The sequence below is a fragment of the Delphinapterus leucas genome, chromosome X, assembly GCF_059928025.1.
Source record: "Delphinapterus leucas isolate spDelLeu-1000000601 "Yukka" chromosome X, BTC_Dleu_Yukka2, whole genome shotgun sequence".
NCBI classification, from domain to species: Eukaryota; Metazoa; Chordata; class Mammalia; order Artiodactyla; family Monodontidae; genus Delphinapterus; species Delphinapterus leucas.
In genome coordinates, this window is record NC_143150.1 from 123,776,381 (window position 1) to 123,848,469 (window position 72,089).

Sequence of the window (72,089 nt, forward strand, 5' to 3'; positions counted from 1 at the left end):
CAGCAGCTTTAAAACCAGTGCTAATGGTCATTAAATAGTCACCAAACTTGCAGGCCTGTAAATAACACCTGCCCTCCAAAAAATCCTGGGGTCAAACACCGACCAAAAATTCAAAAGACGGCAACATTCCAAGAAAACGATTTCAAGAGGTATATTGTACCCCCACGTTTTTCTTTTCTTTTCTTTTTTGTAAAAGACAAGAAACAGGCGTGGAAAAATGATGAAGTTTAGGAATTTTTAAAGACATGCAAACCCAAGTGACAAAAACCTATCAGCTCACGGCACTCGGAATGGCCATTAGCAAAAATGCTGCAAACAATAAATGCTGAAGGGATTGTGGAGAAACGCGTACCCTCGGTTCTAAGGGGGACGTGGTAAGAGCCACTAATGAAAACACAGTGGCGGTGCTTTGAAAAGGGAAACATTGAGCTACTAGTCAGGCAGTCACACCCACTGCTGGGCCTATCACCTGAGAAAATGAGAATCAAAAGGCACAGGCTGGCAATCCTGCACTCCAGCAATACTTACCATAGCCAACACTTGGAAGCGACGAAAATGTCCATCAACAGAGGAATGCACCAAGAAGAAGTGGTCCGTGTACACAATGGAATATTACTCCACTAGAAAACATGAATTAAAAAAACAAACATGAGTAAGGAGACATAAGCTTTTGGGGGTTTATCAGGGCACATGGCAGTCTAATTGATATCTGAGGAACACCACTGGCAGGAAGGTCTGTTTCCCTAGGTACCAGCGTGGGCAACGTAGAAATGCTGCCGACCTCTGGCCGATACCTGCAACAGCAGCTTGGAAATCTGTGCGAACGGTCACTTCATATGCACAAGTACTGCAGGGCTGCAAAGGAAACCTGCCCTCAAAACGTCCTGACGCAGGTAAAGGCCTAAATATTTCAAAATGTGGCACATATTTCAAGAAAACAATTTGAAAACGTAAGCTGTCACAACAGCTTGAAAAACAAAAGGACATGCCTCAAGGCTCAATTTCAAGGGATTATGAGACACATGCCAATCCAACCACAAAGAGCTATCAACTCACACCAGTCAGAACAACCATCGGCAAAGAAACTACAAAGGATCAACGCTGAAGAGGTTGTGGAGAAATGCATACCCTCCGTTTCAAGTGGGACGTAACCTGGTAAGAGCCACTCATGGGAACAGAATGGAGGTGCCTTTAAAAGGTAAACATTCAGCTACTCTATGATCCAGCAGGCCCACTCCGCGGCCTATAGCCTAAGAAGACAGAACTGGAAAGACACAGGCAGCAACTCTGCACTGCAGCAGTATTACAATAGCCAAGGCATGGAAGCAACCAAAAGTCCGTCAACAGAGGAGTGGACAAAGAAGAACTGCTACGTGTAGAGATGGAATATTAGCTTGGGAAAAAATTAAATCAATGCCACTTGTAGCACCACAGATGAGTCTAGAGGTGATCACGCAACTTGCAGTAAGCGAGAAGGCAAAAGACACCTAACGTATGATATCACTTATAGGGGTTACTTAAAAATTGATACCAGTGAAGCTATTTCCACAGAGACATCCAATCACAGATTCAATAAGCAAAATTATGGTTCACCAAATGGAAAGGTGTGAGGAATGGATACATTAGGACATTGGGGTTAACGGAGATATACAAACACACGTGAAATATAAAATCGCCACAGACCTACGGCATACCAAGAGGAGACTACTCAACCTCGTGTCATAAGCTACGTTGGAGAGGGACCCGAAGGAGAACAGATATACGTATATGTGTAAAACGACCACATCTTGCACACCTAGAGCAAGCAAAACATTGTAATCAAATTTGCTCTGATACAAAACAAAAGTTAAATTGAAAAAACGAACAGCAAGTAATGAGACATAAACTTAAGGGGCTTTTCCCTGGAGCACTACACTCTAATTTACAATTTACAACACAACTTCCATTATGGCTCTGTTGCCCTAGTAAACAGATTTGGTAAGGAGAAGTGCTGCCGCCTTCTGGCCGTTTCACACAACAGCGCTAATGGTCACTTAATATTCAAAATACTTGCAGGCCTGTAAATGACACCTGCCATCAAAAAAAAAAAAAATCCTGGGGTCGTAAATCGACCAGAAAATTCAAAAGACGTCAACATTTCAAGAAGACAATTTCAAGGGGCATGTTTTACGCCCATTTTGTCTTCCTTGTTTCCTTCAAAATAAAAGGGAATTTAAAAACGCTCAACATCTGCAATTAATAAAGCCATGCAAATCCAATCCACAGAAATGTTCACCTCACAGCCGTCAGAATGATCTTCAGCAAAAAGTCTACAACGGATAAATGCTGAAGGGGTTTCGGAAATCTGTGTACCCACTAGCTGCTGGGGGGAGGTAAACTGGTAACAGCCAGCAGGGAGAACATAATGGAGGTGCGTTTAAGGGTGAAAACTGAGCTACCATGGGATCTGGTCGGTCCTTTGACGCGCCTATCACCTGAGCAGAGCAGAATGGAAAAGACGCAGGCTGGCAATCCTGCACGGCAGAAACATTTAATATAGCCAAGACTTGGAAGAAACCAAAATGTCCAGCAACAGAAAAATGCACAAAGAGGAAGTGGTCCATGTCAACAATGGAATATTAGCCGTGGAAAACAATGAAACAGTGCCGTTTGCACCACCATATAAGGACTTAGAGATAACCACCCAACCTGAAGAAAGAAACTGAAAAGACAGATAGCCTATGACATCCCTTATAGGCGTTACCTAAAAATTGATACTCGTGAACTTATTTCCAAGAGAAGGAAAAGCATGGATTAAGAAAACAAAATTACGTTTCACCAAATGGAAAGGTGAAAGGAATGTATGAGTTATGATATGGGGGTTAACAGACATGCACTAATACATATGAAATATAGAATCACAAAATACCTATGGAATGCCAAGAGGTCTACTCAAGACTCTATAATAACCTACACGGGAAAGGACTCAAAGGGGAATAGACAGATACGTTGATATGATGAACCAGGTTCTGTACACTTAGGAGAAACTGCATTTTTTTAACCAAATTTGCTCTGATACCTAAACAAAATTTAATTTAAAACACAAGAAGTAGGAGATATAAGCTCTTGGGGGTTTGCCCTGGCACATTCCCCTCTAATCTGCAGGCTACTAACACGATTTCCAGGAAAGCTCTGTCGCCCAAGACCCCACAGCTGCAAAGGCAGAAATGCTGCCGCCTTGTGGCCGTTTCCCGCAAGAGCGGCTTTAAGCCCGCAGCTACTGGTCACTTAATAGTCACAAGGACTCAGGGCTGTAAAGGACACCCGCCCTAAAATATTGTGCTGAGGTAGGGAATGGACAAAAAAATTCAGAACAGGGGCTTCCCTGCTGGCGCAGCGGTTGAGAGTCCGCCTGCCGACGCAGGGGACACGGGTTCGTGCCCCGGTCCGGGAAGATCCCACATGCCGTGGAGTGGCTGGGCCCGTGAGCCATGGCCGCTGAGCCTGCGCGTCCAGAGTCTGTGCTCCGCAACGGGAGAGGCCACGACAGTGAGAGGCCCGCGTACCGCAAAAATAAATAAATAAATACATAAATAAATTAAAAGGAAAGTGGATAAAAGCTCAACCTCAGGAATTATTAGACTCATGCAAATCTAATCTACAAAAAGTTTGCAACCCACACCTGTCGACTGACGATCAGCAAAAATTCTACAAACAATCAATACTGAAGGGGTTTTAGAGAACTGTGTACCCTCTAGCTGCTGGTGAGATGTAAAGTGGTAACAGCCAATAAGAACAGAAAGGAGCTGCCTTCAGAAGTAAAAATTGAGGTACCATTCAATCCAGCAGTCACACCACTGGGCCTCTCACCTGAGAAGACCAGAAGCGAGAAGACCCGGGCTGCAACAGCTGCACTGCGGCCTTATTCACAATAGCCGAGACGGTGAAGCTACCGAAATGTCCATCGACAGACGAATGGATTAAGAAGAGGTGGTCCGTGTACACAATGGAATATTAACCACGGAAGACAATGAAACACTGCTCTTGGAGGCACCATAGACGAGCTGGGAGATGATCACAGGACATGGGGTAAGTCGGAAAGCAAAAGACCTATATCCTATGATATCACTTAGAGGCGTTATCTAATAACTGACACAAATGAACATATTTCCACAGAGAAAGACACTCACAGACTTAGAAATCAACTATGCTTATCTAAAAGGAAAGGTGGGCGGAATGGATAAATTAAGATTCGCGGTACCATACGTATACAGATACATATTATATACGTATATCAAAAAGACCGACCATGTAGCAAGGGAGGTGTAGGGAACACTCTGTAATATTTTACATGGGAAGAGGATCTGGACATGAATACACGTGTATAATGTACAAATGAACCAGACTGTGTACACCTAGGACACACAATATTCTAATCGTTACCCCGATTAAAATAATTTAAAAAACCAACCAGAAGTAATGCGACATAAACTTACGGGCGTTTCTCCTGGCACATTGCATTCTAATTTACAACCTAGGAACACGACTTCCAGAAAGGCTCTGCTGCCCTAGTCCCCAGATTTGGGAATGGGGAAATGCTGCCTCCTTGTGGCCGTCTCCCAAAACAGCAGCTTTAAAACCAGTGCTAATGGTCATTAAATAGTCACCAAACTTGCAGGCCTGTAAATAACACCTGCCCTCCAAAAAATCCTGGGGTCAAACACCGACCAAAAATTCAAAAGACGGCAACATTCCAAGAAAACGATTTCAAGAGGTATATTGTACCCCCACGTTTTTCTTTTCTTTTCTTTTTTGTAAAAGACAAGAAACAGGCGTGGAAAAATGATGAAGTTTAGGAATTTTTAAAGACATGCAAACCCAAGTGACAAAAACCTATCAGCTCACGGCACTCGGAATGGCCATTAGCAAAAATGCTGCAAACAATAAATGCTGAAGGGATTGTGGAGAAACGCGTACCCTCGGTTCTAAGGGGGACGTGGTAAGAGCCACTAATGAAAACACAGTGGCGGTGCTTTGAAAAGGGAAACATTGAGCTACTAGTCAGGCAGTCACACCCACTGCTGGGCCTATCACCTGAGAAAATGAGAATCAAAAGGCACAGGCTGGCAATCCTGCACTCCAGCAATACTTACCATAGCCAACACTTGGAAGCGACGAAAATGTCCATCAACAGAGGAATGCACCAAGAAGAAGTGGTCCGTGTACACAATGGAATATTACTCCACTAGAAAATATGAATTAAAAAAACAAACATGAATAAGGAGACATAAGCTTTTGGGGGTTTATCAGGGCACATGGCAGTCTAATTGATATCTGAGGAACGCCACTGGCAGGAAGGTCTGTTTCCCTAGGTACCAGCGTGGGCAACGTAGAAATGCTGCCGACCTCTGGCCGATACCTGCAACAGCAGCTTGGAAATCTGTGCGAACGGTCACTTCATATGCACAAGTACTGCAGGGCTGCAAAGGAAACCTGCCCTCAAAATGTCCTGACGCAGGTAAAGGCCAAAATATTTCAAAATGTGGCACATATTTCAAGAAAACAATTTGAAAACGTAAGCTGTCACAACAGCTTGAAAAACAAAAGGACATGCCTCAAGGCTCAATTTCAAGGGATTATGAGACACATGCCAATCCAACCACAAAGAGCTATCAACTCACACCAGTCAGAACAACCATCGGCAAAGAAACTACAAAGGATCAACGCTGAAGAGGTTGTGGAGAAATGCATACCCTCCGTTTCAAGTGGGACGTAACCTGGTAAGAGCCACTCATGGGAACAGAATGGAGGTGCCTTTAAAAGGTAAACATTCAGCTACTCTATGATCCAGCAGGCCCACTCCGCGGCCTATAGCCTAAGAAGACAGAACTGGAAAGACACAGGCAGCAACTCTGCACTGCAGCAGTATTACAATAGCCAAGGCATGGAAGCAACCAAAAGTCCGTCAACAGAGGAGTGGACAAAGAAGAACTGCTACGTGTAGAGATGGAATATTAGCTTGGGAAAAAATTAAATCAATGCCACTTGTAGCACCACAGATGAGTCTAGAGGTGATCACGCAACTTGCAGTAAGCGAGAAGGCAAAAGACACCTAACGTATGATATCACTTATAGGGGTTACTTAAAAATTGATACCAGTGAAGCTATTTCCACAGAGACATCCAATCACAGATTCAATAAGCAAAATTATGGTTCACCAAATGGAAAGGTGTGAGGAATGGATACATTAGGACATTGGGGTTAACGGAGATATACAAACACACGTGAAATATAAAATCGCCACAGACCTACGGCATACCAAGAGGAGACTACTCAACCTCGTGTCATAAGCTACGTTGGAGAGGGACCCGAAGGAGAACAGATATACGTATATGTGTAAAACGACCACATCTTGCACACCTAGAGCAAGCAAAACATTGTAATCAAATTTGCTCTGATACAAAACAAAAGTTAAATTGAAAAAACGAACAGCAAGTAATGAGACATAAACTTAAGGGGCTTTTCCCTGGAGCACTACACTCTAATTTACAATTTACAACACAACTTCCATTATGGCTCTGTTGCCCTAGTAAACAGATTTGGTAAGGAGAAGTGCTGCCACCTTCTGGCCGTTTCACACAACAGCGCTAATGGTCACTTAATATTCAAAATACTTGCAGGCCTGTAAATGACACCTGCCATCAAAAAAAAAAAAATCCTGGGGTCGTAAATCGACCAGAAGATTCAAAAGACGTCAACATTTCAAGAAGACAATTTCAAGGGGCATGTTTTACGCCCATTTTGTCTTCCTTGTTTCCTTCAAAATAAAAGGGAATTTAAAAACGCTCAACATCAGCAATTAATAAAGCCATGCAAATCCAATCCACAGAAATGTTCACCTCACAGCCGTCAGAATGATCTTCAGCAAAAAGTCTACAACGGATAAATGCTGAAGGGGTTTCGGAAATCTGTGTACCCACTAGCTGCTGGGGGGAGGTAAACTGGTAACAGCCAGCAGGGAGAACATAATGGAGGTGCGTTTAAGGGTGAAAACTGAGCTACCATGGGATCTGGTCGGTCCTTTGACGCGCCTATCACCTGAGCAGAGCAGAATGGAAAAGACGCAGGCTGGCAATCCTGCACGGCAGAAACATTTAATATAGCCAAGACTTGGAAGAAACCAAAATGTCCAGCAACAGAAAAATGCACAAAGAGGAAGTGGTCCATGTCAACAATGGAATATTAGCCATGGAAAACAATGAAACAGTGCCGTTTGCACCACCATATAAGGACTTAGAGATAACCACCCAACCTGAAGAAAGAAACTGAAAAGACAGATAGCCTATGACATCCCTTATAGGCGTTACCTAAAAATTGATACTCGTGAACTTATTTCCAAGAGAAGGAAAAGCATGGATTAAGAAAACAAAATTACGTTTCACCAAATGGAAAGGTGAAAGGAATGTATGAGTTATGATATGGGGGTTAACAGACATGCACTAATACATATGAAATATAGAATCACAAAATACCTATGGAATGCCAAGAGGTCTACTCAAGACTCTATAATAACCTACACGGGAAAGGACTCAAAGGGGAATAGACAGATACGTTGATATGATGAACCAGGTTCTGTACACTTAGGAGAAACTGCATTTTTTTAACCAAATTTGCTCTGATACCTAAACAAAATTTAATTTAAAACACAAGAAGTAGGAGATATAAGCTCTTGGGGGTTTGCCCTGGCACATTCCCCTCTAATCTGCAGGCTACTAACACGATTTCCAGGAAAGCTCTGTCGCCCAAGACCCCACAGCTGCAAAGGCAGAAATGCTGCCGCCTTGTGGCCGTTTCCCGCAAGAGCGGCTTTAAGCCCGCAGCTAATGGTCACTTAATAGTCACAAGGACTCAGGGCTGTAAAGGACACCCGCCCTAAAATATTGTGCTGAGGTAGGGAATGGACAAAAAAATTCAGAACAGGGGCTTCCCTGGTGGCGCAGCGGTTGAGAGTCCGCCTGCCGACGCAGGGGACACGGGTTCGTGCCCCGGTCCGGGAAGATCCCACATGCCGTGGAGTGGCTGGGCCCGTGAGCCATGGCCGCTGAGCCTGCGCGTCCAGAGTCTGTGCTCCGCAACGGGAGAGGCCACGACAGTGAGAGGCCCGCGTACCGCAAAAATAAATAAATAAATACATAAATAAATTAAAAGGAAAGTGGATAAAAGCTCAACCTCAGGAATTATTAGACTCATGCAAATCTAATCTACAAAAAGTTTGCAACCCACACCTGTCGACTGACGATCAGCAAAAATTCTACAAACAATCAATACTGAAGGGGTTTTAGAGAACTGTGTACCCTCTAGCTGCTGGTGAGATGTAAAGTGGTAACAGCCAATAAGAACAGAAAGGAGCTGCCTTCAGAAGTAAAAATTGAGGTACCATTCAATCCAGCAGTCACACCACTGGGCCTCTCACCTGAGAAGACCAGAAGCGAGAAGACCCGGGCTGCAACAGCTGCACTGCGGCCTTATTCACAATAGCCGAGACGGTGAAGCTACCGAAATGTCCATCGACAGACGAATGGATTAAGAAGAGGTGGTCCGTGTACACAATGGAATATTAACCACGGAAGACAATGAAACACTGCTCTTGGAGGCACCATAGACGAGCTGGGAGATGATCACAGGACATGGGGTAAGTCGGAAAGCAAAAGACCTATATCCTATGATATCACTTAGAGGCGTTATCTAATAACTGACACAAATGAACATATTTCCACAGAGAAAGACACTCACAGACTTAGAAATCAACTATGCTTATCTAAAAGGAAAGGTGGGCGGAATGGATAAATTAAGATTCGCGGTACCATACGTATACAGATACATATTATATACGTATATCAAAAAGACCGACCATGTAGCAAGGGAGGTGTAGGGAACACTCTGTAATATTTTACATGGGAAGAGGATCTGGACATGAATACACGTGTATAATGTACAAATGAACCAGACTGTGTACACCTAGGACACACAATATTCTAATCGTTACCCCGATTAAAATAATTTAAAAAACCAACCAGAAGTAATGCGACATAAACTTACGGGCGTTTCTCCTGGCACATTGCATTCTAATTTACAACCTAGGAACACGACTTCCAGAAAGGCTCTGCTGCCCTAGTCCCCAGATTTGGGAATGGGGAAATGCTGCCTCCTTGTGGCCGTCTCCCAAAACAGCAGCTTTAAAACCAGTGCTAATGGTCATTAAATAGTCACCAAACTTGCAGGCCTGTAAATAACACCTGCCCTCCAAAAAATCCTGGGGTCAAACACCGACCAAAAATTCAAAAGACGGCAACATTCCAAGAAAACGATTTCAAGAGGTATATTGTACCCCCACGTTTTTCTTTTCTTTTCTTTTTTGTAAAAGACAAGAAACAGGCGTGGAAAAATGATGAAGTTTAGGAATTTTTAAAGACATGCAAACCCAAGTGACAAAAACCTATCAGCTCACGGCACTCGGAATGGCCATTAGCAAAAATGCTGCAAACAATAAATGCTGAAGGGATTGTGGAGAAACGCGTACCCTCGGTTCTAAGGGGGACGTGGTAAGAGCCACTAATGAAAACACAGTGGCGGTGCTTTGAAAAGGGAAACATTGAGCTACTAGTCAGGCAGTCACACCCACTGCTGGGCCTATCACCTGAGAAAATGAGAATCAAAAGGCACAGGCTGGCAATCCTGCACTCCAGCAATACTTACCATAGCCAACACTTGGAAGCGACGAAAATGTCCATCAACAGAGGAATGCACCAAGAAGAAGTGGTCCGTGTACACAATGGAATATTACTCCACTAGAAAACATGAATTAAAAAAACAAACATGAGTAAGGAGACATAAGCTTTTGGGGGTTTATCAGGGCACATGGCAGTCTAATTGATATCTGAGGAACACCACTGGCAGGAAGGTCTGTTTCCCTAGGTACCAGCGTGGGCAACGTAGAAATGCTGCCGACCTCTGGCCGATACCTGCAACAGCAGCTTGGAAATCTGTGCGAACGGTCACTTCATATGCACAAGTACTGCAGGGCTGCAAAGGAAACCTGCCCTCAAAACGTCCTGACGCAGGTAAAGGCCTAAATATTTCAAAATGTGGCACATATTTCAAGAAAACAATTTGAAAACGTAAGCTGTCACAACAGCTTGAAAAACAAAAGGACATGCCTCAAGGCTCAATTTCAAGGGATTATGAGACACATGCCAATCCAACCACAAAGAGCTATCAACTCACACCAGTCAGAACAACCATCGGCAAAGAAACTACAAAGGATCAACGCTGAAGAGGTTGTGGAGAAATGCATACCCTCCGTTTCAAGTGGGACGTAACCTGGTAAGAGCCACTCATGGGAACAGAATGGAGGTGCCTTTAAAAGGTAAACATTCAGCTACTCTATGATCCAGCAGGCCCACTCCGCGGCCTATAGCCTAAGAAGACAGAACTGGAAAGACACAGGCAGCAACTCTGCACTGCAGCAGTATTACAATAGCCAAGGCATGGAAGCAACCAAAAGTCCGTCAACAGAGGAGTGGACAAAGAAGAACTGCTACGTGTAGAGATGGAATATTAGCTTGGGAAAAAATTAAATCAATGCCACTTGTAGCACCACAGATGAGTCTAGAGGTGATCACGCAACTTGCAGTAAGCGAGAAGGCAAAAGACACCTAACGTATGATATCACTTATAGGGGTTACTTAAAAATTGATACCAGTGAAGCTATTTCCACAGAGACATCCAATCACAGATTCAATAAGCAAAATTATGGTTCACCAAATGGAAAGGTGTGAGGAATGGATACATTAGGACATTGGGGTTAACGGAGATATACAAACACACGTGAAATATAAAATCGCCACAGACCTACGGCATACCAAGAGGAGACTACTCAACCTCGTGTCATAAGCTACGTTGGAGAGGGACCCGAAGGAGAACAGATATACGTATATGTGTAAAACGACCACATCTTGCACACCTAGAGCAAGCAAAACATTGTAATCAAATTTGCTCTGATACAAAACAAAAGTTAAATTGAAAAAACGAACAGCAAGTAATGAGACATAAACTTAAGGGGCTTTTCCCTGGAGCACTACACTCTAATTTACAATTTACAACACAACTTCCATTATGGCTCTGTTGCCCTAGTAAACAGATTTGGTAAGGAGAAGTGCTGCCGCCTTCTGGCCGTTTCACACAACAGCGCTAATGGTCACTTAATATTCAAAATACTTGCAGGCCTGTAAATGACACCTGCCATCAAAAAAAAAAAAATCCTGGGGTCGTAAATCGACCAGAAAATTCAAAAGACGTCAACATTTCAAGAAGACAATTTCAAGGGGCATGTTTTACGCCCATTTTGTCTTCCTTGTTTCCTTCAAAATAAAAGGGAATTTAAAAACGCTCAACATCTGCAATTAATAAAGCCATGCAAATCCAATCCACAGAAATGTTCACCTCACAGCCGTCAGAATGATCTTCAGCAAAAAGTCTACAACGGATAAATGCTGAAGGGGTTTCGGAAATCTGTGTACCCACTAGCTGCTGGGGGGAGGTAAACTGGTAACAGCCAGCAGGGAGAACATAATGGAGGTGCGTTTAAGGGTGAAAACTGAGCTACCATGGGATCTGGTCGGTCCTTTGACGCGCCTATCACCTGAGCAGAGCAGAATGGAAAAGACGCAGGCTGGCAATCCTGCACGGCAGAAACATTTAATATAGCCAAGACTTGGAAGAAACCAAAATGTCCAGCAACAGAAAAATGCACAAAGAGGAAGTGGTCCATGTCAACAATGGAATATTAGCCGTGGAAAACAATGAAACAGTGCCGTTTGCACCACCATATAAGGACTTAGAGATAACCACCCAACCTGAAGAAAGAAACTGAAAAGACAGATAGCCTATGACATCCCTTATAGGCGTTACCTAAAAATTGATACTCGTGAACTTATTTCCAAGAGAAGGAAAAGCATGGATTAAGAAAACAAAATTACGTTTCACCAAATGGAAAGGTGAAAGGAATGTATGAGTTATGATATGGGGGTTAACAGACATGCACTAATACATATGAAATATAGAATCACAAAATACCTATGGAATGCCAAGAGGTCTACTCAAGACTCTATAATAACCTACACGGGAAAGGACTCAAAGGGGAATAGACAGATACGTTGATATGATGAACCAGGTTCTGTACACTTAGGAGAAACTGCATTTTTTTAACCAAATTTGCTCTGATACCTAAACAAAATTTAATTTAAAACACAAGAAGTAGGAGATATAAGCTCTTGGGGGTTTGCCCTGGCACATTCCCCTCTAATCTGCAGGCTACTAACACGATTTCCAGGAAAGCTCTGTCGCCCAAGACCCCACAGCTGCAAAGGCAGAAATGCTGCCGCCTTGTGGCCGTTTCCCGCAAGAGCGGCTTTAAGCCCGCAGCTACTGGTCACTTAATAGTCACAAGGACTCAGGGCTGTAAAGGACACCCGCCCTAAAATATTGTGCTGAGGTAGGGAATGGACAAAAAAATTCAGAACAGGGGCTTCCCTGCTGGCGCAGCGGTTGAGAGTCCGCCTGCCGACGCAGGGGACACGGGTTCGTGCCCCGGTCCGGGAAGATCCCACATGCCGTGGAGTGGCTGGGCCCGTGAGCCATGGCCGCTGAGCCTGCGCGTCCAGAGTCTGTGCTCCGCAACGGGAGAGGCCACGACAGTGAGAGGCCTGCGTACCGCAAAAATAAATAAATAAATACATAAATAAATTAAAAGGAAAGTGGATAAAAGCTCAACCTCAGGAATTATTAGACTCATGCAAATCTAATCTACAAAAAGTTTGCAACCCACACCTGTCGACTGACGATCAGCAAAAATTCTACAAACAATCAATACTGAAGGGGTTTTAGAGAACTGTGTACCCTCTAGCTGCTGGTGAGATGTAAAGTGGTAACAGCCAATAAGAACAGAAAGGAGCTGCCTTCAGAAGTAAAAATTGAGGTACCATTCAATCCAGCAGTCACACCACTGGGCCTCTCACCTGAGAAGACCAGAAGCGAGAAGACCCGGGCTGCAACAGCTGCACTGCGGCCTTATTCACAATAGCCGAGACGGTGAAGCTACCGAAATGTCCATCGACAGACGAATGGATTAAGAAGAGGTGGTCCGTGTACACAATGGAATATTAACCACGGAAGACAATGAAACACTGCTCTTGGAGGCACCATAGACGAGCTGGGAGATGATCACAGGACATGGGGTAAGTCGGAAAGCAAAAGACCTATATCCTATGATATCACTTAGAGGCGTTATCTAATAACTGACACAAATGAACATATTTCCACAGAGAAAGACACTCACAGACTTAGAAATCAACTATGCTTATCTAAAAGGAAAGGTGGGCGGAATGGATAAATTAAGATTCGCGGTACCATACGTATACAGATACATATTATATACGTATATCAAAAAGACCGACCATGTAGCAAGGGAGGTGTAGGGAACACTCTGTAATATTTTACATGGGAAGAGGATCTGGACATGAATACACGTGTATAATGTACAAATGAACCAGACTGTGTACACCTAGGACACACAATATTCTAATCGTTACCCCGATTAAAATAATTTAAAAAACCAACCAGAAGTAATGCGACATAAACTTACGGGCGTTTCTCCTGGCACATTGCATTCTAATTTACAACCTAGGAACACGACTTCCAGAAAGGCTCTGCTGCCCTAGTCCCCAGATTTGGGAATGGGGAAATGCTGCCTCCTTGTGGCCGTCTCCCAAAACAGCAGCTTTAAAACCAGTGCTAATGGTCATTAAATAGTCACCAAACTTGCAGGCCTGTAAATAACACCTGCCCTCCAAAAAATCCTGGGGTCAAACACCGACCAAAAATTCAAAAGACGGCAACATTCCAAGAAAACGATTTCAAGAGGTATATTGTACCCCCACGTTTTTCTTTTCTTTTCTTTTTTGTAAAAGACAAGAAACAGGCGTGGAAAAATGATGAAGTTTAGGAATTTTTAAAGACATGCAAACCCAAGTGACAAAAACCTATCAGCTCACGGCACTCGGAATGGCCATTAGCAAAAATGCTGCAAACAATAAATGCTGAAGGGATTGTGGAGAAACGCGTACCCTCGGTTCTAAGGGGGACGTGGTAAGAGCCACTAATGAAAACACAGTGGCGGTGCTTTGAAAAGGGAAACATTGAGCTACTAGTCAGGCAGTCACACCCACTGCTGGGCCTATCACCTGAGAAAATGAGAATCAAAAGGCACAGGCTGGCAATCCTGCACTCCAGCAATACTTACCATAGCCAACACTTGGAAGCGACGAAAATGTCCATCAACAGAGGAATGCACCAAGAAGAAGTGGTCCGTGTACACAATGGAATATTACTCCACTAGAAAATATGAATTAAAAAAACAAACATGAATAAGGAGACATAAGCTTTTGGGGGTTTATCAGGGCACATGGCAGTCTAATTGATATCTGAGGAACGCCACTGGCAGGAAGGTCTGTTTCCCTAGGTACCAGCGTGGGCAACGTAGAAATGCTGCCGACCTCTGGCCGATACCTGCAACAGCAGCTTGGAAATCTGTGCGAACGGTCACTTCAGATGCACAAGTACTGCAGGGCTGCAAAGGAAACCTGCCCTCAAAATGTCCTGACGCAGGTAAAGGCCTAAATATTTCAAAATGTGGCACATATTTCAAGAAAACAATTTGAAAACGTAAGCTGTCACAACAGCTTGAAAAACAAAAGGACATGCCTCAAGGCTCAATTTCAAGGGATTATGAGACACATGCCAATCCAACCACAAAGAGCTATCAACTCACACCAGTCAGAACAACCATCGGCAAAGAAACTACAAAGGATCAACGCTGAAGAGGTTGTGGAGAAATGCATACCCTCCGTTTCAAGTGGGACGTAACCTGGTAAGAGCCACTCATGGGAACAGAATGGAGGTGCCTTTAAAAGGTAAACATTCAGCTACTCTATGATCCAGCAGGCCCACTCCGCGGCCTATAGCCTAAGAAGACAGAACTGGAAAGACACAGGCAGCAACTCTGCACTGCAGCAGTATTACAATAGCCAAGGCATGGAAGCAACCAAAAGTCCGTCAACAGAGGAGTGGACAAAGAAGAACTGCTACGTGTAGAGATGGAATATTAGCTTGGGAAAAAATTAAATCAATGCCACTTGTAGCACCACAGATGAGTCTAGAGGTGATCACGCAACTTGCAGTAAGCGAGAAGGCAAAAGACACCTAACGTATGATATCACTTTTAGGGGTTACTTAAAAATTGATACCAGTGAAGCTATTTCCACAGAGACATCCAATCACAGATTCAATAAGCAAAATTATGGTTCACCAAATGGAAAGGTGTGAGGAATGGATACATTAGGACATTGGGGTTAACGGAGATATACAAACACACGTGAAATATAAAATCGCCACAGACCTACGGCATACCAAGAGGAGACTACTCAACCTCGTGTCATAAGCTACGTTGGAGAGGGACCCGAAGGAGAACAGATATACGTATATGTGTAAAACGACCACATCTTGCACACCTAGAGCAAGCAAAACATTGTAATCAAATTTGCTCTGATACAAAACAAAACTTAAATTTAAAAAACGAACAGCAAGTAATGAGACATAAACTTAAGGGGCTTTTCCCTGGAGCACTACACTCTAATTTACAATTTACAACACAACTTCCATTATGGCTCTGTTGCCCTAGTAAACAGATTTGGTAAGGAGAAGTGCTGCCACCTTCTGGCCGTTTCACACAACAGCGCTAATGGTCACTTAATATTCAAAATACTTGCAGGCCTGTAAATGACACCTGCCATCAAAAAAAAAAAAATCCTGGGGTCGTAAATCGACCAGAAGATTCAAAAGACGTCAACATTTCAAGAAGACAATTTCAAGGGGCATGTTTTACGCCCATTTTGTCTTCCTTGTTTCCTTCAAAATAAAAGGGAATTTAAAAACGCTCAACATCTGCAATTAATAAAGCCATGCAAATCCAATCCACAGAAATGTTCACCTCACAGCCGTCAGAATGATCTTCAGCAAAAAGTCTACAACGGATAAATGCTGAAGGGGTTTCGGAAATCTGTGTACCCACTAGCTGCTGGGGGGAGGTAAACTGGTAACAGCCAGCAGGGAGAACATAATGGAGGTGCGTTTAAGGGTGAAAACTGAGCTACCATGGGATCTGGTCGGTCCTTTGACGCGCCTATCACCTGAGCAGAGCAGAATGGAAAAGACGCAGGCTGGCAATCCTGCACGGCAGAAACATTTAATATAGCCAAGACTTGGAAGAAACCAAAATGTCCAGCAACAGAAAAATGCACAAAGAGGAAGTGGTCCATGTCAACAATGGAATATTAGCCATGGAAAACAATGAAACAGTGCCGTTTGCACCACCATATAAGGACTTAGAGATAACCACCCAACCTGAAGAAAGAAACTGAAAAGACAGATAGCCTATGACATCCCTTATAGGCGTTACCTAAAAATTGATACTCGTGAACTTATTTCCAAGAGAAGGAAAAGCATGGATTAAGAAAACAAAATTACGTTTCACCAAATGGAAAGGTGAAAGGAATGTATGAGTTATGATATGGGGGTTAACAGACATGCACTAATACATATGAAATATAGAATCACAAAATACCTATGGAATGCCAAGAGGTCTACTCAAGACTCTATAATAACCTACACGGGAAAGGACTCAAAGGGGAATAGACAGATACGTTGATATGATGAACCAGGTTCTGTACACTTAGGAGAAACTGCATTTTTTTAACCAAATTTGCTCTGATACCTAAACAAAATTTAATTTAAAACACAAGAAGTAGGAGATATAAGCTCTTGGGGGTTTGCCCTGGCACATTCCCCTCTAATCTGCAGGCTACTAACACGATTTCCAGGAAAGCTCTGTCGCCCAAGACCCCACAGCTGCAAAGGCAGAAATGCTGCCGCCTTGTGGCCGTTTCCCGCAAGAGCGGCTTTAAGCCCGCAGCTAATGGTCACTTAATAGTCACAAGGACTCAGGGCTGTAAAGGACACCCGCCCTAAAATATTGTGCTGAGGTAGGGAATGGACAAAAAAATTCAGAACAGGGGCTTCCCTGGTGGCGCAGCGGTTGAGAGTCCGCCTGCCGACGCAGGGGACACGGGTTCGTGCCCCGGTCCGGGAAGATCCCACATGCCGTGGAGTGGCTGGGCCCGTGAGCCATGGCCGCTGAGCCTGCGCGTCCAGAGTCTGTGCTCCGCAACGGGAGAGGCCACGACAGTGAGAGGCCCGCGTACCGCAAAAATAAATAAATAAATACATAAATAAATTAAAAGGAAAGTGGATAAAAGCTCAACCTCAGGAATTATTAGACTCATGCAAATCTAATCTACAAAAAGTTTGCAACCCACACCTGTCGACTGACGATCAGCAAAAATTCTACAAACAATCAATACTGAAGGGGTTTTAGAGAACTGTGTACCCTCTAGCTGCTGGTGAGATGTAAAGTGGTAACAGCCAATAAGAACAGAAAGGAGCTGCCTTCAGAAGTAAAAATTGAGGTACCATTCAATCCAGCAGTCACACCACTGGGCCTCTCACCTGAGAAGACCAGAAGCGAGAAGACCCGGGCTGCAACAGCTGCACTGCGGCCTTATTCACAATAGCCGAGACGGTGAAGCTACTGAAATGTCCATCGACAGACGAATGGATTAAGAAGAGGTGGTCCGTGTACACAATGGAATATTAACCACGGAAGACAATGAAACACTGCTCTTGGAGGCACCATAGACGAGCTGGGAGATGATCACAGGACATGGGGTAAGTCGGAAAGCAAAAGACCTATATCCTATGATATCACTTAGAGGCGTTATCTAATAACTGACACAAATGAACATATTTCCACAGAGAAAGACACTCACAGACTTAGAAATCAACTATGCTTATCTAAAAGGAAAGGTGGGCGGAATGGATAAATTAAGATTCGCGGTACCATACGTATACAGATACATATTATATACGTATATCAAAAAGACCGACCATGTAGCAAGGGAGGTGTAGGGAACACTCTGTAATATTTTACATGGGAAGAGGATCTGGACATGAATACACGTGTATAATGTACAAATGAACCAGACTGTGTACACCTAGGACACACAATATTCTAATCGTTACCCCGATTAAAATAATTTAAAAAACCAACCAGAAGTAATGCGACATAAACTTACGGGCGTTTCTCCTGGCACATTCCATTCTAATTTACAACCTAGGAACACGACTTCCAGAAAGGCTCTGCTGCCCTAGTCCCCAGATTTGGGAATGGGGAAATGCTGCCTCCTTGTGGCCGTCTCCCAAAACAGCAGCTTTAAACCCAGTGCTAATGGTCATTAAATAGTCACCAAACTTGCAGTCCTGTAAATAACACCTGCCCTCCAAAAAATCCTGGGGTCAAACACCGACCAAAAATTCAAAAGACGGCAACATTCCAAGAAAACGATTTCAAGAGGTATATTGTACCCCCACGTTTTTCTTTTCTTTTCTTTTTTGTAAAAGACAAGAAACAGGCGTGGAAAAATGATGAAGTTTAGGAATTTTTAAAGACATGCAAACCCAAGTGACAAAAACCTATCAGCTCACGGCACTCGGAATGGCCATTAGCAAAAATGCTGCAAACAATAAATGCTGAAGGGATTGTGGAGTAACGCGTACCCTCGGTTCTAAGGGGGACGTGGTAAGAGCCACTAATGAAAACACAGTGGCGGTGCTTTGAAAAGGGAAACATTGAGCTACTAGTCAGGCAGTCACACCCACTGCTGGGCCTATCACCTGAGAAAATGAGAATCAAAAGGCACAGGCTGGCAATCCTGCACTCCAGCAATACTTACCATAGCCAACACTTGGAAGCGACGAAAATGTCCATCAACAGAGGAATGCACCAAGAAGAAGTGGTCCGTGTACACAATGGAATATTACTCCACTAGAAAATATGAATTAAAAAAACAAACATGAGTAAGGAGACATAAGCTTTTGGGGGTTTATCAGGGCACATGGCAGTCTAATTGATATCTGAGGAACACCACTGGCAGGAAGGTCTGTTTCCCTAGGTACCAGCGTGGGCAACGTAGAAATGCTGCCGACCTCTGGCCGATACCTGCAACAGCAGCTTGGAAATCTGTGCGAACGGTCACTTCATATGCACAAGTACTGCAGGGCTGCAAAGGAAACCTGCCCTCAAAATGTCCTGACGCAGGTAAAGGCCAAAATATTTCAAAATGTGGCACATATTTCAAGAAAACAATTTGAAAACGTAAGCTGTCACAACAGCTTGAAAAACAAAAGGACATGCCTCAAGGCTCAATTTCAAGGGATTATGAGACACATGCCAATCCAACCACAAAGAGCTATCAACTCACACCAGTCAGAACAACCATCGGCAAAGAAACTACAAAGGATCAACGCTGAAGAGGTTGTGGAGAAATGCATACCCTCCGTTTCAAGTGGGACGTAACCTGGTAAGAGCCACTCATGGGAACAGAATGGAGGTGCCTTTAAAAGGTAAACATTCAGCTACTCTATGATCCAGCAGGCCCACTCCGCGGCCTATAGCCTAAGAAGACAGAACTGGAAAGACACAGGCAGCAACTCTGCACTGCAGCAGTATTACAATAGCCAAGGCATGGAAGCAACCCAAAGTCCGTCAACAGAGGAGTGGACAAAGAAGAACTGCTACGTGTAGAGATGGAATATTAGCTTGGGAAAAAATTAAATCAATGCCACTTGTAGCACCACAGATGAGTCTAGAGGTGATCACGCAACTTGCAGTAAGCGAGAAGGCAAAAGACACCTAACGTATGATATCACTTATAGGGGTTACTTAAAAATTGATACCAGTGAAGCTATTTCCACAGAGACATCCAATCACAGATTCAATAAGCAAACTTATGGTTCACCAAATGGAAAGGTGTGAGGAATGGATACATTAGGACATTGGGGTTAACGGAGATATACAAACACACGTGAAATATAAAATCGCCACAGACCTACGGCATACCAAGAGGAGACTACTCAACCTCGTGTCATAAGCTACGTTGGAGAGGGACCCGAAGGAGAACAGATATACGTATATGTGTAAAACGACCACATCTTGCACACCTAGAGCAAGCAAAACATTGTAATCAAATTTGCTCTGATACAAAACAAAAGTTAAATTGAAAAAACGAACAGCAAGTAATGAGACATAAACTTAAGGGGCTTTTCCCTGGAGCACTACACTCTAATTTACAATTTACAACACAACTTCCATTATGGCTCTGTTGCCCTAGTAAACAGATTTGGTAAGGAGAAGTGCTGCCGCCTTCTGGCCGTTTCACACAACAGCGCTAATGGTCACTTAATATTCAAAATACTTGCAGGCCTGTAAATGACACCTGCCATCAAAAAAAAAAAAAATCCTGGGGTCGTAAATCGACCAGAAGATTCAAAAGACGTCAACATTTCAAGAAGACAATTTCAAGGGGCATGTTTTACGCCCATTTTGTCTTCCTTGTTTCCTTTAAAATAAAAGGGAATTTAAAAACGCTCAACATCAGCAATTAATAAAGCCATGCAAATCCAATCCACAGAAATGTTCACCTCACAGCCGTCAGAATGATCTTCAGCAAAAAGTCTACAACGGATAAATGCTGAAGGGGTTTCGGAAATCTGTGTACCCACTAGCTGCTGGGGGGAGGTAAACTGGTAACAGCCAGCAGGGAGAACATAATGGAGGTGCGTTTAAGGGTGAAAACTGAGCTACCATGGGATCTGGTCGGTCCTTTGACGCGCCTATCACCTGAGCAGAGCAGAATGGAAAAGACGCAGGCTGGCAATCCTGCACGGCAGAAACATTTAATATAGCCAAGACTTGGAAGAAACCAAAATGTCCAGCAACAGAAAAATGCACAAAGAGGAAGTGGTCCATGTCAACAATGGAATATTAGCCATGGAAAACAATGAAACAGTGCCGTTTGCACCACCATATAAGGACTTAGAGATAACCACCCAACCTGAAGAAAGAAACTGAAAAGACAGATAGCCTATGACATCCCTTATAGGCGTTACCTAAAAATTGATACTCGTGAACTTATTTCCAAGAGAAGGAAAAGCATGGATTAAGAAAACAAAATTACGTTTCACCAAATGGAAAGGTGAAAGGAATGTATGAGTTATGATATGGGGGTTAACAGACATGCACTAATACATATGAAATATAGAATCACAAAATACCTATGGAATGCCAAGAGGTCTACTCAAGACTCTATAATAACCTACACGGGAAAGGACTCAAAGGGGAATAGACAGATACGTTGATATGATGAACCAGGTTCTGTACACTTAGGAGAAACTGCATTTTTTTAACCAAATTTGCTCTGATACCTAAACAAAATTTAATTTAAAACACAAGAAGTAGGAGATATAAGCTCTTGGGGGTTTGCCCTGGCACATTCCCCTCTAATCTGCAGGCTACTAACACGATTTCCAGGAAAGCTCTGTCGCCCAAGACCCCACAGCTGCAAAGGCAGAAATGCTGCCGCCTTGTGGCCGTTTCCCGCAAGAGCGGCTTTAAGCCCGCAGCTAATGGTCACTTAATAGTCACAAGGACTCAGGGCTGTAAAGGACACCCGCCCTAAAATATTGTGCTGAGGTAGGGAATGGACAAAAAAATTCAGAACAGGGGCTTCCCTGGTGGCGCAGCGGTTGAGAGTCCGCCTGCCGACGCAGGGGACACGGGTTCGTGCCCCGGTCCGGGAAGATCCCACATGCCGTGGAGTGGCTGGGCCCGTGAGCCATGGCCGCTGAGCCTGCGCGTCCAGAGTCTGTGCTCCGCAACGGGAGAGGCCACGACAGTGAGAGGCCCGCGTACCGCAAAAATAAATAAATAAATACATAAATAAATTAAAAGGAAAGTGGATAAAAGCTCAACCTCAGGAATTATTAGACTCATGCAAATCTAATCTACAAAAAGTTTGCAACCCACACCTGTCGACTGACGATCAGCAAAAATTCTACAAACAATCAATACTGAAGGGGTTTTAGAGAACTGTGTACCCTCTAGCTGCTGGTGAGATGTAAAGTGGTAACAGCCAATAAGAACAGAAAGGAGCTGCCTTCAGAAGTAAAAATTGAGGTACCATTCAATCCAGCAGTCACACCACTGGGCCTCTCACCTGAGAAGACCAGAAGCGAGAAGACCCGGGCTGCAACAGCTGCACTGCGGCCTTATTCACAATAGCCGAGACGGTGAAGCTACCGAAATGTCCATCGACAGACGAATGGATTAAGAAGAGGTGGTCCGTGTACACAATGGAATATTAACCACGGAAGACAATGAAACACTGCTCTTGGAGGCACCATAGACGAGCTGGGAGATGATCACAGGACATGGGGTAAGTCGGAAAGCAAAAGACCTATATCCTATGATATCACTTAGAGGCGTTATCTAATAACTGACACAAATGAACATATTTCCACAGAGAAAGACACTCACAGACTTAGAAATCAACTATGCTTATCTAAAAGGAAAGGTGGGCGGAATGGATAAATTAAGATTCGCGGTACCATACGTATACAGATACATATTATATACGTATATCAAAAAGACCGACCATGTAGCAAGGGAGGTGTAGGGAACACTCTGTAATATTTTACATGGGAAGAGGATCTGGACATGAATACACGTGTATAATGTACAAATGAACCAGACTGTGTACACCTAGGACACACAATATTCTAATCGTTACCCCGATTAAAATAATTTAAAAAACCAACCAGAAGTAATGCGACATAAACTTACGGGCGTTTCTCCTGGCACATTGCATTCTAATTTACAACCTAGGATCACGACTTCCAGAAAGGCTCTGCTGCCCTAGTCCCCAGATTTGGGAATGGGGAAATGCTGCCTCCTTGTGGCCGTCTCCCAAAACAGCAGCTTTAAACCCAGTGCTAATGGTCATTAAATAGTCACCAAACTTGCAGGCCTGTAAATAACACCTGCCCTCCAAAAAATCCTGGGGTCAAACACCGACCAAAAATTCAAAAGACGGCAACATTCCAAGAAAACGATTTCAAGAGGTATATTGTACCCCCACGTTTTTCTTTTCTTTTCTTTTTTGTAAAAGACAAGAAACAGGCGTGGAAAAATGATGAAGTTTAGGAATTTTTAAAGACATGCAAACCCAAGTGACAAAAACCTATCAGCTCACGGCACTCGGAATGGCCATTAGCAAAAATGCTGCAAACAATAAATGCTGAAGGGATTGTGGAGAAACGCGTACCCTCGGTTCTAAGGGGGACGTGGTAAGAGCCACTAATGAAAACACAGTGGCGGTGCTTTGAAAAGGGAAACATTGAGCTACTAGTCAGGCAGTCACACCCACTGCTGGGCCTATCACCTGAGAAAATGAGAATCAAAAGGCACAGGCTGGCAATCCTGCACTCCAGCAATACTTACCATAGCCAACACTTGGAAGCGACGAAAATGTCCATCAACAGAGGAATGCACCAAGAAGAAGTGGTCCGTGTACACAATGGAATATTACTCCACTAGAAAATATGAATTAAAAAAACAAACATGAGTAAGGAGACATAAGCTTTTGGGGGTTTATCAGGGCACATGGCAGTCTAATTGATATCTGAGGAACACCACTGGCAGGAAGGTCTGTTTCCCTAGGTACCAGCGTGGGCAACGTAGAAATGCTGCCGACCTCTGGCCGATACCTGCAACAGCAGCTTGGAAATCTGTGCGAACGGTCACTTCAGATGCACAAGTACTGCAGGGCTGCAAAGGAAACCTGCCCTCAAAATGTCCTGACGCAGGTAAAGGCCTAAATATTTCAAAATGTGGCACATATTTCAAGAAAACAATTTGAAAACGTAAGCTGTCACAACAGCTTGAAAAACAAAAGGACATGCCTCAAGGCTCAATTTCAAGGGATTATGAGACACATGCCAATCCAACCACAAAGAGCTATCAACTCACACCAGTCAGAACAACCATCGGCAAAGAAACTACAAAGGATCAACGCTGAAGAGGTTGTGGAGAAATGCATACCCTCCGTTTCAAGTGGGACGTAACCTGGTAAGAGCCACTCATGGGAACAGAATGGAGGTGCCTTTAAAAGGTAAACATTCAGCTACTCTATGATCCAGCAGGCCCACTCCGCGGCCTATAGCCTAAGAAGACAGAACTGGAAAGACACAGGCAGCAACTCTGCACTGCAGCAGTATTACAATAGCCAAGGCATGGAAGCAACCCAAAGTCCGTCAACAGAGGAGTGGACAAAGAAGAACTGCTACGTGTAGAGATGGAATATTAGCTTGGGAAAAAATTAAATCAATGCCACTTGTAGCACCACAGATGAGTCTAGAGGTGATCACGCAACTTGCAGTAAGCGAGAAGGCAAAAGACACCTAACGTATGATATCACTTTTAGGGGTTACTTAAAAATTGATACCAGTGAAGCTATTTCCACAGAGACATCCAATCACAGATTCAATAAGCAAACTTATGGTTCACCAAATGGAAAGGTGTGAGGAATGGATACATTAGGACATTGGGGTTAACGGAGATATACAAACACACGTGAAATATAAAATCGCCACAGACCTACGGCATACCAAGAGGAGACTACTCAACCTCGTGTCATAAGCTACGTTGGAGAGGGACCCGAAGGAGAACAGATATACGTATATGTGTAAAACGACCACATCTTGCACACCTAGAGCAAGCAAAACACTGTAATCAAATTTGCTCTGATACAAAACAAAAGTTAAATTGAAAAAACGAACAGCAAGTAATGAGACATAAACTTAAGGGGCTTTTCCCTGGAGCACTACACTCTAATTTACAATTTACAACACAACTTCCATTATGGCTCTGTTGCCCTAGTAAACAGATTTGGTAAGGAGAAGTGCTGCCGCCTTCTGGCCGTTTCACACAACAGCGCTAATGGTCACTTAATATTCAAAATACTTGCAGGCCTGTAAATGACACCTGCCATCAAAAAAAAAAAAAATCCTGGGGTCGTAAATCGACCAGAAGATTCAAAAGACGTCAACATTTCAAGAAGACAATTTCAAGGGGCATGTTTTACGCCCATTTTGTCTTCCTTGTTTCCTTTAAAATAAAAGGGAATTTAAAAACGCTCAACATCTGCAATTAATAAAGCCATGCAAATCCAATCCACAGAAATGTTCACCTCACAGCCGTCAGAATGATCTTCAGCAAAAAGTCTACAACGGATAAATGCTGAAGGGGTTTCGGAAATCTGTGTACCCACTAGCTGCTGGGGGGAGGTAAACTGGTAACAGCCAGCAGGGAGAACATAATGGAGGTGCGTTTAAGGGTGAAAACTGAGCTACCATGGGATCTGGTCGGTCCTTTGACGCGCCTATCACCTGAGCAGAGCAGAATGGAAAAGACGCAGGCTGGCAATCCTGCACGGCAGAAACATTTAATATAGCCAAGACTTGGAAGAAACCAAAATGTCCAGCAACAGAAAAATGCACAAAGAGGAAGTGGTCCATGTCAACAATGGAATATTAGCCGTGGAAAACAATGAAACAGTGCCGTTTGCACCACCATATAAGGACTTAGAGATAACCACCCAACCTGAAGAAAGAAACTGAAAAGACAGATAGCCTATGACATCCCTTATAGGCGTTACCTAAAAATTGATACTCGTGAACTTATTTCCAAGAGAAGGAAAAGCATGGATTAAGAAAACAAAATTACGTTTCACCAAATGGAAAGGTGAAAGGAATGTATGAGTTATGATATGGGGGTTAACAGACATGCACTAATACATATGAAATATAGAATCACAAAATACCTATGGAATGCCAAGAGGTCTACTCAAGACTCTATAATAACCTACACGGGAAAGGACTCAAAGGGGAATAGACAGATACGTTGATATGATGAACCAGGTTCTGTACACTTAGGAGAAACTGCATTTTTTTAACCAAATTTGCTCTGATACCTAAACAAAATTTAATTTAAAACACAAGAAGTAGGAGATATAAGCTCTTGGGGGTTTGCCCTGGCACATTCCCCTCTAATCTGCAGGCTACTAACACGATTTCCAGGAAAGCTCTGTCGCCCAAGACCCCACAGCTGCAAAGGCAGAAATGCTGCCGCCTTGTGGCCGTTTCCCGCAAGAGCGGCTTTAAGCCCGCAGCTAATGGTCACTTAATAGTCACAAGGACTCAGGGCTGTAAAGGACACCCGCCCTAAAATATTGTGCTGAGGTAGGGAATGGACAAAAAAATTCAGAACAGGGGCTTCCCTGCTGGCGCAGCGGTTGAGAGTCCGCCTGCCGACGCAGGGGACACGGGTTCGTGCCCCGGTCCGGGAAGATCCCACATGCCGTGGAGTGGCTGGGCCCGTGAGCCATGGCCGCTGAGCCTGCGCGTCCAGAGTCTGTGCTCCGCAACGGGAGAGGCCACGACAGTGAGAGGCCCGCGTACCGCAAAAATAAATAAATAAATACATAAATAAATTAAAAGGAAAGTGGATAAAAGCTCAACCTCAGGAATTATTAGACTCATGCAAATCTAATCTACAAAAAGTTTGCAACCCACACCTGTCGACTGACGATCAGCAAAAATTCTACAAACAATCAATACTGAAGGGGTTTTAGAGAACTGTGTACCCTCTAGCTGCTGGTGAGATGTAAAGTGGTAACAGCCAATAAGAACAGAAAGGAGCTGCCTTCAGAAGTAAAAATTGAGGTACCATTCAATCCAGCAGTCACACCACTGGGCCTCTCACCTGAGAAGACCAGAAGCGAGAAGACCCGGGCTGCAACAGCTGCACTGCGGCCTTATTCACAATAGCCGAGACGGTGAAGCTACCGAAATGTCCATCGACAGACGAATGGATTAAGAAGAGGTGGTCCGTGTACACAATGGAATATTAACCACGGAAGACAATGAAACACTGCTCTTGGAGGCACCATAGACGAGCTGGGAGATGATCACAGGACATGGGGTAAGTCGGAAAGCAAAAGACCTATATCCTATGATATCACTTAGAGGCGTTATCTAATAACTGACACAAATGAACATATTTCCACAGAGAAAGACACTCACAGACTTAGAAATCAACTATGCTTATCTAAAAGGAAAGGTGGGCGGAATGGATAAATTAAGATTCGCGGTACCATACGTATACAGATACATATTATATACGTATATCAAAAAGACCGACCATGTAGCAAGGGAGGTGTAGGGAACACTCTGTAATATTTTACATGGGAAGAGGATCTGGACATGAATACACGTGTATAATGTACAAATGAACCAGACTGTGTACACCTAGGACACACAATATTCTAATCGTTACCCCGATTAAAATAATTTAAAAAACCAACCAGAAGTAATGCGACATAAACTTACGGGCGTTTCTCCTGGCACATTGCATTCTAATTTACAACCTAGGAACACGACTTCCAGAAAGGCTCTGCTGCCCTAGTCCCCAGATTTGGGAATGGGGAAATGCTGCCTCCTTGTGGCCGTCTCCCAAAACAGCAGCTTTAAAACCAGTGCTAATGGTCATTAAATAGTCACCAAACTTGCAGGCCTGTAAATAACACCTGCCCTCCAAAAAATCCTGGGGTCAAACACCGACCAAAAATTCAAAAGACGGCAACATTCCAAGAAAACGATTTCAAGAGGTATATTGTACCCCCACGTTTTTCTTTTCTTTTCTTTTTTGTAAAAGACAAGAAACAGGCGTGGAAAAATGATGAAGTTTAGGAATTTTTAAAGACATGCAAACCCAAGTGACAAAAACCTATCAGCTCACGGCACTCGGAATGGCCATTAGCAAAAATGCTGCAAACAATAAATGCTGAAGGGATTGTGGAGAAACGCGTACCCTCGGTTCTAAGGGGGACGTGGTAAGAGCCACTAATGAAAACACAGTGGCGGTGCTTTGAAAAGGGAAACATTGAGCTACTAGTCAGGCAGTCACACCCACTGCTGGGCCTATCACCTGAGAAAATGAGAATCAAAAGGCACAGGCTGGCAATCCTGCACTCCAGCAATACTTACCATAGCCAACACTTGGAAGCGACGAAAATGTCCATCAACAGAGGAATGCACCAAGAAGAAGTGGTCCGTGTACACAATGGAATATTACTCCACTAGAAAATATGAATTAAAAAAACAAACATGAATAAGGAGACATAAGCTTTTGGGGGTTTATCAGGGCACATGGCAGTCTAATTGATATCTGAGGAACGCCACTGGCAGGAAGGTCTGTTTCCCTAGGTACCAGCGTGGGCAACGTAGAAATGCTGCCGACCTCTGGCCGATACCTGCAACAGCAGCTTGGAAATCTGTGCGAACGGTCACTTCATATGCACAAGTACTGCAGGGCTGCAAAGGAAACCTGCCCTCAAAATGTCCTGACGCAGGTAAAGGCCAAAATATTTCAAAATGTGGCACATATTTCAAGAAAACAATTTGAAAACGTAAGCTGTCACAACAGCTTGAAAAACAAAAGGACATGCCTCAAGGCTCAATTTCAAGGGATTATGAGACACATGCCAATCCAACCACAAAGAGCTATCAACTCACACCAGTCAGAACAACCATCGGCAAAGAAACTACAAAGGATCAACGCTGAAGAGGTTGTGGAGAAATGCATACCCTCCGTTTCAAGTGGGACGTAACCTGGTAAGAGCCACTCATGGGAACAGAATGGAGGTGCCTTTAAAAGGTAAACATTCAGCTACTCTATGATCCAGCAGGCCCACTCCGCGGCCTATAGCCTAAGAAGACAGAACTGGAAAGACACAGGCAGCAACTCTGCACTGCAGCAGTATTACAATAGCCAAGGCATGGAAGCAACCCAAAGTCCGTCAACAGAGGAGTGGACAAAGAAGAACTGCTACGTGTAGAGATGGAATATTAGCTTGGGAAAAAATTAAATCAATGCCACTTGTAGCACCACAGATGAGTCTAGAGGTGATCACGCAACTTGCAGTAAGCGAGAAGGCAAAAGACACCTAACGTATGATATCACTTATAGGGGTTACTTAAAAATTGATACCAGTGAAGCTATTTCCACAGAGACATCCAATCACAGATTCAATAAGCAAAATTATGGTTCACCAAATGGAAAGGTGTGAGGAATGGATACATTAGGACATTGGGGTTAACGGAGATATACAAACACACGTGAAATATAAAATCGCCACAGACCTACGGCATACCAAGAGGAGACTACTCAACCTCGTGTCATAAGCTACGTTGGAGAGGGACCCGAAGGAGAACAGATATACGTATATGTGTAAAACGACCACATCTTGCACACCTAGAGCAAGCAAAACATTGTAATCAAATTTGCTCTGATACAAAACAAAAGTTAAATTGAAAAAACGAACAGCAAGTAATGAGACATAAACTTAAGGGGCTTTTCCCTGGAGCACTACACTCTAATTTACAATTTACAACACAACTTCCATTATGGCTCTGTTGCCCTAGTAAACAGATTTGGTAAGGAGAAGTGCTGCCACCTTCTGGCCGTTTCACACAACAGCGCTAATGGTCACTTAATATTCAAAATACTTGCAGGCCTGTAAATGACACCTGCCATCAAAAAAAAAAAATCCTGGGGTCGTAAATCGACCAGAAGATTCAAAAGACGTCAACATTTCAAGAAGACAATTTCAAGGGGCATGTTTTACGCCCATTTTGTCTTCCTTGTTTCCTTCAAAATAAAAGGGAATTTAAAAACGCTCAACATCTGCAATTAATAAAGCCATGCAAATCCAATCCACAGAAATGTTCACCTCACAGCCGTCAGAATGATCTTCAGCAAAAAGTCTACAACGGATAAATGCTGAAGGGGTTTCGGAAATCTGTGTACCCACTAGCTGCTGGGGGGAGGTAAACTGGTAACAGCCAGCAGGGAGAACATAATGGAGGTGCGTTTAAGGGTGAAAACTGAGCTACCATGGGATCTGGTCGGTCCTTTGACGCGCCTATCACCTGAGCAGAGCAGAATGGAAAAGACGCAGGCTGGCAATCCTGCACGGCAGAAACATTTAATATAGCCAAGACTTGGAAGAAACCAAAATGTCCAGCAACAGAAAAATGCACAAAGAGGAAGTGGTCCATGTCAACAATGGAATATTAGCCATGGAAAACAATGAAACAGTGCCGTTTGCACCACCATATAAGGACTTAGAGATAACCACCCAACCTGAAGAAAGAAACTGAAAAGACAGATAGCCTATGACATCCCTTATAGGCGTTACCTAAAAATTGATACTCGTGAACTTATTTCCAAGAGAAGGAAAAGCATGGATTAAGAAAACAAAATTACGTTTCACCAAATGGAAAGGTGAAAGGAATGTATGAGTTATGATATGGGGGTTAACAGACATGCACTAATACATATGAAATATAGAATCACAAAATACCTATGGAATGCCAAGAGGTCTACTCAAGACTCTATAATAACCTACACGGGAAAGGACTCAAAGGGGAATAGACAGATACGTTGATATGATGAACCAGGTTCTGTACACTTAGGAGAAACTGCATTTTTTTAACCAAATTTGCTCTGATACCTAAACAAAATTTAATTTAAAACACAAGAAGCAGGAGATATAAGCTCTTGGGGGTTTGCCCTGGCACATTCCCCTCTAATCTGCAGGCTACTAACACGATTTCCAGGAAAGCTCTGTCGCCCAAGACCCCACAGCTGCAAAGGCAGAAATGCTGCCGCCTTGTGGCCGTTTCCCGCAAGAGCGGCTTTAAGCCCGCAGCTAATGGTCACTTAATAGTCACAAGGACTCAGGGCTGTAAAGGACACCCGCCCTAAAATATTGTGCTGAGGTAGGGAATGGACAAAAAAATTCAGAACAGGGGCTTCCCTGGTGGCGCAGCGGTTGAGAGTCCGCCTGCCGACGCAGGGGACACGGGTTCGTGCCCCGGTCCGGGAAGATCCCACATGCCGTGGAGTGGCTGGGCCCGTGAGCCATGGCCGCTGAGCCTGCGCGTCCAGAGTCTGTGCTCCGCAACGGGAGAGGCCACGACAGTGAGAGGCCCGCGTACCGCAAAAATAAATAAATAAATACATAAATAAATTAAAAGGAAAGTGGATAAAAGCTCAACCTCAGGAATTATTAGACTCATGCAAATCTAATCTACAAAAAGTTTGCAACCCACACCTGTCGACTGACGATCAGCAAAAATTCTACAAACAATCAATACTGAAGGGGTTTTAGAGAACTGTGTACCCTCTAGCTGCTGGTGAGATGTAAAGTGGTAACAGCCAATAAGAACAGAAAGGAGCTGCCTTCAGAAGTAAAAATTGAGGTACCATTCAATCCAGCAGTCACACCACTGGGCCTCTCACCTGAGAAGACCAGAAGCGAGAAGACCCGGGCTGCAACAGCTGCACTGCGGCCTTATTCACAATAGCCGAGACGGTGAAGCTACCGAAATGTCCATCGACAGACGAATGGATTAAGAAGAGGTGGTCCGTGTACACAATGGAATATTAACCACGGAAGACAATGAAACACTGCTCTTGGAGGCACCATAGACGAGCTGGGAGATGATCACAGGACATGGGGTAAGTCGGAAAGCAAAAGACCTATATCCTATGATATCACTTAGAGGCGTTATCTAATAACTGACACAAATGAACATATTTCCACAGAGAAAGACACTCACAGACTTAGAAATCAACTATGCTTATCTAAAAGGAAAGGTGGGCGGAATGGATAAATTAAGATTCGCGGTACCATACGTATACAGATACATATTATATACGTATATCAAAAAGACCGACCATGTAGCAAGGGAGGTGTAGGGAACACTCTGTAATATTTTACATGGGAAGAGGATCTGGACATGAATACACGTGTATAATGTACAAATGAACCAGACTGTGTACACCTAGGACACACAATATTCTAATCGTTACCCCGATTAAAATAATTTAAAAAACCAACCAGAAGTAATGCGACATAAACTTACGGGCGTTTCTCCTGGCACATTCCATTCTAATTTACAACCTAGGAACACGACTTCCAGAAAGGCTCTGCTGCCCTAGTCCCCAGATTTGGGAATGGGGAAATGCTGCCTCCTTGTGGCCGTCTCCCAAAACAGCAGCTTTAAACCCAGTGCTAATGGTCATTAAATAGTCACCAAACTTGCAGTCCTGTAAATAACACCTGCCCTCCAAAAAATCCTGGGGTCAAACACCGACCAAAAATTCAAAAGACGGCAACATTCCAAGAAAACGATTTCAAGAGGTATATTGTACCCCCACGTTTTTCTTTTCTTTTCTTTTTTGTAAAAGACAAGAAACAGGCGTGGAAAAATGATGAAGTTTACGAATTTTTAAAGACATGCAAACCCAAGTGACAAAAACCTATCAGCTCACGGCACTCGGAATGGCCATTAGCAAAAATGCTGCAAACAATAAATGCTGAAGGGATTGTGGAGTAACGCGTACCCTCGGTTCTAAGGGGGACGTGGTAAGAGCCACTAATGAAAACACAGTGGCGGTGCTTTGAAAAGGGAAACATTGAGCTACTAGTCAGGCAGTCACACCCACTGCTGGGCCTATCACCTGAGAAAATGAGAATCAAAAGGCACAGGCTGGCAATCCTGCACTCCAGCAATACTTACCATAGCCAACACTTGGAAGCGACGAAAATGTCCATCAACAGAGGAATGCACCAAGAAGAAGTGGTCCGTGTACACAATGGAATATTACTCCACTAGAAAATATGAATTAAAAAAACAAACATGAGTAAGGAGACATAAGCTTTTGGGGGTTTATCAGGGCACATGGCAGTCTAATTGATATCTGAGGAACACCACTGGCAGGAAGGTCTGTTTCCCTAGGTACCAGCGTGGGCAACGTAGAAATGCTGCCGACCTCTGGCCGATACCTGCAACAGCAGCTTGGAAATCTGTGCGAACGGTCACTTCATATGCACAAGTACTGCAGGGCTGCAAAGGAAACCTGCCCTCAAAATGTCCTGACGCAGGTAAAGGCCAAAATATTTCAAAATGTGGCACATATTTCAAGAAAACAATTTGAAAACGTAAGCTGTCACAACAGCTTGAAAAACAAAAGGACATGCCTCAAGGCTCAATTTCAAGGGATTATGAGACACATGCCAATCCAACCACAAAGAGCTATCAACTCACACCAGTCAGAACAACCATCGGCAAAGAAACTACAAAGGATCAACGCTGAAGAGGTTGTGGAGAAATGCATACCCTCCGTTTCAAGTGGGACGTAACCTGGTAAGAGCCACTCATGGGAACAGAATGGAGGTGCCTTTAAAAGGTAAACATTCAGCTACTCTATGATCCAGCAGGCCCACTCCGCGGCCTATAGCCTAAGAAGACAGAACTGGAAAGACACAGGCAGCAACTCTGCACTGCAGCAGTATTACAATAGCCAAGGCATGGAAGCAACCAAAAGTCCGTCAACAGAGGAGTGGACAAAGAAGAACTGCTACGTGTAGAGATGGAATATTAGCTTGGGAAAAAATTAAATCAATGCCACTTGTAGCACCACAGATGAGTCTAGAGGTGATCACGCAACTTGCAGTAAGCGAGAAGGCAAAAGACACCTAACGTATGATATCACTTATAGGGGTTACTTAAAAATTGATACCAGTGAAGCTATTTCCACAGAGACATCCAATCACAGATTCAATAAGCAAAATTATGGTTCACCAAATGGAAAGGTGTGAGGAATGGATACATTAGGACATTGGGGTTAACGGAGATATACAAACACACGTGAAATATAAAATCGCCACAGACCTACGGCATACCAAGAGGAGACTACTCAACCTCGTGTCATAAGCTACGTTGGAGAGGGACCCGAAGGAGAACAGATATACGTATATGTGTAAAACGACCACATCTTGCACACCTAGAGCAAGCAAAACATTGTAATCAAATTTGCTCTGATACAAAACAAAAGTTAAATTGAAAAAACGAACAGCAAGTAATGAGACATAAACTTAAGGGGCTTTTCCCTGGAGCACTACACTCTAATTTACAATTTACAACACAACTTCCATTATGGCTCTGTTGCCCTAGTAAACAGATTTGGTAAGGAGAAGTGCTGCCGCCTTCTGGCCGTTTCACACAACAGCGCTAATGGTCACTTAATATTCAAAATACTTGCAGGCCTGTAAATGACACCTGCCATCAAAAAAAAAAAAATCCTGGGGTCGTAAATCGACCAGAAGATTCAAAAGACGTCAACATTTCAAGAAGACAATTTCAAGGGGCATGTTTTACGCCCATTTTGTCTTCCTTGTTTCCTTCAAAATAAAAGGGAATTTAAAAACGCTCAACATCTGCAATTAATAAAGCCATGCAAATCCAATCCACAGAAATGTTCACCTCACAGCCGTCAGAATGATCTTCAGCAAAAAGTCTACAACGGATAAATGCTGAAGGGGTTTCGGAAATCTGTGTACCCACTAGCTGCTGGGGGGAGGTAAACTGGTAACAGCCAGCAGGGAGAACATAATGGAGGTGCGTTTAAGGGTGAAAACTGAGCTACCATGGGATCTGGTCGGTCCTTTGACGCGCCTATCACCTGAGCAGAGCAGAATGGAAAAGACGCAGGCTGGCAATCCTGCACGGCAGAAACATTTAATATAGCCAAGACTTGGAAGAAACCAAAATGTCCAGCAACAGAAAAATGCACAAAGAGGAAGTGGTCCATGTCAACAATGGAATATTAGCCGTGGAAAACAATGAAACAGTGCCGTTTGCACCACCATATAAGGACTTAGAGATAACCACCCAACCTGAAGAAAGAAACTGAAAAGACAGATAGCCTATGACATCCCTTATAGGCGTTACCTAAAAATTGATACTCGTGAACTTATTTCCAAGAGAAGGAAAAGCATGGATTAAGAAAACAAAATTACGTTTCACCAAATGGAAAGGTGAAAGGAATGTATGAGTTATGATATGGGGGTTAACAGACATGCACTAATACATATGAAATATAGAATCACAAAATACCTATGGAATGCCAAGAGGTCTACTCAAGACTCTATAATAACCTACACGGGAAAGGACTCAAAGGGGAATAGACAGATACGTTGATATGATGAACCAGGTTCTGTACACTTAGGAGAAACTGCATTTTTTTAACCAAATTTGCTCTGATACCTAAACAAAATTTAATTTAAAACACAAGAAGTAGGAGATATAAGCTCTTGGGGGTTTGCCCTGGCACATTCCCCTCTAATCTGCAGGCTACTAACACGATTTCCAGGAAAGCTCTGTCGCCCAAGACCCCACAGCTGCAAAGGCAGAAATGCTGCCGCCTTGTGGCCGTTTCCCGCAAGAGCGGCTTTAAGCCCGCAGCTACTGGTCACTTAATAGTCACAAGGACTCAGGGCTGTAAAGGACACCCGCCCTAAAATATTGTGCTGAGGTAGGGAATGGACAAAAAAATTCAGAACAGGGGCTTCCCTGCTGGCGCAGCGGTTGAGAGTCCGCCTGCCGACGCAGGGGACACGGGTTCGTGCCCCGGTCCGGGAAGATCCCACATGCCATGGAGTGGCTGGGCCCGTGAGCCATGGCCGCTGAGCCTGCGCGTCCAGAGTCTGTGCTCCGCAACGGGAGAGGCCACGACAGTGAGAGGCCCGCGTACCGCAAAAATAAATAAATAAATACATAAATAAATTAAAAGGAAAGTGGATAAAAGCTCAACCTCAGGAATTATTAGACTCATGCAAATCTAATCTACAAAAAGTTTGCAACCCACACCTGTCGACTGACGATCAGCAAAAATTCTACAAACAATCAATACTGAAGGGGTTTTAGAGAACTGTGTACCCTCTAGCTGCTGGTGAGATGTAAAGTGGTAACAGCCAATAAGAACAGAAAGGAGCTGCCTTCAGAAGTAAAAATTGAGGTACCATTCAATCCAGCAGTCACACCACTGGGCCTCTCACCTGAGAAGACCAGAAGCGAGAAGACCCGGGCTGCAACAGCTGCACTGCGGCCTTATTCACAATAGCCGAGACGGTGAAGCTACCGAAATGTCCATCGACAGACGAATGGATTAAGAAGAGGTGGTCCGTGTACACAATGGAATATTAACCACGGAAGACAATGAAACACTGCTCTTGGAGGCACCATAGACGAGCTGGGAGATGATCACAGGACATGGGGTAAGTCGGAAAGCAAAAGACCTATATCCTATGATATCACTTAGAGGCGTTATCTAATAACTGACACAAATGAACATATTTCCACAGAGAAAGACACTCACAGACTTAGAAATCAACTATGCTTATCTAAAAGGAAAGGTGGGCGGAATGGATAAATTAAGATTCGCGGTACCATACGTATACAGATACATATTATATACGTATATCAAAAAGACCGACCATGTAGCAAGGGAGGTGTAGGGAACACTCTGTAATATTTTACATGGGAAGAGGATCTGGACATGAATACACGTGTATAATGTACAAATGAACCAGACTGTGTACACCTAGGACACACAATATTCTAATCGTTACCCCGATTAAAATAATTTAAAAAACCAACCAGAAGTAATGCGACATAAACTTACGGGCGTTTCTCCTGGCACATTGCATTCTAATTTACAACCTAGGAACACGACTTCCAGAAAGGCTCTGCTGCCCTAGTCCCCAGATTTGGGAATGGGGAAATGCTGCCTCCTTGTGGCCGTCTCCCAAAACAGCAGCTTTAAACCCAGTGCTAATGGTCATTAAATAGTCACCAAACTTGCAGGCCTGTAAATAACACCTGCCCTCCAAAAAATCCTGGGGTCAAACACCGACCAAAAATTCAAAAGACGGCAACATTCCAAGAAAACGATTTCAAGAGGTATATTGTACCCCCACGTTTTTCTTTTCTTTTCTTTTTTGTAAAAGACAAGAAACAGGCGTGGAAAAATGATGAAGTTTAGGAATTTTTAAAGACATGCAAACCCAAGTGACAAAAACCTATCAGCTCACGGCACTCGGAATGGCCATTAGCAAAAATGCTGCAAACAATAAATGCTGAAGGGATTGTGGAGAAACGCGTACCCTCGGTTCTAAGGGGGACGTGGTAAGAGCCACTAATGAAAACACAGTGGCGGTGCTTTGAAAAGGGAAACATTGAGCTACTAGTCAGGCAGTCACACCCACTGCTGGGCCTATCACCTGAGAAAATGAGAATCAAAAGGCACAGGCTGGCAATCCTGCACTCCAGCAATACTTACCATAGCCAACACTTGGAAGCGACGAAAATGTCCATCAACAGAGGAATGCACCAAGAAGAAGTGGTCCGTGTACACAATGGAATATTACTCCACTAGAAAATATGAATTAAAAAAACAAACATGAGTAAGGAGACATAAGCTTTTGGGGGTTTATCAGGGCACATGGCAGTCTAATTGATATCTGAGGAACACCACTGGCAGGAAGGTCTGTTTCCCTAGGTACCAGCGTGGGCAACGTAGAAATGCTGCCGACCTCTGGCCGATACCTGCAACAGCAGCTTGGAAATCTGTGCGAACGGTCACTTCATATGCACAAGTACTGCAGGGCTGCAAAGGAAACCTGCCCTCAAAATGTCCTGACGCAGGTAAAGGCCAAAATATTTCAAAATGTGGCACATATTTCAAGAAAACAATTTGAAAACGTAAGCTGTCACAACAGCTTGAAAAACAAAAGGACATGCCTCAAGGCTCAATTTCAAGGGATTATGAGACACATGCCAATCCAACCACAAAGAGCTATCAACTCACACCAGTCAGAACAACCATCGGCAAAGAAACTACAAAGGATCAACGCTGAAGAGGTTGTGGAGAAATGCATACCCTCCGTTTCAAGTGGGACGTAACCTGGTAAGAGCCACTCATGGGAACAGAATGGAGGTGCCTTTAAAAGGTAAACATTCAGCTACTCTATGATCCAGCAGGCCCACTCCGCGGCCTATAGCCTAAGAAGACAGAACTGGAAAGACACAGGCAGCAACTCTGCACTGCAGCAGTATTACAATAGCCAAGGCATGGAAGCAACCCAAAGTCCGTCAACAGAGGAGTGGACAAAGAAGAACTGCTACGTGTAGAGATGGAATATTAGCTTGGGAAAAAATTAAATCAATGCCACTTGTAGCACCACAGATGAGTCTAGAGGTGATCACGCAACTTGCAGTAAGCGAGAAGGCAAAAGACACCTAACGTATGATATCACTTTTAGGGGTTACTTAAAAATTGATACCAGTGAAGCTATTTCCACAGAGACATCCAATCACAGATTCAATAAGCAAACTTATGGTTCACCAAATGGAAAGGTGTGAGGAATGGATACATTAGGACATTGGGGTTAACGGAGATATACAAACACACGTGAAATATAAAATCGCCACAGACCTACGGCATACCAAGAGGAGACTACTCAACCTCGTGTCATAAGCTACGTTGGAGAGGGACCCGAAGGAGAACAGATATACGTATATGTGTAAAACGACCACATCTTGCACACCTAGAGCAAGCAAAACATTGTAATCAAATTTGCTCTGATACAAAACAAAAGTTAAATTGAAAAAACGAACAGCAAGTAATGAGACATAAACTTAAGGGGCTTTTCCCTGGAGCACTACACTCTAATTTACAATTTACAACACAACTTCCATTATGGCTCTGTTGCCCTAGTAAACAGATTTGGTAAGGAGAAGTGCTGCCGCCTTCTGGCCGTTTCACACAACAGCGCTAATGGTCACTTAATATTCAAAATACTTGCAGGCCTGTAAATGACACCTGCCATCAAAAAAAAAAAAAATCCTGGGGTCGTAAATCGACCAGAAGATTCAAAAGACGTCAACATTTCAAGAAGACAATTTCAAGGGGCATGTTTTACGCCCATTTTGTCTTCCTTGTTTCCTTTAAAATAAAAGGGAATTTAAAAACGCTCAACATCAGCAATTAATAAAGCCATGCAAATCCAATCCACAGAAATGTTCACCTCACAGCCGTCAGAATGATCTTCAGCAAAAAGTCTACAACGGATAAATGCTGAAGGGGTTTCGGAAATCTGTGTACCCACTAGCTGCTGGGGGGAGGTAAACTGGTAACAGCCAGCAGGGAGAACATAATGGAGGTGCGTTTAAGGGTGAAAACTGAGCTACCATGGGATCTGGTCGGTCCTTTGACGCGCCTATCACCTGAGCAGAGCAGAATGGAAAAGACGCAGGCTGGCAATCCTGCACGGCAGAAACATTTAATATAGCCAAGACTTGGAAGAAACCAAAATGTCCAGCAACAGAAAAATGCACAAAGAGGAAGTGGTCCATGTCAACAATGGAATATTAGCCATGGAAAACAATGAAACAGTGCCGTTTGCACCACCATATAAGGACTTAGAGATAACCACCCAACCTGAAGAAAGAAACTGAAAGACAGACAGCCTATGACATCCCTTATAGGCGTTACCTAAAAATTGATACTCGTGAACTTATTTCCAAGAGAAGGAAAAGCATGGATTAAGAAAACAAAATTACGTTTCACCAAATGGAAAGGTGAAAGGAATGTATGAGTTATGATATGGGGGTTAACAGACATGCACTAATACATATGAAATATAGAATCACAAAATACCTATGGAATGCCAAGAGGTCTACTCAAGACTCTATAATAACCTACACGGGAAAGGACTCAAAGGGGAATAGACAGATACGTTGATATGATGAACCAGGTTCTGTACACTTAGGAGAAACTGCATTTTTTTAACCAAATTTGCTCTGATACCTAAACAAAATTTAATTTAAAACACAAGAAGTAGGAGATATAAGCTCTTGGGGGTTTGCCCTGGCACATTCCCCTCTAATCTGCAGGCTACTAACACGATTTCCAGGAAAGCTCTGTCGCCCAAGACCCCACAGCTGCAAAGGCAGAAATGCTGCCGCCTTGTGGCCGTTTCCCGCAAGAGCGGCTTTAAGCCCGCAGCTAATGGTCACTTAATAGTCACAAGGACTCAGGGCTGTAAAGGACACCCGCCCTAAAATATTGTGCTGAGGTAGGGAATGGACAAAAAAATTCAGAACAGGGGCTTCCCTGGTGGCGCAGCGGTTGAGAGTCCGCCTGCCGACGCAGGGGACACGGGTTCGTGCCCCGGTCCGGGAAGATCCCACATGCCGTGGAGTGGCTGGGCCCGTGAGCCATGGCCGCTGAGCCTGCGCGTCCAGAGTCTGTGCTCCGCAACGGGAGAGGCCACGACAGTGAGAGGCCCGCGTACCGCAAAAATAAATAAATAAATACATAAATAAATTAAAAGGAAAGTGGATAAAAGCTCAACCTCAGGAATTATTAGACTCATGCAAATCTAATCTACAAAAAGTTTGCAACCCACACCTGTCGACTGACGATCAGCAAAAATTCTACAAACAATCAATACTGAAGGGGTTTTAGAGAACTGTGTACCCTCTAGCTGCTGGTGAGATGTAAAGTGGTAACAGCCAATAAGAACAGAAAGGAGCTGCCTTCAGAAGTAAAAATTGAGGTACCATTCAATCCAGCAGTCACACCACTGGGCCTCTCACCTGAGAAGACCAGAAGCGAGAAGACCCGGGCTGCAACAGCTGCACTGCGGCCTTATTCACAATAGCCGAGACGGTGAAGCTACCGAAATGTCCATCGACAGACGAATGGATTAAGAAGAGGTGGTCCGTGTACACAATGGAATATTAACCACGGAAGACAATGAAACACTGCTCTTGGAGGCACCATAGACGAGCTGGGAGATGATCACAGGACATGGGGTAAGTCGGAAAGCAAAAGACCTATATCCTATGATATCACTTAGAGGCGTTATCTAATAACTGACACAAATGAACATATTTCCACAGAGAAAGACACTCACAGACTTAGAAATCAACTATGCTTATCTAAAAGGAAAGGTGGGCGGAATGGATAAATTAAGATTCGCGGTACCATACGTATACAGATACATATTATATACGTATATCAAAAAGACCGACCATGTAGCAAGGGAGGTGTAGGGAACACTCTGTAATATTTTACATGGGAAGAGGATCTGGACATGAATACACGTGTATAATGTACAAATGAACCAGACTGTGTACACCTAGGACACACAATATTCTAATCGTTACCCCGATTAAAATAATTTAAAAAACCAACCAGAAGTAATGCGACATAAACTTACGGGCGTTTCTCCTGGCACATTCCATTCTAATTTACAACCTAGGAACACGACTTCCAGAAAGGCTCTGCTGCCCTAGTCCCCAGATTTGGGAATGGGGAAATGCTGCCTCCTTGTGGCCGTCTCCCAAAACAGCAGCTTTAAACCCAGTGCTAATGGTCATTAAATAGTCACCAAACTTGCAGGCCTGTAAATAACACCTGCCCTCCAAAAAATCCTGGGGTCAAACACCGACCAAAAATTCAAAAGACGGCAACATTCCAAGAAAACGATTTCAAGAGGTATATTGTACCCCCACGTTTTTCTTTTCTTTTCTTTTTTGTAAAAGACAAGAAACAGGCGTGGAAAAATGATGAAGTTTAGGAATTTTTAAAGACATGCAAACCCAAGTGACAAAAACCTATCAGCTCACGGCACTCGGAATGGCCATTAGCAAAAATGCTGCAAACAATAAATGCTGAAGGGATTGTGGAGAAACGCGTACCCTCGGTTCTAAGGGGGACGTGGTAAGAGCCACTAATGAAAACACAGTGGCGGTGCTTTGAAAAGGGAAACATTGAGCTACTAGTCAGGCAGTCACACCCACTGCTGGGCCTATCACCTGAGAAAATGAGAATCAAAAGGCACAGGCTGGCAATCCTGCACTCCAGCAATACTTACCATAGCCAACACTTGGAAGCGACGAAAATGTCCATCAACAGAGGAATGCACCAAGAAGAAGTGGTCCGTGTACACAATGGAATATTACTCCACTAGAAAATATGAATTAAAAAAACAAACATGAGTAAGGAGACATAAGCTTTTGGGGGTTTATCAGGGCACATGGCAGTCTAATTGATATCTGAGGAACACCACTGGCAGGAAGGTCTGTTTCCCTAGGTACCAGCGTGGGCAACGTAGAAATGCTGCCGACCTCTGGCCGATACCTGCAACAGCAGCTTGGAAATCTGTGCGAACGGTCACTTCATATGCACAAGTACTGCAGGGCTGCAAAGGAAACCTGCCCTCAAAATGTCCTGACGCAGGTAAAGGCCAAAATATTTCAAAATGTGGCACATATTTCAAGAAAACAATTTGAAAACGTAAGCTGTCACAACAGCTTGAAAAACAAAAGGACATGCCTCAAGGCTCAATTTCAAGGGATTATGAGACACATGCCAATCCAACCACAAAGAGCTATCAACTCACACCAGTCAGAACAACCATCGGCAAAGAAACTACAAAGGATCAACGCTGAAGAGGTTGTGGAGAAATGCATACCCTCCGTTTCAAGTGGGACGTAACCTGGTAAGAGCCACTCATGGGAACAGAATGGAGGTGCCTTTAAAAGGTAAACATTCAGCTACTCTATGATCCAGCAGGCCCACTCCGCGGCCTATAGCCTAAGAAGACAGAACTGGAAAGACACAGGCAGCAACTCTGCACTGCAGCAGTATTACAATAGCCAAGGCATGGAAGCAACCCAAAGTCCGTCAACAGAGGAGTGGACAAAGAAGAACTGCTACGTGTAGAGATGGAATATTAGCTTGGGAAAAAATTAAATCAATGCCACTTGTAGCACCACAGATGAGTCTAGAGGTGATCACGCAACTTGCAGTAAGCGAGAAGGCAAAAGACACCTAACGTATGATATCACTTTTAGGGGTTACTTAAAAATTGATACCAGTGAAGCTATTTCCACAGAGACATCCAATCACAGATTCAATAAGCAAACTTATGGTTCACCAAATGGAAAGGTGTGAGGAATGGATACATTAGGACATTGGGGTTAACGGAGATATACAAACACACGTGAAATATAAAATCGCCACAGACCTACGGCATACCAAGAGGAGACTACTCAACCTCGTGTCATAAGCTACGTTGGAGAGGGACCCGAAGGAGAACAGATATACGTATATGTGTAAAACGACCACATCTTGCACACCTAGAGCAAGCAAAACATTGTAATCAAATTTGCTCTGATACAAAACAAAAGTTAAATTGAAAAAACGAACAGCAAGTAATGAGACATAAACTTAAGGGGCTTTTCCCTGGAGCACTACACTCTAATTTACAATTTACAACACAACTTCCATTATGGCTCTGTTGCCCTAGTAAACAGATTTGGTAAGGAGAAGTGCTGCCGCCTTCTGGCCGTTTCACACAACAGCGCTAATGGTCACTTAATATTCAAAATACTTGCAGGCCTGTAAATGACACCTGCCATCAAAAAAAAAAAAAATCCTGGGGTCGTAAATCGACCAGAAGATTCAAAAGACGTCAACATTTCAAGAAGACAATTTCAAGGGGCATGTTTTACGCCCATTTTGTCTTCCTTGTTTCCTTTAAAATAAAAGGGAATTTAAAAACGCTCAACATCAGCAATTAATAAAGCCATGCAAATCCAATCCACAGAAATGTTCACCTCACAGCCGTCAGAATGATCTTCAGCAAAAAGTCTACAACGGATAAATGCTGAAGGGGTTTCGGAAATCTGTGTACCCACTAGCTGCTGGGGGGAGGTAAACTGGTAACAGCCAGCAGGGAGAACATAATGGAGGTGCGTTTAAGGGTGAAAACTGAGCTACCATGGGATCTGGTCGGTCCTTTGACGCGCCTATCACCTGAGCAGAGCAGAATGGAAAAGACGCAGGCTGGCAATCCTGCACGGCAGAAACATTTAATATAGCCAAGACTTGGAAGAAACCAAAATGTCCAGCAACAGAAAAATGCACAAAGAGGAAGTGGTCCATGTCAACAATGGAATATTAGCCATGGAAAACAATGAAACAGTGCCGTTTGCACCACCATATAAGGACTTAGAGATAACCACCCAACCTGAAGAAAGAAACTGAAAAGACAGATAGCCTATGACATCCCTTATAGGCGTTACCTAAAAATTGATACTCGTGAACTTATTTCCAAGAGAAGGAAAAGCATGGATTAAGAAAACAAAATTACGTTTCACCAAATGGAAAGGTGAAAGGAATGTATGAGTTATGATATGGGGGTTAACAGACATGCACTAATACATATGAAATATAGAATCACAAAATACCTATGGAATGCCAAGAGGTCTACTCAAGACTCTATAATAACCTACACGGGAAAGGACTCAAAGGGGAATAGACAGATACGTTGATATGATGAACCAGGTTCTGTACACTTAGGAGAAACTGCATTTTTTTAACCAAATTTGCTCTGATACCTAAACAAAATTTAATTTAAAACACAAGAAGTAGGAGATATAAGCTCTTGGGGGTTTGCCCTGGCACATTCCCCTCTAATCTGCAGGCTACTAACACGATTTCCAGGAAAGCTCTGTCGCCCAAGACCCCACAGCTGCAAAGGCAGAAATGCTGCCGCCTTGTGGCCGTTTCCCGCAAGAGCGGCTTTAAGCCCGCAGCTAATGGTCACTTAATAGTCACAAGGACTCAGGGCTGTAAAGGACACCCGCCCTAAAATATTGTGCTGAGGTAGGGAATGGACAAAAAAATTCAGAACAGGGGCTTCCCTGGTGGCGCAGCGGTTGAGAGTCCGCCTGCCGACGCAGGGGACACGGGTTCGTGCCCCGGTCCGGGAAGATCCCACATGCCGTGGAGTGGCTGGGCCCGTGAGCCATGGCCGCTGAGCCTGCGCGTCCAGAGTCTGTGCTCCGCAACGGGAGAGGCCACGACAGTGAGAGGCCCGCGTACCGCAAAAATAAATAAATAAATACATAAATAAATTAAAAGGAAAGTGGATAAAAGCTCAACCTCAGGAATTATTAGACTCATGCAAATCTAATCTACAAAAAGTTTGCAACCCACACCTGTCGACTGACGATCAGCAAAAATTCTACAAACAATCAATACTGAAGGGGTTTTAGAGAACTGTGTACCCTCTAGCTGCTGGTGAGATGTAAAGTGGTAACAGCCAATAAGAACAGAAAGGAGCTGCCTTCAGAAGTAAAAATTGAGGTACCATTCAATCCAGCAGTCACACCACTGGGCCTCTCACCTGAGAAGACCAGAAGCGAGAAGACCCGGGCTGCAACAGCTGCACTGCGGCCTTATTCACAATAGCCGAGACGGTGAAGCTACCGAAATGTCCATCGACAGACGAATGGATTAAGAAGAGGTGGTCCGTGTACACAATGGAATATTAACCACGGAAGACAATGAAACACTGCTCTTGGAGGCACCATAGACGAGCTGGGAGATGATCACAGGACATGGGGTAAGTCGGAAAGCAAAAGACCTATATCCTATGATATCACTTAGAGGCGTTATCTAATAACTGACACAAATGAACATATTTCCACAGAGAAAGACACTCACAGACTTAGAAATCAACTATGCTTATCTAAAAGGAAAGGTGGGCGGAATGGATAAATTAAGATTCGCGGTACCATACGTATACAGATACATATTATATACGTATATCAAAAAGACCGACCATGTAGCAAGGGAGGTGTAGGGAACACTCTGTAATATTTTACATGGGAAGAGGATCTGGACATGAATACACGTGTATAATGTACAAATGAACCAGACTGTGTACACCTAGGACACACAATATTCTAATCGTTACCCCGATTAAAATAATTTAAAAAACCAACCAGAAGTAATGCGACATAAACTTACGGGCGTTTCTCCTGGCACATTGCATTCTAATTTACAACCTAGGATCACGACTTCCAGAAAGGCTCTGCTGCCCTAGTCCCCAGATTTGGGAATGGGGAAATGCTGCCTCCTTGTGGCCGTCTCCCAAAACAGCAGCTTTAAACCCAGTGCTAATGGTCATTAAATAGTCACCAAACTTGCAGGCCTGTAAATAACACCTGCCCTCCAAAAAATCCTGGGGTCAAACACCGACCAAAAATTCAAAAGACGGCAACATTCCAAGAAAACGATTTCAAGAGGTATATTGTACCCCCACGTTTTTCTTTTCTTTTCTTTTTTGTAAAAGACAAGAAACAGGCGTGGAAAAATGATGAAGTTTAGGAATTTTTAAAGACATGCAAACCCAAGTGACAAAAACCTATCAGCTCACGGCACTCGGAATGGCCATTAGCAAAAATGCTGCAAACAATAAATGCTGAAGGGATTGTGGAGAAACGCGTACCCTCGGTTCTAAGGGGGACGTGGTAAGAGCCACTAATGAAAACACAGTGGCGGTGCTTTGAAAAGGGAAACATTGAGCTACTAGTCAGGCAGTCACACCCACTGCTGGGCCTATCACCTGAGAAAATGAGAATCAAAAGGCACAGGCTGGCAATCCTGCACTCCAGCAATACTTACCATAGCCAACACTTGGAAGCGACGAAAATGTCCATCAACAGAGGAATGCACCAAGAAGAAGTGGTCCGTGTACACAATGGAATATTACTCCACTAGAAAATATGAATTAAAAAAACAAACATGAGTAAGGAGACATAAGCTTTTGGGGGTTTATCAGGGCACATGGCAGTCTAATTGATATCTGAGGAACACCACTGGCAGGAAGGTCTGTTTCCCTAGGTACCAGCGTGGGCAACGTAGAAATGCTGCCGACCTCTGGCCGATACCTGCAACAGCAGCTTGGAAATCTGTGCGAACGGTCACTTCAGATGCACAAGTACTGCAGGGCTGCAAAGGAAACCTGCCCTCAAAATGTCCTGACGCAGGTAAAGGCCAAAATATTTCAAAATGTGGCACATATTTCAAGAAAACAATTTGAAAACGTAAGCTGTCACAACAGCTTGAAAAACAAAAGGACATGCCTCAAGGCTCAATTTCAAGGGATTATGAGACACATGCCAATCCAACCACAAAGAGCTATCAACTCACACCAGTCAGAACAACCATCGGCAAAGAAACTACAAAGGATCAACGCTGAAGAGGTTGTGGAGAAATGCATACCCTCCGTTTCAAGTGGGACGTAACCTGGTAAGAGCCACTCATGGGAACAGAATGGAGGTGCCTTTAAAAGGTAAACATTCAGCTACTCTATGATCCAGCAGGCCCACTCCGCGGCCTATAGCCTAAGAAGACAGAACTGGAAAGACACAGGCAGCAACTCTGCACTGCAGCAGTATTACAATAGCCAAGGCATGGAAGCAACCCAAAGTCCGTCAACAGAGGAGTGGACAAAGAAGAACTGCTACGTGTAGAGATGGAATATTAGCTTGGGAAAAAATTAAATCAATGCCACTTGTAGCACCACAGATGAGTCTAGAGGTGATCACGCAACTTGCAGTAAGCGAGAAGGCAAAAGACACCTAACGTATGATATCACTTATAGGGGTTACTTAAAAATTGATACCAGTGAAGCTATTTCCACAGAGACATCCAATCACAGATTCAATAAGCAAACTTATGGTTCACCAAATGGAAAGGTGTGAGGAATGGATACATTAGGACATTGGGGTTAACGGAGATATACAAACACACGTGAAATATAAAATCGCCACAGACCTACGGCATACCAAGAGGAGACTACTCAACCTCGTGTCATAAGCTACGTTGGAGAGGGACCCGAAGGAGAACAGATATACGTATATGTGTAAAACGACCACATCTTGCACACCTAGAGCAAGCAAAACATTGTAATCAAATTTGCTCTGATACAAAACAAAAGTTAAATTGAAAAAACGAACAGCAAGTAATGAGACATAAACTTAAGGGGCTTTTCCCTGGAGCACTACACTCTAATTTACAATTTACAACACAACTTCCATTATGGCTCTGTTGCCCTAGTAAACAGATATGGTAAGGAGAAGTGCTGCCGCCTTCTGGCCGTTTCACACAACAGCGCTAATGGTCACTTAATATTCAAAATACTTGCAGGCCTGTAAATGACACCTGCCATCAAAAAAAAAAAAAAATCCTGGGGTCGTAAATCGACCAGAAGATTCAAAAGACGTCAACATTTCAAGAAGACAATTTCAAGGGGCATGTTTTACGCCCATTTTGTCTTCCTTGTTTCCTTTAAAATAAAAGGGAATTTAAAAACGCTCAACATCAGCAATTAATAAAGCCATGCAAATCCAATCCACAGAAATGTTCACCTCACAGCCGTCAGAATGATCTTCAGCAAAAAGTCTACAACGGATAAATGCTGAAGGGGTTTCGGAAATCTGTGTACCCACTAGCTGCTGGGGGGAGGTAAACTGGTAACAGCCAGCAGGGAGAACATAATGGAGGTGCGTTTAAGGGTGAAAACTGAGCTACCATGGGATCTGGTCGGTCCTTTGACGCGCCTATCACCTGAGCAGAGCAGAATGGAAAAGACGCAGGCTGGCAATCCTGCACGGCAGAAACATTTAATATAGCCAAGACTTGGAAGAAACCAAAATGTCCAGCAACAGAAAAATGCACAAAGAGGAAGTGGTCCATGTCAACAATGGAATATTAGCCGTGGAAAACAATGAAACAGTGCCGTTTGCACCACCATATAAGGACTTAGAGATAACCACCCAACCTGAAGAAAGAAACTGAAAAGACAGATAGCCTATGACATCCCTTATAGGCGTTACCTAAAAATTGATACTCGTGAACTTATTTCCAAGAGAAGGAAAAGCATGGATTAAGAAAACAAAATTACGTTTCACCAAATGGAAAGGTGAAAGGAATGTATGAGTTATGATATGGGGGTTAACAGACATGCACTAATACATATGAAATATAGAATCACAAAATACCTATGGAATGCCAAGAGGTCTACTCAAGACTCTATAATAACCTACACGGGAAAGGACTCAAAGGGGAATAGACAGATACGTTGATATGATGAACCAGGTTCTGTACACTTAGGAGAAACTGCATTTTTTTAACCAAATTTGCTCTGATACCTAAACAAAATTTAATTTAAAACACAAGAAGTAGGAGATATAAGCTCTTGGGGGTTTGCCCTGGCACATTCCCCTCTAATCTGCAGGCTACTAACACGATTTCCAGGAAAGCTCTGTCGCCCAAGACCCCACAGCTGCAAAGGCAGAAATGCTGCCGCCTTGTGGCCGTTTCCCGCAAGAGCGGCTTTAAGCCCGCAGCTAATGGTCACTTAATAGTCACAAGGACTCAGGGCTGTAAAGGACACCCGCCCTAAAATATTGTGCTGAGGTAGGGAATGGACAAAAAAATTCAGAACAGGGGCTTCCCTGCTGGCGCAGCGGTTGAGAGTCCGCCTGCCGACGCAGGGGACACGGGTTCGTGCCCCGGTCCGGGAAGATCCCACATGCCGTGGAGTGGCTGGGCCCGTGAGCCATGGCCGCTGAGCCTGCGCGTCCAGAGTCTGTGCTCCGCAACGGGAGAGGCCACGACAGTGAGAGGCCCGCGTACCGCAAAAATAAATAAATAAATACATAAATAAATTAAAAGGAAAGTGGATAAAAGCTCAACCTCAGGAATTATTAGACTCATGCAAATCTAATCTACAAAAAGTTTGCAACCCACACCTGTCGACTGACGATCAGCAAAAATTCTACAAACAATCAATACTGAAGGGGTTTTAGAGAACTGTGTACCCTCTAGCTGCTGGTGAGATGTAAAGTGGTAACAGCCAATAAGAACAGAAAGGAGCTGCCTTCAGAAGTAAAAATTGAGGTACCATTCAATCCAGCAGTCACACCACTGGGCCTCTCACCTGAGAAGACCAGAAGCGAGAAGACCCGGGCTGCAACAGCTGCACTGCGGCCTTATTCACAATAGCCGAGACGGTGAAGCTACCGAAATGTCCATCGACAGACGAATGGATTAAGAAGAGGTGGTCCGTGTACACAATGGAATATTAACCACGGAAGACAATGAAACACTGCTCTTGGAGGCACCATAGACGAGCTGGGAGATGATCACAGGACATGGGGTAAGTCGGAAAGCAAAAGACCTATATCCTATGATATCACTTAGAGGCGTTATCTAATAACTGACACAAATGAACATATTTCCACAGAGAAAGACACTCACAGACTTAGAAATCAACTATGCTTATCTAAAAGGAAAGGTGGGCGGAATGGATAAATTAAGATTCGCGGTACCATACGTATACAGATACATATTATATACGTATATCAAAAACACCGACCATGTAGCAAGGGAGGTGTAGGGAACACTCTGTAATATTTTACATGGGAAGAGGATCTGGACATGAATACACGTGTATAATGTACAAATGAACCAGACTGTGTACACCTAGGACACACAATATTCTAATCGTTACCCCGATTAAAATAATTTAAAAAACCAACCAGAAGTAATGCGACATAAACTTACGGGCGTTTCTCCTGGCACATTCCATTCTAATTTACAACCTAGGAACACGACTTCCAGAAAGGCTCTGCTGCCCTAGTCCCCAGATTTGGGAATGGGGAAATGCTGCCTCCTTGTGGCCGTCTCCCAAAACAGCAGCTTTAAACCCAGTGCTAATGGTCATTAAATAGTCACCAAACTTGCAGGCCTGTAAATAACACCTGCCCTCCAAAAAATCCTGGGGTCAAACACCGACCAAAAATTCAAAAGACGGCAACATTCCAAGAAAACGATTTCAAGAGGTATATTGTACCCCCACGTTTTTCTTTTCTTTTCTTTTTTGTAAAAGACAAGAAACAGGCGTGGAAAAATGATGAAGTTTAGGAATTTTTAAAGACATGCAAACCCAAGTGACAAAAACCTATCAGCTCACGGCACTCGGAATGGCCATTAGCAAAAATGCTGCAAACAATAAATGCTGAAGGGATTGTGGAGTAACGCGTACCCTCGGTTCTAAGGGGGACGTGGTAAGAGCCACTAATGAAAACACAGTGGCGGTGCTTTGAAAAGGGAAACATTGAGCTACTAGTCAGGCAGTCACACCCACTGCTGGGCCTATCACCTGAGAAAATGAGAATCAAAAGGCACAGGCTGGCAATCCTGCACTCCAGCAATACTTACCATAGCCAACACTTGGAAGCGACGAAAATGTCCATCAACAGAGGAATGCACCAAGAAGAAGTGGTCCGTGTACACAATGGAATATTACTCCACTAGAAAATATGAATTAAAAAAACAAACATGAGTAAGGAGACATAAGCTTTTGGGGGTTTATCAGGGCACATGGCAGTCTAATTGATATCTGAGGAACACCACTGGCAGGAAGGTCTGTTTCCCTAGGTACCAGCGTGGGCAACGTAGAAATGCTGCCGACCTCTGGCCGATACCTGCAACAGCAGCTTGGAAATCTGTGCGAACGGTCACTTCATATGCACAAGTACTGCAGGGCTGCAAAGGAAACCTGCCCTCAAAATGTCCTGACGCAGGTAAAGGCCAAAATATTTCAAAATGTGGCACATATTTCAAGAAAACAATTTGAAAACGTAAGCTGTCACAACAGCTTGAAAAACAAAAGGACATGCCTCAAGGCTCAATTTCAAGGGATTATGAGACACATGCCAATCCAACCACAAAGAGCTATCAACTCACACCAGTCAGAACAACCATCGGCAAAGAAACTACAAAGGATCAACGCTGAAGAGGTTGTGGAGAAATGCATACCCTCCGTTTCAAGTGGGACGTAACCTGGTAAGAGCCACTCATGGGAACAGAATGGAGGTGCCTTTAAAAGGTAAACATTCAGCTACTCTATGATCCAGCAGGCCCACTCCGCGGCCTATAGCCTAAGAAGACAGAACTGGAAAGACACAGGCAGCAACTCTGCACTGCAGCAGTATTACAATAGCCAAGGCATGGAAGCAACCCAAAGTCCGTCAACAGAGGAGTGGACAAAGAAGAACTGCTACGTGTAGAGATGGAATATTAGCTTGGGAAAAAATTAAATCAATGCCACTTGTAGCACCACAGATGAGTCTAGAGGTGATCACGCAACTTGCAGTAAGCGAGAAGGCAAAAGACACCTAACGTATGATATCACTTATAGGGGTTACTTAAAAATTGATACCAGTGAAGCTATTTCCACAGAGACATCCAATCACAGATTCAATAAGCAAACTTATGGTTCACCAAATGGAAAGGTGTGAGGAATGGATACATTAGGACATTGGGGTTAACGGAGATATACAAACACACGTGAAATATAAAATCGCCACAGACCTACGGCATACCAAGAGGAGACTACTCAACCTCGTGTCATAAGCTACGTTGGAGAGGGACCCGAAGGAGAACAGATATACGTATATGTGTAAAACGACCACATCTTGCACACCTAGAGCAAGCAAAACATTGTAATCAAATTTGCTCTGATACAAAACAAAAGTTAAATTGAAAAAACGAACAGCAAGTAATGAGACATAAACTTAAGGGGCTTTTCCCTGGAGCACTACACTCTAATTTACAATTTACAACACAACTTCCATTATGGCTCTGTTGCCCTAGTAAACAGATTTGGTAAGGAGAAGTGCTGCCGCCTTCTGGCCGTTTCACACAACAGCGCTAATGGTCACTTAATATTCAAAATACTTGCAGGCCTGTAAATGACACCTGCCATCAAAAAAAAAAAAAATCCTGGGGTCGTAAATCGACCAGAAGATTCAAAAGACGTCAACATTTCAAGAAGACAATTTCAAGGGGCATGTTTTACGCCCATTTTGTCTTCCTTGTTTCCTTTAAAATAAAAGGGAATTTAAAAACGCTCAACATCAGCAATTAATAAAGCCATGCAAATCCAATCCACAGAAATGTTCACCTCACAGCCGTCAGAATGATCTTCAGCAAAAAGTCTACAACGGATAAATGCTGAAGGGGTTTCGGAAATCTGTGTACCCACTAGCTGCTGGGGGGAGGTAAACTGGTAACAGCCAGCAGGGAGAACATAATGGAGGTGCGTTTAAGGGTGAAAACTGAGCTACCATGGGATCTGGTCGGTCCTTTGACGCGCCTATCACCTGAGCAGAGCAGAATGGAAAAGACGCAGGCTGGCAATCCTGCACGGCAGAAACATTTAATATAGCCAAGACTTGGAAGAAACCAAAATGTCCAGCAACAGAAAAATGCACAAAGAGGAAGTGGTCCATGTCAACAATGGAATATTAGCCGTGGAAAACAATGAAACAGTGCCGTTTGCACCACCATATAAGGACTTAGAGATAACCACCCAACCTGAAGAAAGAAACTGAAAAGACAGATAGCCTATGACATCCCTTATAGGCGTTACCTAAAAATTGATACTCGTGAACTTATTTCCAAGAGAAGGAAAAGCATGGATTAAGAAAACAAAATTACGTTTCACCAAATGGAAAGGTGAAAGGAATGTATGAGTTATGATATGGGGGTTAACAGACATGCACTAATACATATGAAATATAGAATCACAAAATACCTATGGAATGCCAAGAGGTCTACTCAAGACTCTATAATAACCTACACGGGAAAGGACTCAAAGGGGAATAGACAGATACGTTGATATGATGAACCAGGTTCTGTACACTTAGGAGAAACTGCATTTTTTTAACCAAATTTGCTCTGATACCTAAACAAAATTTAATTTAAAACACAAGAAGTAGGAGATATAAGCTCTTGGGGGTTTGCCCTGGCACATTCCCCTCTAATCTGCAGGCTACTAACACGATTTCCAGGAAAGCTCTGTCGCCCAAGACCCCACAGCTGCAAAGGCAGAAATGCTGCCGCCTTGTGGCCGTTTCCCGCAAGAGCGGCTTTAAGCCCGCAGCTAATGGTCACTTAATAGTCACAAGGACTCAGGGCTGTAAAGGACACCCGCCCTAAAATATTGTGCTGAGGTAGGGAATGGACAAAAAAATTCAGAACAGGGGCTTCCCTGGTGGCGCAGCGGTTGAGAGTCCGCCTGCCGACGCAGGGGACACGGGTTCGTGCCCCGGTCCGGGAAGATCCCACATGCCGTGGAGTGGCTGGGCCCGTGAGCCATGGCCGCTGAGCCTGCGCGTCCAGAGTCTGTGCTCCGCAACGGGAGAGGCCACGACAGTGAGAGGCCCGCGTACCGCAAAAATAAATAAATAAATACATAAATAAATTAAAAGGAAAGTGGATAAAAGCTCAACCTCAGGAATTATTAGACTCATGCAAATCTAATCTACAAAAAGTTTGCAACCCACACCTGTCGACTGACGATCAGCAAAAATTCTACAAACAATCAATACTGAAGGGGTTTTAGAGAACTGTGTACCCTCTAGCTGCTGGTGAGATGTAAAGTGGTAACAGCCAATAAGAACAGAAAGGAGCTGCCTTCAGAAGTAAAAATTGAGGTACCATTCAATCCAGCAGTCACACCACTGGGCCTCTCACCTGAGAAGACCAGAAGCGAGAAGACCTGGGCTGCAACAGCTGCACTGCGGCCTTATTCACAATAGCCGAGACGGTGAAGCTACCGAAATGTCCATCGACAGACGAATGGATTAAGAAGAGGTGGTCCGTGTACACAATGGAATATTAACCACGGAAGACAATGAAACACTGCTCTTGGAGGCACCATAGACGAGCTGGGAGATGATCACAGGACATGGGGTAAGTCGGAAAGCAAAAGACCTATATCCTATGATATCACTTAGAGGCGTTATCTAATAACTGACACAAATGAACATATTTCCACAGAGAAAGACACTCACAGACTTAGAAATCAACTATGCTTATCTAAAAGGAAAGGTGGGCGGAATGGATAAATTAAGATTCGCGGTACCATACGTATACAGATACATATTATATACGTATATCAAAAAGACCGACCATGTAGCAAGGGAGGTGTAGGGAACACTCTGTAATATTTTACATGGGAAGAGGATCTGGACATGAATACACGTGTATAATGTACAAATGAACCAGACTGTGTACACCTAGGACACACAATATTCTAATCGTTACCCCGATTAAAATAATTTAAAAAACCAACCAGAAGTAATGCGACATAAACTTACGGGCGTTTCTCCTGGCACATTGCATTCTAATTTACAACCTAGGAACACGACTTCCAGAAAGGCTCTGCTGCCCTAGTCCCCAGATTTGCGAATGGGGAAATGCTGCCTCCTTGTGGCCGTCTCCCAAAACAGCAGCTTTAAACCCAGTGCTAATGGTCATTAAATAGTCACCAAACTTGCAGGCCTGTAAATAACACCTGCCCTCCAAAAAATCCTGGGGTCAAACACCGACCAAAAATTCAAAAGACGGCAACATTCCAAGAAAACGATTTCAAGAGGTATATTGTACCCCCACGTTTTTCTTTTCTTTTCTTTTTTGTAAAAGACAAGAAACAGGCGTGGAAAAATGATGAAGTTTAGGAATTTTTAAAGACATGCAAACCCAAGTGACAAAAACCTATCAGCTCACGGCACTCGGAATGGCCATTAGCAAAAATGCTGCAAACAATAAATGCTGAAGGGATTGTGGAGAAACGCGTACCCTCGGTTCTAAGGGGGACGTGGTAAGAGCCACTAATGAAAACACAGTGGCGGTGCTTTGAAAAGGGAAACATTGAGCTACTAGTCAGGCAGTCACACCCACTGCTGGGCCTATCACCTGAGAAAATGAGAATCAAAAGGCACAGGCTGGCAATCCTGCACTCCAGCAATACTTACCATAGCCAACACTTGGAAGCGACGAAAATGTCCATCAACAGAGGAATGCACCAAGAAGAAGTGGTCCGTGTACACAATGGAATATTACTCCACTAGAAAATATGAATTAAAAAAACAAACATGAGTAAGGAGACATAAGCTTTTGGGGGTTTATCAGGGCACATGGCAGTCTAATTGATATCTGAGGAACACCACTGGCAGGAAGGTCTGTTTCCCTAGGTACCAGCGTGGGCAACGTAGAAATGCTGCCGACCTCTGGCCGATACCTGCAACAGCAGCTTGGAAATCTGTGCGAACGGTCACTTCATATGCACAAGTACTGCAGGGCTGCAAAGGAAACCTGCCCTCAAAATGTCCTGACGCAGGTAAAGGCCAAAATATTTCAAAATGTGGCACATATTTCAAGAAAACAATTTGAAAACGTAAGCTGTCACAACAGCTTGAAAAACAAAAGGACATGCCTCAAGGCTCAATTTCAAGGGATTATGAGACACATGCCAATCCAACCACAAAGAGCTATCAACTCACACCAGTCAGAACAACCATCGGCAAAGAAACTACAAAGGATCAACGCTGAAGAGGTTGTGGAGAAATGCATACCCTCCGTTTCAAGTGGGACGTAACCTGGTAAGAGCCACTCATGGGAACAGAATGGAGGTGCCTTTAAAAGGTAAACATTCAGCTACTCTATGATCCAGCAGGCCCACTCCGCGGCCTATAGCCTAAGAAGACAGAACTGGAAAGACACAGGCAGCAACTCTGCACTGCAGCAGTATTACAATAGCCAAGGCATGGAAGCAACCCAAAGTCCGTCAACAGAGGAGTGGACAAAGAAGAACTGCTACGTGTAGAGATGGAATATTAGCTTGGGAAAAAATTAAATCAATGCCACTTGTAGCACCACAGATGAGTCTAGAGGTAATCACGCAACTTGCAGTAAGCGAGAAGGCAAAAGACACCTAACGTATGATATCACTTATAGGGGTTACTTAAAAATTGATACCAGTGAAGCTATTTCCACAGAGACATCCAATCACAGATTCAATAAGCAAACTTATGGTTCACCAAATGGAAAGGTGTGAGGAATGGATACATTAGGACATTGGGGTTAACGGAGATATACAAACACACGTGAAATATAAAATCGCCACAGACCTACGGCATACCAAGAGGAGACTACTCAACCTCGTGTCATAAGCTACGTTGGAGAGGGACCCGAAGGAGAACAGATATACGTATATGTGTAAAACGACCACATCTTGCACACCTAGAGCAAGCAAAACATTGTAATCAAATTTGCTCTGATACAAAACAAAAGTTAAATTGAAAAAACGAACAGCAAGTAATGAGACATAAACTTAAGGGGCTTTTCCCTGGAGCACTACACTCTAATTTACAATTTACAACACAACTTCCATTATGGCTCTGTTGCCCTAGTAAACAGATTTGGTAAGGAGAAGTGCTGCCGCCTTCTGGCCGTTTCACACAACAGCGCTAATGGTCACTTAATATTCAAAATACTTGCAGGCCTGTAAATGACACCTGCCATCAAAAAAAAAAAAAATCCTGGGGTCGTAAATCGACCAGAAGATTCAAAAGACGTCAACATTTCAAGAAGACAATTTCAAGGGGCATGTTTTACGCCCATTTTGTCTTCCTTGTTTCCTTTAAAATAAAAGGGAATTTAAAAACGCTCAACATCAGCAATTAATAAAGCCATGCAAATCCAATCCACAGAAATGTTCACCTCACAGCCGTCAGAATGATCTTCAGCAAAAAGTCTACAACGGATAAATGCTGAAGGGGTTTCGGAAATCTGTGTACCCACTAGCTGCTGGGGGGAGGTAAACTGGTAACAGCCAGCAGGGAGAACATAATGGAGGTGCGTTTAAGGGTGAAAACTGAGCTACCATGGGATCTGGTCGGTCCTTTGACGCGCCTATCACCTGAGCAGAGCAGAATGGAAAAGACGCAGGCTGGCAATCCTGCACGGCAGAAACATTTAATATAGCCAAGACTTGGAAGAAACCAAAATGTCCAGCAACAGAAAAATGCACAAAGAGGAAGTGGTCCATGTCAACAATGGAATATTAGCCGTGGAAAACAATGAAACAGTGCCGTTTGCACCACCATATAAGGACTTAGAGATAACCACCCAACCTGAAGAAAGAAACTGAAAAGACAGATAGCCTATGACATCCCTTATAGGCGTTACCTAAAAATTGATACTCGTGAACTTATTTCCAAGAGAAGGAAAAGCATGGATTAAGAAAACAAAATTACGTTTCACCAAATGGAAAGGTGAAAGGAATGTATGAGTTATGATATGGGGGTTAACAGACATGCACTAATACATATGAAATATAGAATCACAAAATACCTATGGAATGCCAAGAGGTCTACTCAAGACTCTATAATAACCTACACGGGAAAGGACTCAAAGGGGAATAGACAGATACGTTGATATGATGAACCAGGTTCTGTACACTTAGGAGAAACTGCATTTTTTTAACCAAATTTGCTCTGATACCTAAACAAAATTTAATTTAAAACACAAGAAGTAGGAGATATAAGCTCTTGGGGGTTTGCCCTGGCACATTCCCCTCTAATCTGCAGGCTACTAACACGATTTCCAGGAAAGCTCTGTCGCCCAAGACCCCACAGCTGCAAAGGCAGAAATGCTGCCGCCTTGTGGCCGTTTCCCGCAAGAGCGGCTTTAAGCCCGCAGCTAATGGTCACTTAATAGTCACAAGGACTCAGGGCTGTAAAGGACACCCGCCCTAAAATATTGTGCTGAGGTAGGGAATGGACAAAAAAATTCAGAACAGGGGCTTCCCTGGTGGCGCAGCGGTTGAGAGTCCGCCTGCCGACGCAGGGGACACGGGTTCGTGCCCCGGTCCGGGAAGATCCCACATGCCGTGGAGTGGCTGGGCCCGTGAGCCATGGCCGCTGAGCCTGCGCGTCCAGAGTCTGTGCTCCGCAACGGGAGAGGCCACGACAGTGAGAGGCCCGCGTACCGCAAAAATAAATAAATAAATACATAAATAAATTAAAAGGAAAGTGGATAAAAGCTCAACCTCAGGAATTATTAGACTCATGCAAATCTAATCTACAAAAAGTTTGCAACCCACACCTGTCGACTGACGATCAGCAAAAATTCTACAAACAATCAATACTGAAGGGGTTTTAGAGAACTGTGTACCCTCTAGCTGCTGGTGAGATGTAAAGTGGTAACAGCCAATAAGAACAGAAAGGAGCTGCCTTCAGAAGTAAAAATTGAGGTACCATTCAATCCAGCAGTCACACCACTGGGCCTCTCACCTGAGAAGACCAGAAGCGAGAAGACCCGGGCTGCAACAGCTGCACTGCGGCCTTATTCACAATAGCCGAGACGGTGAAGCTACCGAAATGTCCATCGACAGACGAATGGATTAAGAAGAGGTGGTCCGTGTACACAATGGAATATTAACCACGGAAGACAATGAAACACTGCTCTTGGAGGCACCATAGACGAGCTGGGAGATGATCACAGGACATGGGGTAAGTCGGAAAGCAAAAGACCTATATCCTATGATATCACTTAGAGGCGTTATCTAATAACTGACACAAATGAACATATTTCCACAGAGAAAGACACTCACAGACTTAGAAATCAACTATGCTTATCTAAAAGGAAAGGTGGGCGGAATGGATAAATTAAGATTCGCGGTACCATACGTATACAGATACATATTATATACGTATATCAAAAAGACCGACCATGTAGCAAGGGAGGTGTAGGGAACACTCTGTAATATTTTACATGGGAAGAGGATCTGGACATGAATACACGTGTATAATGTACAAATGAACCAGACTGTGTACACCTAGGACACACAATATTCTAATCGTTACCCCGATTAAAATAATTTAAAAAACCAACCAGAAGTAATGCGACATAAACTTACGGGCGTTTCTCCTGGCACATTCCATTCTAATTTACAACCTAGGAACACGACTTCCAGAAAGGCTCTGCTGCCCTAGTCCCCAGATTTGGGAATGGGGAAATGCTGCCTCCTTGTGGCCGTCTCCCAAAACAGCAGCTTTAAACCCAGTGCTAATGGTCATTAAATAGTCACCAAACTTGCAGGCCTGTAAATAACACCTGCCCTCCAAAAAATCCTGGGGTCAAACACCGACCAAAAATTCAAAAGACGGCAACATTCCAAGAAAACGATTTCAAGAGGTATATTGTACCCCCACGTTTTTCTTTTCTTTTCTTTTTTGTAAAAGACAAGAAACAGGCGTGGAAAAATGATGAAGTTTAGGAATTTTTAAAGACATGCAAACCCAAGTGACAAAAACCTATCAGCTCACGGCACTCGGAATGGCCATTAGCAAAAATGCTGCAAACAATAAATGCTGAAGGGATTGTGGAGTAACGCGTACCCTCGGTTCTAAGGGGGACGTGGTAAGAGCCACTAATGAAAACACAGTGGCGGTGCTTTGAAAAGGGAAACATTGAGCTACTAGTCAGGCAGTCACACCCACTGCTGGGCCTATCACCTGAGAAAATGAGAATCAAAAGGCACAGGCTGGCAATCCTGCACTCCAGCAATACTTACCATAGCCAACACTTGGAAGCGACGAAAATGTCCATCAACAGAGGAATGCACCAAGAAGAAGTGGTCCGTGTACACAATGGAATATTACTCCACTAGAAAATATGAATTAAAAAAACAAACATGAGTAAGGAGACATAAGCTTTTGGGGGTTTATCAGGGCACATGGCAGTCTAATTGATATCTGAGGAACACCACTGGCAGGAAGGTCTGTTTCCCTAGGTACCAGCGTGGGCAACGTAGAAATGCTGCCGACCTCTGGCCGATACCTGCAACAGCAGCTTGGAAATCTGTGCGAACGGTCACTTCATATGCACAAGTACTGCAGGGCTGCAAAGGAAACCTGCCCTCAAAATGTCCTGACGCAGGTAAAGGCCAAAATATTTCAAAATGTGGCACATATTTCAAGAAAACAATTTGAAAACGTAAGCTGTCACAACAGCTTGAAAAACAAAAGGACATGCCTCAAGGCTCAATTTCAAGGGATTATGAGACACATGCCAATCCAACCACAAAGAGCTATCAACTCACACCAGTCAGAACAACCATCGGCAAAGAAACTACAAAGGATCAACGCTGAAGAGGTTGTGGAGAAATGCATACCCTCCGTTTCAAGTGGGACGTAACCTGGTAAGAGCCACTCATGGGAACAGAATGGAGGTGCCTTTAAAAGGTAAACATTCAGCTACTCTATGATCCAGCAGGCCCACTCCGCGGCCTATAGCCTAAGAAGACAGAACTGGAAAGACACAGGCAGCAACTCTGCACTGCAGCAGTATTACAATAGCCAAGGCATGGAAGCAACCCAAAGTCCGTCAACAGAGGAGTGGACAAAGAAGAACTGCTACGTGTAGAGATGGAATATTAGCTTGGGAAAAAATTAAATCAATGCCACTTGTAGCACCACAGATGAGTCTAGAGGTGATCACGCAACTTGCAGTAAGCGAGAAGGCAAAAGACACCTAACGTATGATATCACTTTTAGGGGTTACTTAAAAATTGATACCAGTGAAGCTATTTCCACAGAGACATCCAATCACAGATTCAATAAGCAAACTTATGGTTCACCAAATGGAAAGGTGTGAGGAATGGATACATTAGGACATTGGGGTTAACGGAGATATACAAACACACGTGAAATATAAAATCGCCACAGACCTACGGCATACCAAGAGGAGACTACTCAACCTCGTGTCATAAGCTACGTTGGAGAGGGACCCGAAGGAGAACAGATATACGTATATGTGTAAAACGACCACATCTTGCACACCTAGAGCAAGCAAAACATTGTAATCAAATTTGCTCTGATACAAAACAAAAGTTAAATTGAAAAAACGAACAGCAAGTAATGAGACATAAACTTAAGGGGCTTTTCCCTGGAGCACTACACTCTAATTTACAATTTACAACACAACTTCCATTATGGCTCTGTTGCCCTAGTAAACAGATTTGGTAAGGAGAAGTGCTGCCGCCTTCTGGCCGTTTCACACAACAGCGCTAATGGTCACTTAATATTCAAAATACTTGCAGGCCTGTAAATGACACCTGCCATCAAAAAAAAAAAAAATCCTGGGGTCGTAAATCGACCAGAAGATTCAAAAGACGTCAACATTTCAAGAAGACAATTTCAAGGGGCATGTTTTATGCCCATTTTGTCTTCCTTGTTTCCTTTAAAATAAAAGGGAATTTAAAAACGCTCAACATCAGCAATTAATAAAGCCATGCAAATCCAATCCACAGAAATGTTCACCTCACAGCCGTCAGAATGATCTTCAGCAAAAAGTCTACAACGGATAAATGCTGAAGGGGTTTCGGAAATCTGTGTACCCACTAGCTGCTGGGGGGAGGTAAACTGGTAACAGCCAGCAGGGAGAACATAATGGAGGTGCGTTTAAGGGTGAAAACTGAGCTACCATGGGATCTGGTCGGTCCTTTGACGCGCCTATCACCTGAGCAGAGCAGAATGGAAAAGACGCAGGCTGGCAATCCTGCACGGCAGAAACATTTAATATAGCCAAGACTTGGAAGAAACCAAAATGTCCAGCAACAGAAAAATGCACAAAGAGGAAGTGGTCCATGTCAACAATGGAATATTAGCCGTGGAAAACAATGAAACAGTGCCGTTTGCACCACCATATAAGGACTTAGAGATAACCACCCAACCTGAAGAAAGAAACTGAAAAGACAGATAGCCTATGACATCCCTTATAGGCGTTACCTAAAAATTGATACTCGTGAACTTATTTCCAAGAGAAGGAAAAGCATGGATTAAGAAAACAAAATTACGTTTCACCAAATGGAAAGGTGAAAGGAATGTATGAGTTATGATATGGGGGTTAACAGACATGCACTAATACATATGAAATATAGAATCACAAAATACCTATGGAATGCCAAGAGGTCTACTCAAGACTCTATAATAACCTACACGGGAAAGGACTCAAAGGGGAATAGACAGATACGTTGATATGATGAACCAGGTTCTGTACACTTAGGAGAAACTGCATTTTTTTAACCAAATTTGCTCTGATACCTAAACAAAATTTAATTTAAAACACAAGAAGTAGGAGATATAAGCTCTTGGGGGTTTGCCCTGGCACATTCCCCTCTAATCTGCAGGCTACTAACACGATTTCCAGGAAAGCTCTGTCGCCCAAGACCCCACAGCTGCAAAGGCAGAAATGCTGCCGCCTTGTGGCCGTTTCCCGCAAGAGCGGCTTTAAGCCCGCAGCTAATGGTCACTTAATAGTCACAAGGACTCAGGGCTGTAAAGGACACCCGCCCTAAAATATTGTGCTGAGGTAGGGAATGGACAAAAAAATTCAGAACAGGGGCTTCCCTGGTGGCGCAGCGGTTGAGAGTCCGCCTGCCGACGCAGGGGACACGGGTTCGTGCCCCGGTCCGGGAAGATCCCACATGCCGTGGAGTGGCTGGGCCCGTGAGCCATGGCCGCTGAGCCTGCGCGTCCAGAGTCTGTGCTCCGCAACGGGAGAGGCCACGACAGTGAGAGGCCCGCGTACCGCAAAAATAAATAAATAAATACATAAATAAATTAAAAGGAAAGTGGATAAAAGCTCAACCTCAGGAATTATTAGACTCATGCAAATCTAATCTACAAAAAGTTTGCAACCCACACCTGTCGACTGACGATCAGCAAAAATTCTACAAACAATCAATACTGAAGGGGTTTTAGAGAACTGTGTACCCTCTAGCTGCTGGTGAGATGTAAAGTGGTAACAGCCAATAAGAACAGAAAGGAGCTGCCTTCAGAAGTAAAAATTGAGGTACCATTCAATCCAGCAGTCACACCACTGGGCCTCTCACCTGAGAAGACCAGAAGCGAGAAGACCTGGGCTGCAACAGCTGCACTGCGGCCTTATTCACAATAGCCGAGACGGTGAAGCTACCGAAATGTCCATCGACAGACGAATGGATTAAGAAGAGGTGGTCCGTGTACACAATGGAATATTAACCACGGAAGACAATGAAACACTGCTCTTGGAGGCACCATAGACGAGCTGGGAGATGATCACAGGACATGGGGTAAGTCGGAAAGCAAAAGACCTATATCCTATGATATCACTTAGAGGCGTTATCTAATAACTGACACAAATGAACATATTTCCACAGAGAAAGACACTCACAGACTTAGAAATCAACTATGCTTATCTAAAAGGAAAGGTGGGCGGAATGGATAAATTAAGATTCGCGGTACCATACGTATACAGATACATATTATATACGTATATCAAAAAGACCGACCATGTAGCAAGGGAGGTGTAGGGAACACTCTGTAATATTTTACATGGGAAGAGGATCTGGACATGAATACACGTGTATAATGTACAAATGAACCAGACTGTGTACACCTAGGACACACAATATTCTAATCGTTACCCCGATTAAAATAATTTAAAAAACCAACCAGAAGTAATGCGACATAAACTTACGGGCGTTTCTCCTGGCACATTCCATTCTAATTTACAACCTAGGAACACGACTTCCAGAAAGGCTCTGCTGCCCTAGTCCCCAGATTTGGGAATGGGGAAATGCTGCCTCCTTGTGGCCGTCTCCCAAAACAGCAGCTTTAAACCCAGTGCTAATGGTCATTAAATAGTCACCAAACTTGCAGGCCTGTAAATAACACCTGCCCTCCAAAAAATCCTGGGGTCAAACACCGACCAAAAATTCAAAAGACGGCAACATTCCAAGAAAACGATTTCAAGAGGTATATTGTACCCCCACGTTTTTCTTTTCTTTTCTTTTTTGTAAAAGACAAGAAACAGGCGTGGAAAAATGATGAAGTTTACGAATTTTTAAAGACATGCAAACCCAAGTGACAAAAACCTATCAGCTCACGGCACTCGGAATGGCCATTAGCAAAAATGCTGCAAACAATAAATGCTGAAGGGATTGTGGAGTAACGCGTACCCTCGGTTCTAAGGGGGACGTGGTAAGAGCCACTAATGAAAACACAGTGGCGGTGCTTTGAAAAGGGAAACATTGAGCTACTAGTCAGGCAGTCACACCCACTGCTGGGCCTATCACCTGAGAAAATGAGAATCAAAAGGCACAGGCTGGCAATCCTGCACTCCAGCAATACTTACCATAGCCAACACTTGGAAGCGACGAAAATGTCCATCAACAGAGGAATGCACCAAGAAGAAGTGGTCCGTGTACACAATGGAATATTACTCCACTAGAAAATATGAATTAAAAAAACAAACATGAGTAAGGAGACATAAGCTTTTGGGGGTTTATCAGGGCACATGGCAGTCTAATTGATATCTGAGGAACGCCACTGGCAGGAAGGTCTGTTTCCCTAGGTACCAGCGTGGGCAACGTAGAAATGCTGCCGACCTCTGGCCGATACCTGCAACAGCAGCTTGGAAATCTGTGCGAACGGTCACTTCATATGCACAAGTACTGCAGGGCTGCAAAGGAAACCTGCCCTCAAAATGTCCTGACGCAGGTAAAGGCCAAAATATTTCAAAATGTGGCACATATTTCAAGAAAACAATTTGAAAACGTAAGCTGTCACAACAGCTTGAAAAACAAAAGGACATGCCTCAAGGCTCAATTTCAAGGGATTATGAGACACATGCCAATCCAACCACAAAGAGCTATCAACTCACACCAGTCAGAACAACCATCGGCAAAGAAACTACAAAGGATCAACGCTGAAGAGGTTGTGGAGAAATGCATACCCTCCGTTTCAAGTGGGACGTAACCTGGTAAGAGCCACTCATGGGAACAGAATGGAGGTGCCTTTAAAAGGTAAACATTCAGCTACTCTATGATCCAGCAGGCCCACTCCGCGGCCTATAGCCTAAGAAGACAGAACTGGAAAGACACAGGCAGCAACTCTGCACTGCAGCAGTATTACAATAGCCAAGGCATGGAAGCAACCCAAAGTCCGTCAACAGAGGAGTGGACAAAGAAGAACTGCTACGTGTAGAGATGGAATATTAGCTTGGGAAAAAATTAAATCAATGCCACTTGTAGCACCACAGATGAGTCTAGAGGTGATCACGCAACTTGCAGTAAGCGAGAAGGCAAAAGACACCTAACGTATGATATCACTTATAGGGGTTACCTAAAAATTGATACCAGTGAAGCTATTTCCACAGAGACATCCAATCACAGATTCAATAAGCAAACTTATGGTTCACCAAATGGAAAGGTGTGAGGAATGGATACATTAGGACATTGGGGTTAACGGAGATATACAAACACACGTGAAATATAAAATCGCCACAGACCTACGGCATACCAAGAGGAGACTACTCAACCTCGTGTCATAAGCTACGTTGGAGAGGGACCCGAAGGAGAACAGATATACGTATATGTGTAAAACGACCACATCTTGCACACCTAGAGCAAGCAAAACATTGTAATCAAATTTGCTCTGATACAAAACAAAAGTTAAATTGAAAAAACGAACAGCAAGTAATGAGACATAAACTTAAGGGGCTTTTCCCTGGAGCACTACACTCTAATTTACAATTTACAACACAACTTCCATTATGGCTCTGTTGCCCTAGTAAACAGATTTGGTAAGGAGAAGTGCTGCCGCCTTCTGGCCGTTTCACACAACAGCGCTAATGGTCACTTAATATTCAAAATACTTGCAGGCCTGTAAATGACACCTGCCATCAAAAAAAAAAAAAATCCTGGGGTCGTAAATCGACCAGAAGATTCAAAAGACGTCAACATTTCAAGAAGACAATTTCAAGGGGCATGTTTTATGCCCATTTTGTCTTCCTTGTTTCCTTTAAAATAAAAGGGAATTTAAAAACGCTCAACATCAGCAATTAATAAAGCCATGCAAATCCAATCCACAGAAATGTTCACCTCACAGCCGTCAGAATGATCTTCAGCAAAAAGTCTACAACGGATAAATGCTGAAGGGGTTTCGGAAATCTGTGTACCCACTAGCTGCTGGGGGGAGGTAAACTGGTAACAGCCAGCAGGGAGAACATAATGGAGGTGCGTTTAAGGGTGAAAACTGAGCTACCATGGGATCTGGTCGGTCCTTTGACGCGCCTATCACCTGAGCAGAGCAGAATGGAAAAGACGCAGGCTGGCAATCCTGCACGCCAGAAACATTTAATATAGCCAAGACTTGGAAGAAACCAAAATGTCCAGCAACAGAAAAATGCACAAAGAGGAAGTGGTCCATGTCAACAATGGAATATTAGCCATGGAAAACAATGAAACAGTGCCGTTTGCACCACCATATAAGGACTTAGAGATAACCACCCAACCTGAAGAAAGAAACTGAAAAGACAGATAGCCTATGACATCCCTTATAGGCGTTACCTAAAAATTGATACTCGTGAACTTATTTCCAAGAGAAGGAAAAGCATGGATTAAGAAAACAAAATTACGTTTCACCAAATGGAAAGGTGAAAGGAATGTATGAGTTATGATATGGGGGTTAACAGACATGCACTAATACATATGAAATATAGAATCACAAAATACCTATGGAATGCCAAGAGGTCTACTCAAGACTCTATAATAACCTACACGGGAAAGGACTCAAAGGGGAATAGACAGATACGTTGATATGATGAACCAGGTTCTGTACACTTAGGAGAAACTGCATTTTTTTAATCAAATTTGCTCTGATACCTAAACAAAATTTAATTTAAAACACAAGAAGCAGGAGATATAAGCTCTTGGGGGTTTGCCCTGGCACATTCCCCTCTAATCTGCAGGCTACTAACACGATTTCCAGGAAAGCTCTGTCGCCCAAGACCCCACAGCTGCAAAGGCAGAAATGCTGCCGCCTTGTGGCCGTTTCCCGCAAGAGCGGCTTTAAGCCCGCAGCTAATGGTCACTTAATAGTCACAAGGACTCAGGGCTGTAAAGGACACCCGCCCTAAAATATTGTGCTGAGGTAGGGAATGGACAAAAAAATTCAGAACAGGGGCTTCCCTGGTGGCGCAGCGGTTGAGAGTCCGCCTGCCGACGCAGGGGACACGGGTTCGTGCCCCGGTCCGGGAAGATCCCACATGCCGTGGAGTGGCTGGGCCCGTGAGCCATGGCCGCTGAGCCTGCGCGTCCAGAGTCTGTGCTCCGCAACGGGAGAGGCCACGACAGTGAGAGGCCCGCGTACCGCAAAAATAAATAAATAAATACATAAATAAATTAAAAGGAAAGTGGATAAAAGCTCAACCTCAGGAATTATTAGACTCATGCAAATCTAATCTACAAAAAGTTTGCAACCCACACCTGTCGACTGACGATCAGCAAAAATTCTACAAACAATCAATACTGAAGGGGTTTTAGAGAACTGTGTACCCTCTAGCTGCTGGTGAGATGTAAAGTGGTAACAGCCAATAAGAACAGAAAGGAGCTGCCTTCAGAAGTAAAAATTGAGGTACCATTCAATCCAGCAGTCACACCACTGGGCCTCTCACCTGAGAAGACCAGAAGCGAGAAGACCCGGGCTGCAACAGCTGCACTGCGGCCTTATTCACAATAGCCGAGACGGTGAAGCTACCGAAATGTCCATCGACAGACGAATGGATTAAGAAGAGGTGGTCCGTGTACACAATGGAATATTAACCACGGAAGACAATGAAACACTGCTCTTGGAGGCACCATAGACGAGCTGGGAGATGATCACAGGACATGGGGTAAGTCGGAAAGCAAAAGACCTATATCCTATGATATCACTTAGAGGCGTTATCTAATAACTGACACAAATGAACATATTTCCACAGAGAAAGACACTCACAGACTTAGAAATCAACTATGCTTATCTAAAAGGAAAGGTGGGCGGAATGGATAAATTAAGATTCGCGGTACCATACGTATACAGATACATATTATATACGTATATCAAAAAGACCGACCATGTAGCAAGGGAGGTGTAGGGAACACTCTGTAATATTTTACATGGGAAGAGGATCTGGACATGAATACACGTGTATAATGTACAAATGAACCAGACTGTGTACACCTAGGACACACAATATTCTAATCGTTACCCCGATTAAAATAATTTAAAAAACCAACCAGAAGTAATGCGACATAAACTTACGGGCGTTTCTCCTGGCACATTCCATTCTAATTTACAACCTAGGAACACGACTTCCAGAAAGGCTCTGCTGCCCTAGTCCCCAGATTTGGGAATGGGGAAATGCTGCCTCCTTGTGGCCGTCTCCCAAAACAGCAGCTTTAAACCCAGTGCTAATGGTCATTAAATAGTCACCAAACTTGCAGTCCTGTAAATAACACCTGCCCTCCAAAAAATCCTGGGGTCAAACACCGACCAAAAATTCAAAAGACGGCAACATTCCAAGAAAACGATTTCAAGAGGTATATTGTACCCCCACGTTTTTCTTTTCTTTTCTTTTTTGTAAAAGACAAGAAACAGGCGTGGAAAAATGATGAAGTTTACGAATTTTTAAAGACATGCAAACCCAAGTGACAAAAACCTATCAGCTCACGGCACTCGGAATGGCCATTAGCAAAAATGCTGCAAACAATAAATGCTGAAGGGATTGTGGAGTAACGCGTACCCTCGGTTCTAAGGGGGACGTGGTAAGAGCCACTAATGAAAACACAGTGGCGGTGCTTTGAAAAGGGAAACATTGAGCTACTAGTCAGGCAGTCACACCCACTGCTGGGCCTATCACCTGAGAAAATGAGAATCAAAAGGCACAGGCTGGCAATCCTGCACTCCAGCAATACTTACCATAGCCAACACTTGGAAGCGACGAAAATGTCCATCAACAGAGGAATGCACCAAGAAGAAGTGGTCCGTGTACACAATGGAATATTACTCCACTAGAAAATATGAATTAAAAAAACAAACATGAGTAAGGAGACATAAGCTTTTGGGGGTTTATCAGGGCACATGGCAGTCTAATTGATATCTGAGGAACACCACTGGCAGGAAGGTCTGTTTCCCTAGGTACCAGCGTGGGCAACGTAGAAATGCTGCCGACCTCTGGCCGATACCTGCAACAGCAGCTTGGAAATCTGTGCGAACGGTCACTTCATATGCACAAGTACTGCAGGGCTGCAAAGGAAACCTGCCCTCAAAATGTCCTGACGCAGGTAAAGGCCAAAATATTTCAAAATGTGGCACATATTTCAAGAAAACAATTTGAAAACGTAAGCTGTCACAACAGCTTGAAAAACAAAAGGACATGCCTCAAGGCTCAATTTCAAGGGATTATGAGACACATGCCAATCCAACCACAAAGAGCTATCAACTCACACCAGTCAGAACAACCATCGGCAAAGAAACTACAAAGGATCAACGCTGAAGAGGTTGTGGAGAAATGCATACCCTCCGTTTCAAGTGGGACGTAACCTGGTAAGAGCCACTCATGGGAACAGAATGGAGGTGCCTTTAAAAGGTAAACATTCAGCTACTCTATGATCCAGCAGGCCCACTCCGCGGCCTATAGCCTAAGAAGACAGAACTGGAAAGACACAGGCAGCAACTCTGCACTGCAGCAGTATTACAATAGCCAAGGCATGGAAGCAACCCAAAGTCCGTCAACAGAGGAGTGGACAAAGAAGAACTGCTACGTGTAGAGATGGAATATTAGCTTGGGAAAAAATTAAATCAATGCCACTTGTAGCACCACAGATGAGTCTAGAGGTGATCACGCAACTTGCAGTAAGCGAGAAGGCAAAAGACACCTAACGTATGATATCACTTTTAGGGGTTACTTAAAAATTGATACCAGTGAAGCTATTTCCACAGAGACATCCAATCACAGATTCAATAAGCAAACTTATGGTTCACCAAATGGAAAGGTGTGAGGAATGGATACATTAGGACATTGGGGTTAACGGAGATATACAAACACACGTGAAATATAAAATCGCCACAGACCTACGGCATACCAAGAGGAGACTACTCAACCTCGTGTCATAAGCTACGTTGGAGAGGGACCCGAAGGAGAACAGATATACGTATATGTGTAAAACGACCACATCTTGCACACCTAGAGCAAGCAAAACATTGTAATCAAATTTGCTCTGATACAAAACAAAAGTTAAATTGAAAAAACGAACAGCAAGTAATGAGACATAAACTTAAGGGGCTTTTCCCTGGAGCACTACACTCTAATTTACAATTTACAACACAACTTCCATTATGGCTCTGTTGCCCTAGTAAACAGATTTGGTAAGGAGAAGTGCTGCCGCCTTCTGGCCGTTTCACACAACAGCGCTAATGGTCACTTAATATTCAAAATACTTGCAGGCCTGTAAATGACACCTGCCATCAAAAAAAAAAAAAAATCCTGGGGTCGTAAATCGACCAGAAGATTCAAAAGACGTCAACATTTCAAGAAGACAATTTCAAGGGGCATGTTTTACGCCCATTTTGTCTTCCTTGTTTCCTTTAAAATAAAAGGGAATTTAAAAACGCTCAACATCAGCAATTAATAAAGCCATGCAAATCCAATCCACAGAAATGTTCACCTCACAGCCGTCAGAATGATCTTCAGCAAAAAGTCTACAACGGATAAATGCTGAAGGGGTTTCGGAAATCTGTGTACCCACTAGCTGCTGGGGGGAGGTAAACTGGTAACAGCCAGCAGGGAGAACATAATGGAGGTGCGTTTAAGGGTGAAAACTGAGCTACCATGGGATCTGGTCGGTCCTTTGACGCGCCTATCACCTGAGCAGAGCAGAATGGAAAAGACGCAGGCTGGCAATCCTGCACGGCAGAAACATTTAATATAGCCAAGACTTGGAAGAAACCAAAATGTCCAGCAACAGAAAAATGCACAAAGAGGAAGTGGTCCATGTCAACAATGGAATATTAGCCGTGGAAAACAATGAAACAGTGCCGTTTGCACCACCATATAAGGACTTAGAGATAACCACCCAACCTGAAGAAAGAAACTGAAAAGACAGATAGCCTATGACATCCCTTATAGGCGTTACCTAAAAATTGATACTCGTGAACTTATTTCCAAGAGAAGGAAAAGCATGGATTAAGAAAACAAAATTACGTTTCACCAAATGGAAAGGTGAAAGGAATGTATGAGTTATGATATGGGGGTTAACAGACATGCACTAATACATATGAAATATAGAATCACAAAATACCTATGGAATGCCAAGAGGTCTACTCAAGACTCTATAATAACCTACACGGGAAAGGACTCAAAGGGGAATAGACAGATACGTTGATATGATGAACCAGGTTCTGTACACTTAGGAGAAACTGCATTT